A 71,917-nucleotide genomic window follows, 5' to 3' on the forward strand; every position below is an offset into this window, starting at 1 on the left:
GTTAGGAGACCAAGCAGGAATGGAAAGAAGGACAGATTCCTTAAAAGGCTTCCCTTCTAGGAGCAGGAGAGCCAGGCATGCTCAGTGAACAGGTTGTAGTGGTAGGAGGGAGTTTTGTCATTAGAAATACTGTGTAGATGGTTGGGAATGTGATGACAGTGAAAACTGTGAGGGTATTTGCCTCGTGGGTGTGAAGGTGTCAGATCTTATGAGCCATATACTATGGATTGTTTTTTAGAGAGCTCTCAGAAAAAGCCTGTGGTCGCAGTACGTGCTGTACCAATGACATAGGGGATTGCAGGCGAGAGCTCCTGGAAGCTAAATTTAGACAAGGCAAAAAGCTTAAGTCTAGGTCTTTGATGGTAGTTTTCTGTGATGGGGAGGAGCTCCAGGGACTGGAGATAGCAAAGGTACTGACAGGGTGTTACCACGTGCCTGTGTGTGGCAGGGCAGAGTTCCCAGAGACTGGGGAGATTGGGGTGAGAGGTGGGGGTCTGGCAGCACCCTGTGGGGGTATGCTGTAAGGAGCAGATGTAGCCATGTATCAGGTGGTCTGACCACACCTGAAGGTTGGTTATACCAGGTGATGCGTACAAATCAAGCGGTATTTAATCTGGCCTTTGCCTTGTGCATGTCAAGGGGGATGCCTTCAGCTATAGAGAAGACTTTCCCCCAGCCCAGAGGATACATTTGTGCTGCGGGAAGGAAAAAACAAAACACTGCATGAACGTGAGTCTGTTCCCCAGCACTCTCTCAGGACAATGCAGTGATGCTGGGCTCGCCAGGCCACGGCCTCTGAATGCACTGCCAGATGCAGCCACCTCTTCCCCAATGCACCCTGCCCCCGCCTAGACTCTAGCTCTTGAGGCTTCCCACAAGCACTTGCTGCTGGAAGTTTTCTGTTTCCAGGGCTCACATTCAGCTCTGACTTAAGTGGCTGCCAGTCCTGTCCCAGTCAAAATTACACCCGCTTATGCTGGGGCTTCAGACTTGGAAGGAATTGGCTAGCCTTGTTCGCTCCCTGAGGAGTGCAGATAACAGGGCACCCACGTGCCTATTTAACTCTTTGCCATCGAGCTTTCGTGAAAGTCACATCATAACCACCAAGTCAATTGCTGGCTTATCTACACGTTTTCAGCAGGCCTAATGCTTCTAAATCGTGTTAACCAAAGCCTGGCCTTCAGCCCGACCTTTACGCTCCCCCCGCCGCTGTGACCCTCCCTTCTCTGCCAGAGAAGTTAGTAGGGGAGGCTAATCTCCTCCTCAGGATCTTGCTCTGCTCTGATGGCAGGCCAGCACTCACTGGATAAAGAGCTGGCATAAAGCTGCGAGAGAGACTGCTGGCTCAGGCTCAGCTTACTGTTTTATTGCAGTGACTCTGCTACAAGGCATTTATGGGATTAGGGCCAGTAAGATCACTGCAGGCAGAGACAAAACAGTCTTGTCCTCTAAGAAGCCATGGAAAAATGGCTTGGCCTGTTTAACTCCCATGATCCTCCGAGTTTGGGTTCGTGGTCTGCTGAGGGAGGATTAGAGCCAACATTGCTCACCCTGCAACCAGCGTTGGTGGATGACCCAACACCCGCATCAAAGGTGGGACGGGCAAGGCACAGGCTGGATGGGCAGCCACTCATTGTGCCCCATGTCAAGACAGCACAGTAATGCTGGGGGAGTTTCACTGCATGAAGCACCTGTGCCTGGCCCGGAGGGCCCCACCCTCAGAAGCATGGGCCATCTGAGGAGACCAGCCATCCAGAAGACAAGTTCCATAGCCCATCCACAGACAGCTGTGGAGATCAGGGGCAAAGAGAGACAAGGATGCCTCAGGAAATAGATGTGGGGTCTGCTTTGCTGATGCATGGAAGGGAGGCCAAACAATTCATACCCTAAGGCACAAACACATCTAAGGTTGGGCCTGAGTCAGAGGGTATAGTAAGGTCATGGGAATGAGAAATTCCTTCACCCCAAAATGTCATTTGCTTTTAGACTGTTGTCATTAGAGAACCCCATGAGAGTCCCATCCAGACAGCCTCATGTGGATGAGAACGAACTGGTATTTAATACCAAAAGATACTTCGTTGGGGGCATGCAAATACATCGCGCTCTCCTCCTCCTGCAGCAATGACAGTGGCATGATCCAGAGTTGCCCATTAAGTAACGTCCCTTTTAGCTACTGGAATCTTCGACCACTCTGTCTGTTTGGTTGACTATCCAGGATTGCTTAATAAGAGAAGAAAGAACACAAATTATTTATCCGCTAACCTCCTCCCCCACTCCATCCCAGCCTCCTGCAATCTGAAATGTAACCATGTCAACATTTTTGCCACCTAAGTGGTCATGGAAACTGACACGCAAACTCCTGTGCTTCCCAAAGCATCTTATACATTGACATGAAATTCTTGGCAGATGTCACTAAACTCCTCTGCTTTTGGTGACAATATTGTTTCCACATTAACTAATGGATTTCAAAAGTGGGGAGGACAGGGGGAATCAGAGGGAACGTGACAGAGATAAAGGATTGGAAATGTGGCATAAATAAAATATGTGCTGGAATGTGCTGTCAAGATTTCATTGCCACTTGTTTGGGAGGAGCCACCCATAACTCACTCCTAGCTGTGCCACTTGCCCCAAATGCACAGTATTAAAAACCTGACAACACTCCCACCCTGGCACAGGCTGAAAATGTGATGAAGCTGACCGGTTGTCTTGTTATCCAACAACGTGATAGGACACCATAAGCATTTTACATCTGCTTTAATATACATCCCTCCCTTTCATTACCACAAACTCCTTCTTGAGGCGGAACGTGCTGACTCTCAGCCCCTGTGCGTGATGACCTGTTAAAGCTCAGCTCCGCTTTCAGAGCTGGTCAAGTCTGGAGGGATCAAATGTCCCAGCCTTGAGCCTGGGTTTGAGGAGCAAAGGCTGGCCAAAGCGAGGGGCACATGTAGACCCAATGTAAGAAGCTGCCCCTATCTATTGCCCAGCAGGAGGACCACATGGGGGAATGTGAGCCGGAACCCGAATTAGCTCCTTGTCCACTGAGCTGGTAGGAACTGGCTGCATCTCAGTCCATCCAGACCAGCGGTTCTCAAACTGTGGGTCAGGACCCAAAGTGGGTCGCGACCCTGTTTTAATGGGGTCTCCAGGGCTGGTGTTAGATTTACCGGGGCCAAAGCCGAAGCCTGGGGGCTTCAGCCCTGGATGGCGGGGCTCAGGTTATAGGCACCCTGCCTGGGTCTGAAGCTCCTGAGCTTTGGTTTTGGTCCCCCAACCCGCACTCGAGCGGGCTCAAGCTTTGGTCCCCGCTCCTGGAGTCATGTAGTAATTTTTATTGTCAGAAGGGGGTTGTGGTGCAATGAAGTTTGAGAACCTCTGATCTACACCCTTTTAATCCCATGAGGGATGGATAGGGGAGGGGGAGCCGGGGTTGGAGAGCAGTTAATTTTACAGCTGCAAGAGTGGCCCCTGCTAACCAGGGTGGAGAAGTGACCCTCAACAAGGGACCTCACCTCACTCCTGTCCGGAGGGTGCGGCAGAGGTGCAATGGACTGTGTGCATGTGTCCAAAAAGTGAGATCACTGCAGAGTGTATCTGGCTGCAGAAAGACAGGAGTTATCTCCCAAGGCACCAGCCCGCCAGACAACTCCTGAACAATCTGCTAGCCAGCCCCCTTCCTTCAGAGAACTCTCCTGTACTTCAGAGACATTAAACCGGAGCAGAGGGCGGCTGGGATTCTAACCCCAGTGGATCTCCCGCTTCGGTTAAGGATGGCGCAAAGCCAGGAGATGGTTGAGCTCTCCTCTGGGAAGGAGGCAGATTGGGGAAAGGAGGAATATTTATCCTTTGAGGAACCATCCCAGGCTTTTTTGGCAGCAGTGGGAGGTTCTTCCCCAAACCAGCTTGCTGAGTCCTCGCTGGTACTGGGAGCCTTCTGACTTCTGCTGAGTCATTTACTTCTGGCTTTCTTTCTCCCAGTCTCCTTTCCCCATCTTTATCAGCAGCTAATGAAATAGGCCAGGAGAGACCCAATCCGTACAGTAATTAAATTTACTTAGTGGGTATTCAGCTGGAGTAATGAGAAGTTTAATTCAATGATTAGTTTTTTCTTTCATTAATTAAAAATGGAACAATGGCGCAATTACACTGGGCTGAACTGATTCTTCTGTTAGAGAGATGCTGATGGGAGAGGGAAGTTTGTTCTTTTCTCCTCCCTTAAAAGAAATCTGTTCGGCTCCTCGCAGTCCTGCACCTATCTGGGCCCCTCTCCAAAGACTGCGATAGACCAGGGTGAGTGTGTGTCCTAGTGCATGGCTGATCTGAGGCCAGTGTTATGCTGTGCTGCCTGACCTGGCTGGAGGTGACTCAGCCACAGACAGAGGCAGTTAGAGGAGTGCAAGGAACAGCTCGTGACTGGGGCTGGTTCAGGGCACTCCAGCTTCAGGGAGCACTGGAGGGGACGAGAGCTTTCTCAAGCAGTGGGATCTGCTTAAAAAGATCATGGTGGACTGTAGCTGGGACTGAGGCCTGGTGCTTGGAGTTGTGTGGGACTCTGAAGTGGTGCAAGATAGCAAATGTTGGGGCTGCAGCCTGGTAGGGTGGTCTCTGGGACGATGGAGGGCATCTTGGCTAGCAGAGGGCATCTAGACATGTGGAAGTCACCCCAGAGGGCAGACTAAATAACCCCAGTACAACTGGCCCCTTTGTTGGAAGGATGAACAGAAAGGCCAAGGACCAAAAGGGCCTGGAAGCTGAGTTCCCCTCCCCTCCCTAGAGATGCTCCCTCTTGGTCACAGGTGGGTGTCAGGTCCCTCTGTCAGCCAAGCCCATTCACATGGACTGGATTCAGTTTGGAACAAACCCTGCCAAGGTCTGTAATCCCGGCTGCTGCCTTCCCTCTGGTACGCACATCATTGCCGGCCACCCCTCTAGAATGGCTGGGCTAAAGCTGGGGCTGGGCTAAGGCTGTGGGCCTCTGCCCCACTGACAGCCTCTGCAAGGAAGGGTTAGCAAGGAGGCTGCGGCAAGGCGAGGCATGAAGGCGCTCAGCGGTTCAGGGGTTTGAGGCATTGAAAAGCTGTGGAAAATTGTTTTCCAAAGGGCTCATCTGATGAGACTCAAGGCCTGCGCGCACGTCTTGGCATAGGGCAGGCCCTGCCAGGCTGAGTGCCTTTCTGCATGAGTGCATGTGTGTATGCTGCTAAACCTGAGAGGCCACTTGTTCCTGAACCCGAGGGGGGAACTCAGCTCAGCCCATCAGACTCTTTCATTTTCTCCTTTGCAAACAAATTAGTAGAGCTGCAAGCAATGCTGGAGCTGAGCGGACAGGTGCTCTGCTCTCTGTGTTTCACAGTCTCTCCTCTCCTTAGCCCTCCCTCCTCTCTCTTTCCTTTTTTTTTCTCCACCTCGGCCTTACTTCCTCCATATTCCTCCATTTTCTTTTTCTTCTCTCCCCAGCCTCAATCCTTTTCTTTCCTGGTCTTCGCCATCTCGTTCCCCTCTCTTGAGCTCTCTGGCTCCCATTTAAAAATTCAGGGCCTGACTCAATAACATTAATGCTGCTCTGGAAATATGAATGGGCCTTGAAGGGGCAGGAGATGGTTTTGAGATAAGGAGGGAGTATGAGAATAGCTGCTAAGAATAACCTCTGTGCAGGAGCCTTCCCCCGCTGGTATAGAAGTGGCTTAATGGCTCTCTATCAGCCCAGAGCAGGGAGGGAGAAGCGGATGGGGCCGGGGCCAAGAGTAGGGAGGGAGGAGATGATGAGCCACGAGTAAGGATGGCCAGAGCACGCTTCACTACAGCTCGTCTCTGTGGTGGGTCTGTAGGTAGTTACAAAAGGCAGAGCATGAGACAGAGTCACTCTATGGCTGCTCTAACTTACCCTGAGCTGAGCAAGCCCCCCAAAAACAGAGCGCAGAGGTCTCTTAAAGCCACCTTTGTGCTGCTCCAAGATCATGAGTAGCTGAGAATCGGAGTGATGGATTTCAACGTGGAATAACAGTTAGAGGGATTTTACTTGTATTATTTGGTTGCTAGGCTTGGAATTTGATTGGAAAATAAGTTGTTGGGTTGTTCCCCCATGGTAATAATTATTTTATCCTGTTCAGGGCTTTTCTGAAAACAAACAACTCCCCCCAAAACCAATGAATATCTGCATGCACATTCATCTGAGTGAGCAGCAATCACCTTCTACCCGATCTGCTGTTCCCTGCCGAGCCCTCTGGTAACAGAAATGCGCTGTGCCGCCCCTGAAGTGACTAGGCAGGTGGAGAGGCAGAGAGCAAGGGGATTAATGAAGGGAATTTAAAGCAGTGCATCTGGTTGGTGAGGCCTGTGGGGCTGAGGGCGAGAAAGAGGGGAGGCAGAATTGTGGATGTGCTTGCAGAATTACGCTTGTGCAACAAGTGTTACTTTAAACAGATCAGCATTTCTGAGCTCCCTGGGATAGATAACCAAGGGCTGGGGAAAGGACCGAGGCTTTGAGCAGCTATGAATAAACATATGCGGTGCTTCAGCTGCAATTCTGTGAGGGGCTCACTAATCGGCCTTTGTTCTGTTGGGTTATTTATTTAGACCTCTTGATGGTGCCCCTTAAGGGTCGCTAGTAGGTACTGGCCAGGGGAGCACAAGGGGGCTACAGCCTCCGAATTCCAAGGCAGCTGTGCTGTGGGTGGCACAAGCCATCAGTTTGGGTGACAGCTTGGAAATTCGATCAGATCCAAATCCCAGACAGCGGGTCTAAAAGTAAGAGCCTTTATTTTTACTTGTAAACTGCTGAGGAATTTGGCTTTTATCTCCTCCTTTGCTGGTCGTTTGGAAAGGTCCCCCCAGCCTCCAGCCAGGGATAACAAATGGACCTTTTGGAGGACAGAACTTATATCAGGGCTTCTCCTCCCTCTTGCAACTTATTTCTTCTGTAAGATGTTTCTGCCACTTGAGTGCACTTGGATGAAAGGGGAGTCCCTGTGCTACGAGGGAGCCGTCATAGTAGGGAATGGTGTAAACTCTGGGCATTAGGGAGCTGCCAGCTAGAGCAGTCCCAGTCTCTGCCAGCAGGAAGCACGGTAGGAAGGAGTATAGCACGCTGCTGTGTGGGAGCTGCCGACTTTTCAGTTCCACCTGCCACCAGAAAGAGTCAACTAGGGATAATTGTAGGCGCATTGAGTGAGGAGGTTCCGAGCTGCTCCAATCCCAATCTCTCCCAGCAGGTGTCATTGTGGAGAACGGTGTAGGAGTGCTGTGTGGGAGCTCCCAGATAAGAACATCCATGCATTCTTATTGTACTCCCCACACATACTCTGTGCGGTTGTAGGAAGTGGCCTTTCAGCAGAAAAGGGATTTGAAATTTGGCCATAAATATTTGGTGTGGGTGGAAGATTGAAATGCAGGTCCCTGTTCACAGTCAGTTTCCCCACTTCTTCTAGAGCTGGATTAAATAAGTAAATAAATACAACTTTTTAGCCCTTTAAAGTCATAGAATTGTAGAAATGAAAAACGTAATAAAGCAGATAAAGAAGTTGTTTCCCAGGTTTTAGTACTTTCCCCAGGCTCCTCCAGATGGAAGACAACCTTACTTTGCTTTTTAAATACAGTTTTGCAGGCCATGTAGCTATCAAGCGGGCCTTTTGGTTTATGCTGGATTTTACTTTAGGGTTATTATGGTATTTCTGGAGTCATTATGATATGCACCCGAAAGCATCTCTGTACTCTGTACTGGAATGAGACCACATAAGTTTCCGTGCCCATTTGTACAATAATGCACTAAAGAGGCCTGTTGAGTGAATGATTTGAGCTGTAAAATTTCCCCTGGTTCCATATTTTAAAACTTTGCTAATTATATATGAGTTCATAAAGAAGCCAAGTCAATAATATGCCTGTAAAGAAACTCATTCAGTGTATATGTGCACAATAGATTCTGTCAGCTTGGAGAAATATTCATTTAGCTCTATCACAAATTTCCCATGTGACACTGAACAAGTTACTTCCCCTCTTCGTGCCTCAGTTTCCCCATTTGTAAAATGGGGGTAGTCCTTCTTTCTCTTATGGAAAAGTACCGTCTGCCCAAGGTATCTTCAAAATCATCCATTTTGGATGCCTCAATTTTGGGATGTCTGATTTTGAGACGCAAGTCAAATGACACAATGTAATGAACCCCCACGACCCCATTTGAAGTCAACAGGAGCTGCAGGAATAGGTGCTGGAGCACCCCCTGGCTTAGAATCATAGAATATCAGGGTTGGAAAGGACCTCAGGAGGTCATCTAGTCCAACCCCCTGCTCAAAGCAGGACCAATCCCCAACTAAATCATCCCAGCCAGGGCTTTGTCAAGCCTGACCTTAAAAACTTCTAAGGAAAGAGATTCCACCACCTCTCTAGGTAACGCATTCCAGTGTTTCACCTCTCTCCTAAAAAGTTTTTCCTAATATCCAACCTAAACCTCCCCCTCTGCAACTTGAGACCATTACTCCTTGTTCTGTCATCTGCTACCACTGAGAACAGTCTAGATCCATCCTCTTTGGAACCCCTTTCAGGTAGTTGAAAGCAGCTATCAAATCCCCTCTCATTCTTCTCTTCCGCAGACTAAACAATCCCAGTTCCCTCAGCCTCTCCTCATAAGTCATGTGTACCAGTCCCCTAATAATTTTTGTTGCCCTCCGCTGGACGTTTTCCAATTTTTCCACATCCTTCTTGTAGTGTGGGGCCCAAAACTGGAAACAGTACTCCAGATGAGGTCTCACTAATGTCGAATAGAGGGGAACAATCACGTCCCTCTATCTGCTGGCAATGCCCCTACTTATACATCCCAAAATGCCATTGGCCTTCTTGGCAACAACAGCACACGGTTGACTCATATCCAGCTTCTGATCCACTGTAATCCCCAGGTCCTTTTCTGCAGAACTGCTGCCTAGCCATTCGGTCCCTAGTCTGTAGCGGTGCATGGGATTCTTCTGTCCTAAGTGCAGGATGCTGCACTTGTCCTTGTTGAACCTCATCAGATTTCTTTTGGCCCAATCCTCTAATTTGTCTAGGGCCCTCTGTATCCTATCCCTACCCTCCAGTGTATTTACCTCTCCTCCCAGTTTAGTGTCATCTGCAAACTTGCTGAGGGTGCAATCCACACCATCCTCCAGATCATTAATGAAGATATTGAACAAAACCGACCCAAGGACCGACCCTTGGGGCACTCCACTTGATACCGGCTGCCAACTAGACATGGAGCCATTGATCACTACCCGTTGAGCCCGACAATCTAGCCAACTTTCTATCCACCTTATAGTCCATTCATCCAGTCCATGCTTCTTTAACTTGCTGGCAAGAATACTGTGGGAGACCATGTCAAAAGCTTTGCTAAAGTCAAGGAACAACACATTCACTGCTTTCCCCTCATCCACAGAGCCAGTTATCTCATCATAGAAGGCAATTAGATTAGTCAGGCATGACTTGCCCTTGGTGAATCCATGCTGACTGTTCCTGATCACTTTCCTCTCCTCTAAGTGCTTCAGAATTGATTCCTTGAGGACCTGCTCCATGATTTTTCCAGGGACTGAGGTGAGGCTGACTGGCCTGTAGTTCCCAGGATCCTCCTCCTTTCCTTTTTTAAAGATGGGCACTACATTAGCCTTTATCCAGTTGTCCGGGACTTCCCCCGATTGCCATGAGTTTTCAAAGATAATGGCCAATGGCTCTGCAATCACATCCGCCAACTCCTTTAGCCCTCTCGGATGCAGCGCATCCGGCCTCATGGACTTGTGCTCATCCAGCTTTTCTAAATAGTCCCGAACCACTTCTTTCTCCACAGAGGGCTGGTCACTCCTCCCCATGCTGTGCTGCCCAGTGCAGCAGTCTGGGAGCTGACCTTGTTCGTGAAGAGAGAGGCAAAAAAAGCATTGAGTACATTAGCTTTTTCCACATCCTCTGTCACTAGGTTGCCTCCCTCATTCAGTAAGGGGCCCACACTTTCCTTGACTTTCTTCTTGTTGCTAACATACCTGAAGAAACCCTTCTTGTTACTCTTAACATCTCTTGCTAGCTGCAACTCCAGGTGTGATTTGGCCTTCCTGATTTCACTCCTGCATGCCTGAGCAATATTTTGATACTCTTCCCTGGTCATTTGTCCAATCTTCCACTTCTTGTAAGCTTCTTTTTTGTGTTTAAGATCAGCAAGGATTTCACTGTTAAGCCAAGCTGGTCGCCTGCCATATTTACTATTCTTTCTACACATCGGGATGGTTTGTCCCTGTAACCTCAATAAGGATTCTTTAAAATACAGCCAGCTCTCCTGGACTCCTGGAGTGGTTTCCACCATATACAGGGTTCAATGGCTCTCAGCACCCCCACTATACAAATTGTTACAACATGCTGGCTGCAGGCGCTCAGCCCCTTTGAGAATCAGGCCCATCTTGGTTCAACTTGTGACCTCTAATCTGAGATATCCAAGATGATATGCCACTCTTGAAAATGTAGGCCTTACTGACGCGGGGGCTCAAATCATCATTTTGAGTTCAGTGGAGCTGCATCAATCACACCAGTTCAGGATCTAGTGCTCTGTCATCTTGCGAGGTTTCACTCATCAATGTTTGTGTTTCATTTTTAGATACTGGGGTAGACAGTGCTAAAGAAGAGGAAAGCACTGTTGTTAGATAGAGAGCACAGGAAGGTTTCTCTTCCTTTCTTTCTTAATAGTAAATGAAAAGACTAAAAAGGCAAAACAAACCCACCCACACTCATACAAACTACCTTATACAAACATTTATGGGCTGTGGAAACCTAGGAAATAGAAATTGACATTGGGCTCATCCTCTGCCAATGGGTTTCTTCTCCCGCTGTGAACTTTAAGTACCCTGTGCTGAACAGAATGGGTATCACTTCCTTTTACTGCTGCAATGTCCCCCAATCCTACATACTCAGGCATTACAGCTTCTCGAGGCCTCTGTCAGGGAGTCCTTGACCTTCACCCCCATCCTGTTTGCGCTGTACCACTCTAGGCACCAGTGGGCTGAGTGGAGAGAGCTAGAAACTTGGACCTGCTATGCTTCATCCAGACTCAGAACGTGATTTGAACGTCACTTGGGATGTGTGTTTGAATGGAGATACAATTCCATTATGCAGAGGAGAGAATTAAGTTGTATGTCTCTCTTGTGGGGAAGAAGATACAATGGCTTTTGCTGTTTTTGTTATGCAAACATACTAATGTATGTTGTGCAACATTTTGCATTTATTACCTGCCATCCTGGAGACTGTGGAGAGCTTCTCAGCTTCAGTTTTGGTTGCTAATTTTGTGTTATTGTATCCTGGCATTTATTTAAATCCGGGGAGCACTTGGTATTGAGTAAAGTGTGAGAGTGGGTTCTGTATGTGTTATTGAAAGATGCTTCCTGTTTGGAGAGCTCTAAAGAGACAGCTACCCCTGTCCTCACTTACAGACATGCCTTAGCTAATATAGGATTGATAAAGGGCCAGCGCCTCTGGTAAGAAGATTGCCGCCTCTCTGCTGAGGTTCAGAAGGCGGTCAGTTCAGTCTGCTGCATCTTGCTAGAATTCCCAAGCTAAGCATGCTCAGGAATGGTCAATGTTTGGCAAGCTACTAGGATATCTCCATGTGTAAGAGGGGGAATGGTCCCGCTATTGTGGGGAATTTTCTTGGCTTAGACACTACCCTGGTGAAATGGGCTAGCGAAAGGATCTGAGTCCTTGCTCCCACTCCCTTTACCCAGCGGCCTGCCTGACCTTGAGGGCTCCCCTTCCACGCTCCTGTGTGACAGAGGCCTTGAAACCCCAACAAGGCTGGGCCCAGGAGTCCTGGGGGCTCAACCCCCAACCTTGCCATGGTCACTTAGGGCAATGGCTAGGGTGTCCCCACTCCGGGGTACTCTCTCCGCACTGGACACTTTCCTGACCCACTGATCATTATATACAGTTCAAAGCAAATACAATATATTAAACAGCAATCAATTTTAAAAAATAACGGAAAATGGGAACGGTTAAAGGAAAACACATCACCCCGCTCTGCGGCACGGGGACATCACAACCAGTGTCTCTGGAATGTCAGGGCAGTTCACAGCCTGTTCCTCACAAGTCCCAGGCCTCCTACCCAGGCCTTGGCTGTGCTGCAGGGTTGCCCTGGGTTGGACACTCACTCTGGCAGGGGCCAAACACCTTCAGGCTCTAGGTGGCAGGACCCTTCCCCCCAGTGTCACCATCCACCCACCGTCAGGGTTATGATTCCCCCCAAGTCTGGCCTACAAGGCCTCTTGGCTGGGGGAATCTCCCTGCGCTGGGCCCGCTGCCCAGGGTCCCCCTCGCTCTCCCCAGCTGCTTATCACACCCGACTCTGGACTGCTTCAGCCCCAGCTCCAGCTCCACTCTGCCTCAGCACTGCTGCTGCTCTGCCTCCAACTCCCTGGGCTGCTTCTCTGGCCTCTCTGGTTCGGGCTGCTGCAGCTCTCCTCCCAGCACAGGTCTGCTCCCTGGGCTGCTTCTGTGACTCTGCTCCCAGCACGGATCTGCTCCCCCTGGGCTGCTTCTCTGATTCTCTCCGGATCTGGCACAGCTCTGCCCCTCAGCTCAGCTCGGGCCCCTGCTTTCTCCTTAGCTCGGCCCCACTCTGTCTGGCCCAGGCAATTCCAGGTCACACCAAGGACGGGACCCCTCTGGCCTGCTGCCTCCCTGATTAGCCTGCCCGCCCTGTCAGTCAGGCTGACCTGGAGCATTGGCCTCTCCCCATTGTTCCTGGGGACTGTTAGTCTCAGGGTCCTGATTTCACATTGACCCTTCTCCTTTCTTTGGTACTGGGAGCAAGCCAACCAAAAGCCCCCACTAAGTTTTAGTAAGGGGACAATAGTCCCCTTACACATGCAGGGCATAGGATGCTGCAAGATTGATGGGGAAGTCTCTCTTTCTGACCTTTCCATTCCTTGTCCTTGGATTCAGCACTGATGTAAGGAAGTTAAATCCTAGTGAGGAAAATAGAAAGGAGCATAAAGTCTGGCAAATGAAATAGAAAAATATAATTAGGAAGGCCAAAAAAGAATTTGAAGAACAGCTAGCCAAAGACTCAAAAAGTAATAGCAAAAAAAATTTTAAAAACATCAGAAGCAGGAATCCTGCTAAACAACCAGTGGGGCCACTGGACGATCGAGATGCTAAAGGAGCAAAGTGCTGAGCAGAATGGATGTCATTACGGAGAAACTAAATGAATTCTTTGCATTGGTCTTCATGGCTGAGGACGTGAGAGAGATTCCCATGGGCCTTCTTTTTAGGTGGCAAATCTGAGGAACTGCCCCAGATTGAGGTGTCATTAGAAGAGGTTTTGGAACAAATTGATAAACTAAACAGTAATAAGTCACCAGGACCAGATGGTATTCACCCAAGAATTCTGAAGGAATTCAAATATGAAATTGCAGAATTACTAACTGTAGTCTGTAACCTATCATTTAAATCAGCTTCTGTACTAAATAACTGGAGGATAGCTAATGTGATGCCAATTTTTAAAAAGGGCTCCAGAGGTGAACAATTACAGGCTGGTGAGCCTGACTTCAGTACTGGGAAAACTGGTTGAAACTATAGTAAAAACAAAATTGTCAGACACATAGATGAACATAATTTGTTGGAGAAGAGTCAACATGGTTTTTGTAAAGGGAAATCATGCCTCACAAATCTACTAGAATACTTTGAAGGGGTCAACAAGCATGTGGACAAAGGGCATACAGTGTACTGAGATTTTCAAAAAGCTTTTGACTAGGTCCCTCATCAAAGGTTCTTAAGCAAAATAAGCTGTCATGGGATAAGAGGGAAGGTCCTCTCATGGATTTATAACTGGTTAAAAGATAGGAAACAAAGGGCAGGAATAAATAGTCCGTTTTCAAAATGGAGAGAGGTAAATAGTGGTGTCCCCCAGGGGTCTGTACTGGGCCCAGTCCTATTCAACATATTCATAAATTATCAGGAAAAAGGGATAAACAGTGAGGTGGCAAAATTTACAGATGGTACAAAATTGCTCAAGATAGTTAAGTGCCAGGCAGACTGTGAAGAGCTACAAAAGGATCTCTCAAAACTGGGTGACTGGGCAACAAAATGGCAGATGAAATTCAGTGTTGATAAATGCAAAGTCATGCACATTGGAAAACATAATCCCAACTATACATATAAAATGATGGGGTCTAAATTAGCTGTTACCACTCAAGAAAAAGATCTTGGAGTCATTGTGGATAGCTCTCTGAAAACATCCACTTAATGTGCAGCGGCAGTCAAAAAAGTGAGCAGAATGTTGGGAAACATTAAGAAAAGAATGAATAATAAGACAGAAAATATCATATTGCCTCTATATAAATCCATGGTACCCCCACATCTTGAATACTGTGTGCGGATGTGGTCGCCCCATCTCAGAAAAGGTATCTTGGAATTGGAAAAGGTTCAGAAAAGGGCAACAAAAATGGTTAGGGGTATGGAATGGCTGCCGTATAAGGAGATATTAATGAGACTGGGCCTTGTCAGCTTGGAAAAGAGACAACTAAGGGGGGGATATGATTGAGGGCTATAAAATCATGACTGGTGTGAAGAAAGTAAAAAAGGAAGTGTTTTTTACTCCTCATAACATAAGAACTAGGGGTCACCAAATGAAATTAATAGATAACAGGTTTAAAACAAACAAAAAGAAGTATTTTTTCACACAACGCACAGTCAACCTGTAGAACTCCTTGCCAGAGGATGTTGTGAAGGCCAAGACTATAACAGGGTTCAAAAAAGAACTAGATAAGTTCATGGAGGATAGGACCATCAACAACCATTAGCCAGGATGGACAGGAAATGGTATCCCTAGCCTCTGTTTGCCAGGAGCTGGGAATGGGCGATAGGGGATGGATCACTTGGTAATTACCCATTCTGTTCATTCTCTCTGGGGCACCTGGCATTGGTCGGAAGACAGTGTACTGAGCTAGATGGACCTTTGGTCTGACCTGCATGGCTGTTCTTATGTTCTTATGACAGTCCTGGGAACTGAAGTGCCATGGTACAGCACAGGCAGTGACACTGCAGTCTTGCCTTTGAGCTGAGAGGGGAGTTTAGTGTCCAGGCCCATCTACTGTACTTCTTGGTCTCACTCTGCTGAGGCTGGCAGCAGTGTTGTGGACATGTGCCCTCTAGGAACTGTGCTGACGGCTCTATGCGCTAACAGCCCACACGGCCAGCATCAGATGCTCCTGACATTTGGTCTCTACCGACCCGGGCTGGATTTGAGCCCATTCCCCAGTGGTGAGTGGCTTTGGCTGCATCTCATCAGTGTTCTGAGCCATATGGTCCCATGTCCAACCTCCGTGGGTTTTTCCAAACACCTCCGTCTGTCACTGACCAGTTTAAAGGGAAAGACTCCTTCCCGCTCACCACTGCTATCAATGACCATGTACAGTCTCAGGACCCTAGCCTGGGCGGCACAGCACACCCCCAACTCCTACTGGTGCTGGAGAACATATCAACACAAGCTTCCAAAGGAGGCTCTCCCCTCAGCTCCTTTGCACTAAGAGGCTTCCCAAGAGTTATCCAGTTGCGTCCTGGCGCCGGAGAGCCACCGCCGAATGCTTTTAATCTCAATTCTCCAAACTCTGCTAAGCTCACAAGCCTGATGCAAAGATGCTTTTTGATGAGCTGGAAGGGCCGTGTCCTCCCTGACTGCGCCCATGACACTGAGCAATTAAAATACAAGCTATAATTGGGGAGAAAACGGGAGGGAAACAACATCTTTGTGCACAGTCATTTACTGGACTGGAACTGCCGATGTCACGCAGGCCATAATCTTTGCTCTTAGTTGGACCCAGACCAAGGAGTTCCAGGCTGAGTTCACTGAAGGGTCATTGTTACACTGCTCCTGGCTTTGTCAGTGCGCTGAGCCTGCTGGCTGCTCACTTTCCAGATTCTGTCTGTCCATCCATCCATCATTTGCTCCTGCCCCCGGCCCCTTGACATTGCTCCTTTGGGACAGAAGGGCAGGAACAGCCCCACAGAACACCCGCAGAGTAAGGCAGCTCCCTTGCTGGCACAGAATTGGAGGAATGGGGGAATACAGAGCATGGGGTATGTTGGGAATAGGGAAGGGATGGGAGTGGTGGTCACCAGTGCTGCTGCACCCTAACCATTCTCTGTGCCATAGGGGACCAGGGAAGTGGGACATAAGTTAGGGCAGTCATGAAGCTTCCCTGAATTACACCAGCAGCTGGGCAGGCCTGTGGCATGAAGGTGGCTTGAAACAGCTGTGTCCCCACCTCTGCCTGCCTTGCATTGCAGTACCGAGCACAGGCACAGAGTAACAGGATCAGGCCCATGGTACATTACACTCCTTAACTGCAAAGCTCTTCCTCTTGGGTTTGGTTTAACAGCAGCCATTAGGCAGCAAAGATGAGGCCTGGCGCCCATTTGTGTATCTGGGAGCTTAACGTCTCTGCTTCAGGCTGAAGGGGAAACTGCACAGAGAAATCCACAGGCGAGAGGAAATGCTGGGCATTGTAGGCTCTGGGCGAGCTGCCCCTGGGGTGGGGCAGGCAGGCTGTGCAAGATGGCATCCTGGTCGGAGTGAAAGAAGGGGCTCTGTGCTGGACTGACTATGCAGCTCCCGCACTCCTCCCTTTCCTCCTCCCTGTCCCATACTTTCCTTTGGATTCCCTTTTCTTGGCAACTTCTCCCATCAGCAATATTTTCTTCCTTCCTCTCATTTTCCCCCATTCTCACCTCCCTTCTTTAGGACTCTTCCACTCCCCAGTTTTGCACCTTCCTTCCTGAATCTTTCTCTTTCCATCACTCTCTCCTTCCTCCTTTCTTCCCACCTCTCTCTCTTTCATTTCCCCTAGCCTGCCTTTCAAAAGGAAAAAACCCAGACAGGAACTGAACCAGCCCAATTTAGCACTGCTGGGGTTGAAAGTTTATCATCTGTGATTGAAGTATCTGCACTGAGGCCTTGATGTGCCACCTGTGTGCGATTTTGAATTCGAGTTTGCATGCTCCCTGCGACTCATGTAGGTTCGCACAAGCTGTGTTTCAATTTATATCTCTGTCTCTCTATATTTTTAAAGCCGCAGCTAATATTGATTTAGTAACTCAAGTGTTGGAATTTCATCATGCCAGGGAGAATGCATCAAATAAGACACAGTAGTTGTTTAACTCCAAATGTAGGTCCTGGTCTATGGGGTGTATTTTGCTTTAAGAACTGATTTGGGGGAAGATAGATACTGAAGGACATTTGCATTGGGGTGATGGTCGGGGTTGAGAAGAAGCACTGAAGTTATGAGTAGGCTTTCCCCAAGTTCCCTGAGAGTATCCTCTCTGCTCCCCAAGCCCTTTCCTTGGTGGCCCCATCAGCCCTGTTTCATTCAGTACTTTACACAGCTCACGCAAGAAGTGTGGTCTGGGCATAGCCTTGGAGACTCCTAGAGCAGCGTGTGCACTGGAGCACAGCTTGGAAAGCATTCCTACCAGTGCCAAGCAAACCCCAAATGTTTGGATGTTTCAGTTGTTTATTAGGGAAGCCCCCAAAGTAAGATGTTTAGCTACACCTCTCAGGGCTGCAGACCTGAGCTTGGAGTCTTGCACCAACAAACTTCCTTGGGAGACCGCAGATAACTGCTGACTCTGGTCAGGCTTCACATGCACTTTTCTCAGGAGCTTTAGCCTTCCTGGGGCTGGGATTGGAAGAAGGAAGGGCAGGAGCAAGTGCACAGAAGCATCACAGATAGGCTGGGCCCATCTGCCCTTAAAGGAGCCAGTCCCACCTGTGGCATAGTTAGGTCACCTCCCCAGGTGGGGCAAATGAAGGTCATGTGACCCAAACAGGCCTTCTGGGGAAGAGATAAGAGCAGAGGCCTGTGGCAGAGCTTGGGGAAGTTTGGGTAAGAAGTATCAGGGTGGTAGGTTATAGAGTAGGGAGACAGACCTTCAGACAGGATGGGCCTGGTCCAGCCAGAGATAGGGGAGAAGACTCTTAGTTCTGTTTGTTTAGGGCTTCTAGGGGAGAGACATCCTTGAGTTCTGTGCTTGAAAAGCTTTGTTGTCCGCTTGTGTGAGCTGGCGGAGGGAAAGTCAAAGGGACTGGGGCAAAGAGTTTATTGAGGAGCCCTGAGAAAGGGAAACTGAGGTAGTGTTGCTGCAGAGCCACCCCATGCCGGGAGGCAGCACTCTGGCCGTGGCTGCTGTGTTAGAACAAGAAATAATCTTTAGAAATATGTATCTGAATGCTTATACAAAAGGTATCAAGACTAGTTTGGTTAGGAGTGAATTTGGGACAGAATTTCAAGTTGGATCATACTGGCTCCAAAGCAGTTTGCTCTGCAAGCTCTGTCTCTAAAGCACGTAGGAGAGCGGAGCCCAGAATGCAGGATAATGCCCTCCCCTAACCAGAGTTTCCTGGGTTCTTGGCTCTCAACCAGAGCTTTATACCCCCACCCCACCTCCGAACCCTGTGTGCTATGTCTGTAGCAAAGTATCCAGCTTTGTGTCTGGGGATCTCCAGTGATTCCAGTTCCTGGGTTTCATGCCAGCCTTTTACCTGGTGTTGTCACCTGGATTCATGCCCCTCCCCTGGAACTTAGTGCTCAAGCAAACTCAAAATCACAAAGCCACACTCAAGGGAAGCCCCTGAGTTTAACCTGGTTTAGGTACTAACTCACAAATTAGCCCTTGTTCTCTGGGATGGTTTGAGAGGCATGGGGAGCACTGGGTGAGCTGAGCTGCCTTGTGTCTGTAATGACACTTATAGGCAGAAAGAAAAGGAGTACTTGTGGCACCTTAGAGACTAACCAATTTATTTGAGCATAAGCTTTTGTGAGCTTTATGCATCCGATGAAGTGAGCTGTAGCTCACGGAAGCTTATGCTCAGATAAATTGGTTAGTCTCTAAGGTGCCACAAGTACTCCTTTTCTTCATGGGGAGATAGTTTTACTTTGTGTAATGACCCATCCACCCTCCACTGTTCCTCAGATGTTCTTGTCAACTGCTGGAAATGGCCCACCTTGATTATCACTAAAGGTGTGTCGTCGTCATCCCCCGTCCCGTCCCCCCCCCCCGCACTCCTGCTGGTAATAGCTCACCTTAAGTGATCACCCTCATTAGAGTGTGTATGGTAACACCCATTGTTTCATGTTCTCTATGTATATAAATCTCCCCACTGTATTTTCCACTGAATGCATCTGATGAAGTGAATTGTAGCTCACGAAAGCTTATGTCCAAATAAATTTGTTAGTCTCTAAGGTGCCACAAGTACTCCTTTTCTTTTTGCAAATACAGACTAACACGGCTGCTACTCTGAAACTTATAGGCAAGCAAGTTTCACGTGGTCATATTTTGGGATTTTGCAAAGCTCCCTAGCACTGTTTGCAAGAGGGGGCACTCCCCTTATGCCATGACTATCTGAGCAGGGAGGATACCCTGGTTGCTCCAGTGTTTTCTATGGGAAATGTTGTTTCCAAGAGGATTCACACATGCTCAAGGTCCTTACAGGAAGGACAGTTCTTAGTGTTTAAATACAGTGAAACTTGGGCAAGAAATCGCCCTTATTGCACAATTGCATATTTTAAGAGCCCACCCCAAAGTATGCTGGGCCAAACCTGCCCTAGGTGTAACTCCACAGGGGAGGTGACTTTACCCCACTAAGTACTATTCTGCTCCACCTGGATTAGGAAATTACTTCTATTAAGTAACTGTTTCTGGTTGGTCTTTGGAGTGGTCACTTAAGACAGCCTCAGCTGTAATATATTTGCCATTTTTCTTCTCACTCAGCTCCCTGATTCTGTCTTTCTGTGTCCCTGTTTTTCTTCCCATACAGCCCTATTTACAGCATTCAGATATCAGCCTGGGTGAGGCTTATGCTCAGTTCAGCTCATGTTTGGTGAGGGGAGGAGAAAGTTATTTGAAACCTGTTTAACTTTCCTGGTGCTTAATTTCGCAGTCTAATTTCCCTTTAACAGCAGAAGCCAAGTGTCTCTCTCTCTCTACTGTTAAATGCAATGCAAGCTCTGATTGTGATATCATTTCCTTCTCAGTGCATGACTGGAAAGCAAAGGAGAGGACGACGTCCATTGAGCTTCTGGCAGCCAATTGGCCTGCATCCTGACACCATCTGACTTGGGTATGTGTGGGTTTTGCCCCCTGACATGGGGGTTTGATGCTATTGTGTTGCAGAATGCATAACGCTCAATGATCTGTTGCTAGACACAAACATGGGCTTATCTGTGTTGCTGTAAGATGGGCAGAAATTCCTTCCTGCTATAGTCTGCCATCAGTCCCCAATTACTTGCGTGTTGAGGAAATGTAGAGTTCTTCAGGAGGAATGCGGAAAATTCCATTCTTTTGGCTGAGGGTGGGAAGCTGCTCCTCATATATTTCACCATAAGTGGGGGTATCTGGGAAGTTGGCGTCATGCTTAGTTGGGATGGATCTCCAATGTGTCTGATATTTGGACAACTCCTTGAAAAATACCATCATTACAATCTGGTTAGATTGCATATTGGGGGAAACTTTCTAATGATAAGGATAGTTAAGCACCGGAACAGGTTCCCTAGGGAGGTTGTAGAATCCCCATCACTGAAGGTTTTTAACAACAGGTTAGACAAACATCTGTCAGGAATGATCTAGGTGTACTTAATCCTGCCTCAGAGAGCTGGACTAGATGATCTCTTGACGTTCTTTCCAGCCCTACATTTTTATGATTCTGTCCTATCACCTGTAGGATATTCCTCCATCATTAAACAAGATTGGTTCTCTATAAGGTCTATATTATGCCGATCACAGAAACGGCTGCCCGCTGCCTGAGCTAAGTGTAGATCCCCCCTCCACTGTAATGCAGGGGATGTTGGCCAGACAAGCTCTTAATTCTGTCTGAGGGCAAGCAACAGTGACCTCAAACGACTGTGCTTTGTGAGATGTCTCTATTACAGTCATACGACATCGTGACGACTCAGCCTGCTTCCCAGCTTTCTCTCTAGGACAGTCGAAAGAGACAGGAGCAGGTTTTGGCTTGTACTATACATACAAGATCCTAGACTAAAATCTGTGAACTGTCAGTTTGATATAGGCAATGCGTGAGACAGCAAACATCAGAGCTGACTGGGTCTAGGCAATTTCCCAGCACGACAGTCCTCTGGAGAGAACAAAGAGATCGTTCACTGCAGAATGGAATTTAGTTTCCTAATGGGGAAAAAAAAAATCAGGATGATTCAGGCATCTCTTTACATCGAGCTGGGGGAAATCATAATTCAGGTTGGATCTGCCCTAATCTGAGGTGAGCTGGTGGGAAGCGCTCTGATCTGTGGCTGCTTTCGAAGGCAGAGCTGTATCTGTACCATGGGTTAGCCAGTGAGGAACCATCTGCTCAGGCCTGCTTCAGAAGGGGAACTGTGTTGCTAATCTGGGGCTGGCTGGCAGGCAGTGTCCTTCCCCAGGCCTGTTTTAGAAAGGAGGGAACATGAACAATGAACTGGTGCTGGCTGTCAGGTTTGTCACACGTTTGGGGTTTTTTTCCTTCTTCCCCCATGTTCTTTGCTCAGACCAAAGGGCAGGATTCATGGATCCGCTCACTGCAGGCAAAATGGGGACACATGCAAGGACTCCTCGTGCCCCACCGTGCACTCATGTGGATGGCTCCACGCTGTCTTTGAGGTTTCCTGTATCATCATCTATACCATGGTAGCATCTAGAGTCCAGGTGCTGTACAAGCACATAGAAAGGGACAGTCCCTGCCAAGAAAGAGTCTAAACAGAGGAGATAAAGGGAATATTATCAACCATATTCTACAGAGGAGGAAAATGAAGGACAGGTGTCTGGGGTTTTCAGTGGGAGCTGGGGAGCTAACATCTTGGCAAACCCCAGTCATACAGATTAAGTGATTTACCCAAGGTTTGTGGTAGAGTGGGGAATTGAACACAAATGTTCGTGTCCCAGTCGAGAGCCTTACCCACAAGGCCATGCTTCCACCCTATTGCTGTGTGCTCTGCTTCCTCTCTAAATGGACTAAGATGTGACACGTGGCCTGGACTGACCTAAAGCAGGGGGTTGCACTCCGTGTGTGTGGGTGAGCTGGCAGATATATATCTGTGTGTGGCTCCTTCAGAGTACTGGGTGGGGAAGCCTGGGCATGCAGGGAGATGGTTACCTGTCTGGACAGGGGAAACAAAAGCCCCTTGGCTGTGTTGGTGACCGTCTTTGTGGCACAGGGCAGGGACTGACCAATGTGGTCTTGCTCAGTTTCTGGTCCCTGGGGTGCTTTTTTCTGCATTAAACCTGTCCTATGGCTCGGAGCTGCAAACTATATTCAGCATCAACATGCTGGGATGAAGAGAAATGATCAGTCGTCACCCTCGCACTTCATCATTATGATAACGTTAACAGAAGGCTGATTACTGGGATCATTTGTCAGCAGGCACATGTGTCTACCAATCCCGGATCGCAACAAGGTGTGCCACTGCCTTGGTGTCATGCCGAATGTTTAAGGGGAACTCCACAATGGGAGGGGTTGGGGGAGAGGGTGACTGTCCATCCATCAGTACTGAATGAACAAAACATGCAGATGAACCAGCATGTAGAGGACTTGGGTTGACGTACGGCAGTCATCATATTTTATCATACTGGTGATTTAGGATTTGGAGCACCAACAGAGCCCTGCTCTGGTAGAGCCCTTTGGCTGCTCAAGGTTGTAAGCTACTGTATCGAGATGCACTGTCTCTTCAGATTAAGGATGGAGATGCACACTGCAGAGAAGCCCACAGAATTCGCACAGGCACTACATTATACTTTAACCCTAAAAGGGAGGGAATCCTGCAGGCTGGGTTTTTTGGAATGCCAAGGAACGAATGAACATATGGATGGAATTTCCTTCTCAATCCAATAGAGAATGGCTCCCTCCCTGTCTGGGTTGGGGTGAATGTGGGCTGACAGTTCTGCATGGAGCCTAGTAGAACTGGTCAAGATTTTTGGGGCGGGGGGGGGTCAAAGCACTTTTTCGAACAAAGAAATATTGGTTTGTTTTACTAAAATGGAAAATTTCCATTTTGGCCAAAATTTTCCAATTGTTCTATGAAAACAATGAACACCAACAACGTGTTGGTTCTATGTTTGGGGGGTTTATATCTTTTTGTTTGTCTAATACAGAACACTCTCTTTACTAAACACTGACAATGTTTACCAAAAATGGTTTTCAAAAACAAGTTTTTCGGTTTCAGTTTTTTATTGAGGGGAGGGAACATAACAATTATTTGTCAAGAGAGATTTCAAGAAAAATATTTGGCAGTTTTCAACTCTGCTGTATGAAGCAAATTAATATACCCCATATAGTATGACTAGATTCCTCTTAACTGCTCCTGAAGAGGAGATACACTGGATATTGCCCCTGGTTGCCTAGCACTAGGCAACTTTCGTATCTTCAATCCCAGTCATACAATTAGGCCCTAGGTGGAACTTCATTGACCTCAGGGGGATTGGCAGCACTTCTCCAAGGCATATTTAAGTTCATGACTGTTCACTGAAGGAAGGGCTGTTCTCAAAGGCAGCTCTCAAATTCCAAAATGGCAGCAGCAGCGTTGAAGGCAGGGCCCTTCTGGGCTAGGCCTGTGGCTTAGAGAGACAGTGCAAGGTGCTGCCCTGTAGTGGGGGGGTCTGAATTTGGGTCCTGGGCATTTACACCTGCTCTTTCTCCCTCCTCTACCCAAGCCAGCGTTGGGAGGGAGGATGCGGAGGGGTGGGCAGGGGCAACAGGAAGCAGGCTGGGCGATTATTAGTTCAGTAGTGTTTTTTTCTAAATAAATGCTAGAAAATACATATATTGCTTCTTTGAACCAGGACATGATTTACAGGGACCTTTCTTTTTATTATTATTATTAATTATTTATTTGTATTGTAGGGGCCTAAAAGCCACAGTCCTAGCCCAGCACCCCATTGTGCTGGGCACTGTACACAAACAGAACAAAAAGACAGCCCCTACCCCTCTGTCCTCTCTGCACATACATGTCACCTTGTATTCCGCCCCGCAGTGTTACCAGGTCCTGCAGCGTTAGCACAAGCCACCTGATATTTGGTGTTTTTCATAAAGCCCCAGCTCCTGGATTCATGGGGTTACAAGAGAATCACAGCTTTTGTTATTTAAGAAAAGGAAGTTTCTAGCCCTTGTGGTATGGTGGATATTTAAAGCCTGTAAACATAAACTGAGCTCACCCAAAAGGCTCCGGACCCAGAAGGCAAAGTGTCTACTTTCTTTAAACCTCATGATTTGGGGGACCTGGCTCATGCTTTTTGAATGCTGACAGTTGGCAACCTAATGGTTCCCATCCGTCCAAGCTCTGCCTGGGGGTGAATTGGCCTCTTCCCTGTTGTTTGAACAGCTCTATCAGCAATCAAGTTTCATGCAGTTAATGTGGCAGGTGATACCACAGCCACACTCCTACTCTGTTACCAAACACTTGTGGAATTCATCCCTAGAGACCACAGAGGTATACAGGCTGCTGCCCTTCACGCTCCTCTCACACGCACATGGACTGACATACAAACCTGAATGCAGAGTGACACATGCACAAACATTCATCCTCTTTGCTCAGAGGCATATGTTTGATCACAAACCGCCCCCCAGCCTCTTACTGCTACAGCTCAGCTGAGCGATTAAGGGGTGCGTGCCCCCCTCTCCATCCCCAAGGCTCATGTTAAATTCACTCCTCACAACTCTGTCAGAGCTGCCTACAGGTAGGACACAGCAGCGGCGCCATGCCGTGTTCCCTCCCTATCCTAACGCGGCAGCTTTTTGAACATCTTTTCCTCCTCCAATGGGAGGAGAGGTGTCTGGGCATGGGATCTCAGAGCCAGATCCTTGGCTGGTGTGAATTAGCTCAGCTGTGCTAACTTAGTGGGACTACACTGGTTCACACCAGCTGAGTATCTGGCCCTCAAATGTCAAACAAGAACGAGGGTTTCAAAGGGCTTTACAAGCATCAATGTAGTAAGCCCTTCACAGTGCCCAGTGAGGTGAGTGATATCCCCATGGGAGAGATAGGGAAAGTGAGGCACGGGAGCCAGGCAATGACTTGCCCAGCAAGTCAGGAGCAGAGCCAGGAATAGTCTCCTTGCTCCCATCCTGGTGCCCCTTCATTCCTGTTCTTCAGTCTCCTCTCTCCTGAGATTCAGTGGAACACAGTCTTTCCGCTTCCACTTTGCTGTAGTGATAGGTGGAAGCTGGCACTGGCTTCCCCACCCGCCACTTGCTGCCCAGCAGGAGATTCCTGAAGAGCCATATTTCATGACTGGTGGGGCAGAGGGCATAGCGCCTTGCCAGGCTGCTGCCGCTAGTGTCAGCATATGGCCAGAACGGAGGGTGGACCTTGATCAGAGAAGAGGCTGCAGTACCCTGCTGCCTATCTCTAGCCGGCACTAGGAATCCCCTCTGCTTTCCATGTGGAGGTGCAGCTGCCATGTATCCCTGCCCATCAGCTCCCCGTCCACTTCCATCCCCTTCTGCTCCAGCTAAGCCCTCCCACCCTACCCTCTCAGGGCCCCATTCTGACTACAGCAGGGTACCAGCAGCTCCCAAAGGGGCTCTGGGAATGTCAGCAATGGGAGAACCAGTCCACAGAGGGAGAGGGCCGGGGGGAAGAGAAAGGGATGTGGAAGAGGAATAGAAGTGAGAGAGAAAGGGATGAGTTAGAGATCTTGGCATGATACAGCACCAGGATCAAAGGCGAGGGAGGGGGAGCGCCAGCTCCTTTACAGAAACATGTCTATCCAGGGATCGCACACCATTGTGCAGGTCAGCACTTTGTTTGAGAGAGAACAATATGAGTTGTCAGGCGGAGAAAACATTCCATCCAGCAATAACTTCATTTTGCTGAACAGTCTGCTCGCTCCGAGAGGAAAATCAATGAGAGCAAACCCAACCTCCATGCCTGGCAGGAGACACCAGCCCGAGCCCAGTAGTCCCCTCAGAGTGCCAGCCACCCCTATCCAAGTCGGGGGGGAACTGGCCCAGAGGACAGAGGTGGGGGAGAGTTCCCCCGGAGAGGGGCAAAGTGTGGGACTAGGGAGTTGCTGCCTTCTGGACTTTAAGAAATGATGCGGTTGGAGGGGCTGGAGGAAGAGAAATGAGGCGAGAGCCAGGTGAAAGAGAGGAGGGAAGGAAAGAATGTGACAGAGGAGAGAGCTGCTGTAACCTCCCTTCACAGTTTCTGTTAATAGAAGTGCTGAGGGCTGTGAGGAAATGGCCCAAATGTTATGGAGCACGTGGGTGGGAGGGGGCAGGAAGGAAGGAAAGCGGAGACAAGAAAGCAGAGAGGGAGAGGCAGCAATAGGCTCAGCCCAGCTTCATGGGGGAGGGCGTAGTTTGAGAAGAACAGGCAGTTTCCTTAGCTGTTATACTCTCCTCCTCCATTTATTATTGTTCATATCACAGTGGTGCCAACCAAGCTGAGGGACCCTCTGTTATGCCCTGTAGCGAGAGGCAGACCCTTTCCTCCAGGGCTTCTGTTCCGTGAGACAAGACGGACAAAGGATGGGAGGGGCAGTGACTCTGGCCTTGCCCGACTCCCACCCGCACACAAAGCCCTGAACTCGGGGCAGGCAGTGCTGTCACTCCAGCTGGCTGGCCTGAGAGGGGACAGAGGTAAAGCTCTGGTAAGCACAACCCGCCAGCTCTGTGTACTTGAGGTGATGTCATGGGGTGGCCACTCTCCCTGGAGCTAGGCTAACTAGGGAGAAGTTAGCTCTGCGGTGAGTGAAGACAGGCCCTCAGTTGAGGTCACTCAGCCAGAGGCCCAGTCTAGTACCCAATGCACTCAGCCATACTGCCTCCCTTTCCCCTCTCTCATTTCATCCTTCCCCACTATGAGACATATCTCCCCACCCTCTCCCCAATATCCCAGAAAGAAACCTAGCTTGAATTTCTTGCCTGTTACTTTTCTCTGTCCCATGCTACTTTCTAGGTCAAATCAGCACCAGGCATGAACATGAGACCTTTTTTTGGTATCACATTAGCAAAAATGAATATTAATAGTGCAAAATGCTAATAGGCAGGTGAGAGAGACAGGTCGCACAATCTGATAGTCACATTGTGTATGCAACGGCTGTCCCTCAGCATGAAGGTGAGTGCTAACAAAAGACCCAGTACTGCTCAGGTGTCTGGGAGCTAACAGGATTAGTAGCACTGTTCAAAGACACCCCCCCCACCCCGACCCATGAATGGGGACTGGATCCAGAGGGGTTGGCATCCGCTGCCATGGGATGTTTTGAGCCAGATGCTCTGGGTGACCCTGCCTGGTGCTGGAGTTTCAGGACAACTGAGAAATGTGCTGCTCTGAAAAAATGCAGCTGTGTTAATGCTGCTGAACAGGAATGCCAGCTCCTGAGGGCCCCCTCCCATCCCCCCGCCGCTCCCCCCCCCCCCGACCCCAGGCGCGAAGTGGGGACGGGCGGCTCAGTCTGGAGCTCCAGGTCTGAGCTCTGGCTTGGCCTAGTGGGTGTCAGAACCTTCTCTTCCCAGGAACTCGCTCTGTGACAGAACCGTTTAGGCTAAAATGGGTGCTTAAAGGGAGGTGCCTAAGGTACCAGCTCATATCCAGGGCTCTGAGAATTGGGATGTTTCTATCTGGTGCCTACAGAGGTGTGTAAACACCCATATGAGGGCACCCAAGTTTGAAAATGGTGGGTCAGATTCTTGGAGCTTGGCTGATTTACACCAGCTGAGGACTTGGCTCATTGGCACTGAACCGCTCCGTGCCTTGGTTTCCCCAGCTGTGCCATGAGGATCATAATACGACCTGCCCAGAGTGGGATGTTGTGGAACTTCTGGTAAACGGCTTGAGAGCTTTGCATGTGTGACACTTTGGAAGCCCAAACGATGCATGATAATAAGCATTATTCTAAAATCCCCTAGCACTAGGCACCACCATCAGCTGCAATGCACAGGGCCATGACTGCAGAACAACATGCTGTTATTTGAGGGGTAGGTTGTGGCTTAAAGGTGCACCGCTGAGCCGCCCCACATGGGAAGGGCAAGGGGAGGTTAGTCTGTGAGCTTTGGGGCAGAGACTGTCATTAGGTGTGTGAAGAGCACCCCATGCAGGGCTGTCATGCTCTCCACCTGGGCTGTCTCCTGTGCCAGATGGAGCAGGTTCATCTCCCTAGTGCACTGGCCCCACTGTGCACTCCCCCAGCCTGTCACACTTCTCCCCTTGCTCACTGAGCAGCCTGCACCTCTCTTTGGCCCTGAGCAGTAGCTCCTCTGTCTAAAGGACATGATCACTTGCCCCTCTCCAGAGGTGGAGTTGGAAATCAGAGCCCTGCATCTCCTACATCCTCTCTGCTGGTCCCCCTACACCCTGGGGCTCAGTACCCTGTTCTGCATGGAGAACCCCAGAGCACTTGAGGTCAGGATCCAGCAGAGAGACTGCCAGAGAACAGTGCAATTGATGCAAAGTAAAAGGAGGGGCAAACCTCTTAGGCCCCCCTTCCTCTGTTTTGCCAGGCATCTTGCTTTGGAGCTAGTTTCGGGGGGCATATCCGGGCATATCCAGCCATCCTGCCATGCCACTGACTGCTCTGCACATGGACAGCTGCCCACAGAGCTGCTGCAGCCAGGTCTCAAAGGGGAGCAGCTTCTCCCTTCTCCTTCCACTGCTCCCCCAACGCCCTGAGGGACAGGGTCTGTGCTGCCTGTCCATCCGCTGCTCCCTGCACTGGTGGAGGGGGGCATGCAGGGGCAACGGCTGGAGAGAGGAGAAGGTTGAGGGAGAGAGGGACAGGAGAAAGGAGGAGAAGATTTTGCAAAAACCCACCTTAACCCCTCTTATTCCCTCTCCCAGCCCAGACAGCTAAAGGACTCGCAGGCTCCCAGTGCCAACCACCGGTGCCCCAAACCGTGCGGCACCTGCACTGCTCTTCCCCAGCAGGTTGGTGTGGTGGGAGACGTTAAATCTCAGGCATCCATGACGAAGGGGAATGTGGGTTAAAAATAGGCTAGAAGCCGCTGGAGGTTTTTCCAACCATCGGACAGCGACTTCCCGACTCTGAACGGGAGATGGTATCTTGTATACGCAGCTCAGAATGTCACATTAGTGTTAAACGAGGGGAAAATCCAGAGTGGAAAAGGGAGTGTGCGAGACAGGGCTGCGCTGCAGTTTAGTCCTTTTGGTTTACGCTCTGATACTTTATGGTTAATTACACCCTGACATGCACAAAGGGGAAAAAAGGATTTTAAAAAAGCTTTTAAAAAATTACCTTCCATGAAATATTCAGGACATGCTGCTCCTTTTTTAAAAAACTGGCATAATTACTCCTGCAAGGCTTTTTCCAATTCTCTGGATTTCATTGCATTTGGAGAGAGGCAGCAGAAACATTTGTCCTTGTTAACACAGAGAGGAGCTGTGGGGGGGGGGGGGGGGGAAGAGTTGTACCAGTTAGGAGAGAAGTTACCATATTAAAATAATGTAAATGGGGAGGGGAGGAGTTGGTGCCAACATGCTCCACGGTGTCTGGGAATCTGGATTGTGGTGTGGCTGGAGGGGGAGGGAGTCTAGCTGTGCAAAGGATATTTTACCATCTGAGTGCACTAGGATCTGCACTGGTAGTGCACTGGTGATGGGGATCCCATCCCACGAGTGCACTAGGGTCTGCATTGGCAGTACACTGGTGATGGGGATCCCATCCCACAAGTGCACTAGGGTCTGCACTGGCATTGTCCAGTTGTGTAGCACAGTGTGTATGATGGGGACGCACAGAGGGGAGATGTGCAGGACACAGAGCTTACATTACTAAGAACCAAGGGCTGTTTTACTATGAGGAAACACTTGACATTTAATTGGAGACCAACTGCTTGCAGATCCCCTGTGTTCCTGGGTGCACTGTTAATAGCTTTAGGGCCACGGCTGTGATGGTGTGCTCCCTGCATTCCCACCCCCTCAAACAGAATGGCAGCCCCTGAAATGGCAGGCCACGCCTCCAGATGTTACCTCAGTCAGTGCTGTGTATTTCTAGAGCACTTTTCAGCCGAGGCTCTCAAAGCACTTGGCAGAAGTGGGTAGCTGTCATTATCTGTGTGTGATAGGTGAGGGGAAGCTGAGGCAGAGGAGGCCAGATCTAGAAGAGTAACAAGGAAGTGTTAGCATGAGTCTCTGCCATGGGTAGGAGTGTGGGGTTTGATTGCAGTGGTGCTGTCACCATGGTAGAGAGCAGTCCCGTCATAACACCAATACCCGAAAGCGTGGGAAGGAGCCATGCTAAGTTAGTGTAGATGGGCCTGGAAATATGAGGGTCCTGTCTCCACTGAAACATGCTGCTAGAAATGGCATCTGGGGGGTTCCCATTCATTGCTCACTCTACAGGTACAAGGCTGGGTTTTCAGGCTGACAACACTGCAGACTCACTCCAGATTCAGAGTTGTCTGCCTCAAGCATCAGCACCCCTGCCACCAGAGGTGGGTGAGAAGGGTAGGTAGGACACCACTGAGATGAGCCACTGTGTACGCCCCAGCTGAAATGGTCTTCTGTTGGAGCTATTCCCTTGGTGCTAAGGGAGCCAGAATTAGAATTGAGTTCACTCTTTCTTAGCTGTACTGGTGCCACAGGGCCAATTGGAATAGAAACAACTACTTTTGTCACTAAATTCAGCAACTGTGACATGAAGGGAGCAGAATGCTGAATGACAAAGTGCTGTCTTTACAGTCACTTTACTGACCACAACCATGCTTTAAGGGACCGCCCCAGGGTCACACAGTGAGTCATTGGAATAGACCCCCAGTCCTCTGACTCGCAGCCTCTGGGTCTAGCCACAGCATTGCCTTTCTGAGGAAGGCAGGGAGAGTTAAACACCCAAATCAGGGAGCCTTTTCAGTACCACAGCACATCCCATGATTCAGCCTGCCCCCCTCCGTATGCTGGAGTGGGGGAAAGGAGGTGGCTGGCATTTTATGAATTAATCAAAGACAATGGTGTTTGGTAGAGCAGTTGATTTAAAGAGCCCTTTGCAAGCATGTGTGTAATATGATTTCTTATCCCAGCCTGGCTCTGCGTGCTCCTGCCAATAGGAACTGTTCCAGCTCACAGCCACATCCTGGGGAGACAGGCAGAGTGTTCTTTTCATCTACAAATAAAACAAACAGGAACAAAGAAGACAATAATATTGACTTTTATCATTGATATTCCCATTTATCTCAGTAATAATTAGTAATTCTATCGCCATGAAGGCATAGCTCATAATCTCATTGTTTCATGGGAGCTTTTTAGTGTCATCTCAGACAATACAGACACACACAGCTTTGGTGGTGGGGGGAGAGAAGGATGCGGGCAGACAAAGGGGGAGAGGGAGACTAGAGGGAGGGGAGGATGGAAAGGAGACAGGGATGGGAGATGAGCTGCATGAGTCTTGACTGCAAAATCCACGCCAGGGGGAGAGACTGTGCACCCAGCAGAGGAACAATGGCTGAGGGAAAGAGAAATAGACTCAGGAGAGGGGGCGAAGAAGCCAGCAAGGCGGGGAAGGGAGAGCCAAGGAGGGAGCGAGCGCTAGCTTGGTAAGAAGTTGTAGCTGGGGGAATTCGGAGAGGCTGGAGCAGTCTGTGGAGACTTCTCTTGCTCTCTGCTTCCCTCGAACAACTAAATCCGAGCTGACAGCTGCTTGTTAAGAGAAGCTGAAGACAGAGGGGCTCATGGGGAGCCATGTGTGCTGACAGTGCCCAGGAACAGGTGGGGAGAGGAAGGCCCATGGCCACTGCTCCTTCCTTGCTCTGCTGTCTGCAGTAAACACATGGGTACCAAAGAGACCTGGAGAAAGGGACCGCGGCGGCTTCATCCTGTTAGCGCTGGCTGTGGCTGTCATCTCCCTTGGCCAGCAGGAGCCTTTGAAGTGAGAACCCCCAAATCTCGAGGTACAGTGCAGGCCGGCTTTAGGGGGTGTAGAACACAGTGCTATGGTGTGAGGGGCGACGCCACAGGCCAAGTGCAGCCTTGGGCTCCTAAGGGGGTGACATCGTGGGGGGGGAGGGGGATTTGGCCCAATGGGTGCTGCATTGCTGTGGGCTGTAGCTGGGATTGCAGCTCCTATAGCTGGCGGAGACAAGGCTGTTATGGGAACCCGGGCACAGAAGGGCTGAAGGCCAGAAATCCAGGAGGGCTCAGCATCTGCAGTCAGAGCCAGGGTTTCCAAAGAGCTCTGCTCCCATTTGGACTCCTCAGTGAAGGGACCTGATTTCAAAGGGGCTCAGAACTCAGAAGCTTCCTTTGTTCGCCTGAGGGAGAAGGGCTCCCCATTGTTCTCAGGGGGTCCAAGAGGAAGAAGTCTCCGCTGTTCTCAGCGGGAGCTGCTGGGTACTGAGTACTTTCAGAAGTCAGGCCCTGAGTGCCCAAGTGTTTCATGGTGTTGCTACCTGGCTGTTCATGTCATGGCTCCGTGCTACTGTCCTGATGCTGCATTTAGCATCAGGGTGCTGTGAGCTGCTCTTGTCAGGGGATTGCCACTCCCGAGTCCAGGTGCTGTAGGGTAGCCACGAGAGCTGTGAGTTCAGCTCATTCTATCCCTAGAGTTTTGCTTCTGAGATTTAATTTTGAACCACCCCCAAACCTCATCCCAAAGCACCAAGTTGGGTGATTTTGGAGTTTGTAATGAAACCTCCAAGCAGGCAAACCTGGAAGCTCTGCCCAGCTGTGATGACAGAGAGGGGCCCCAGCCTCAAAGTTCACAGCCGGATGCAAATTTTCCCTAAGTTCAAGGGTGTTTGGATTCAGGGTTTTGGGTTGTTCTAGTGTAGAGATAAGACTTTGTGCCAACTTTCTCCAGCTGTCAAGGGTTGTTTTGATTCCGTCCCATCATTACGGCATTTAACATGTACCAAATAAGAGGCTGTACAGGCATTAACAATACCCTCCCAGCCCTTGTCTGAGATGAGTACAATGATTATTTTCCAGGTTTCCGAGTAGCAGCCGTGTTAGTCTGTATCCGCAAAAAAACCAGGAGTATTTGTGGCACCTTAGAGACTAACACATTTAGCGCATAAGCTTTCGTGAGCTACAGCTCACTTCATCGGACCCCCATTTTAAAGAGGGGGAACAGAGACACAGAGAGGTTAAGTGATTTGCCCAGGGCTACATAGGGCATCAGTACCAGAGCCAGGAATAGAAGTCACCTCCAGCTCCCAGTCCTGCACTTAATTCCTGTGATGGGGTGTTTGCCCCACACCAGCCCTGAAAGGGTTAAGGTGGCACAGCTAGAGCCAATTAACCTCAGAGTCTGCCCCTGGTGGAGAGTGGGCTTGATTGAAAGTGACTAGTGGCTGATAAAGATGGGGGAGATGCTGGCTAAGGGATAAATCCAGGAAGTTTGCAGCAGAGGGGGGGTGCAGTAGGGAAGTCAGCAGTTGCTCTCAGGCCCTGATGGAAGGGTTTACCCAGAAGCATGGAGAAAAAGCCTGTGGGAGTAGAATAGGAAGCAGCCCAGGGAATGAGTGGTGAGGTTAGAGATTATGTAGACCTGGGCTGCTGATTGTAGGGTCCCTGGGCTGGAACCTGCAGTACCAGGCGAGTTGGGTTCCCCTACCAGTCCCTGGGAAGTGGTACAGGATTGTAGGACACACCAAAAGGATAGCTGATCTGGAGGGACTTTGGTACCCCAGGAAGGGGGAAGTATATGGTGAGGGCTGAGTTGCGAAGAGAGGGAGCATCCCAAGTTGAAGAGAGACACAGGCCACCGTGTGAGCGAATGATGGAAGTGGGTGCTAGATCAGACAAGAGTTGCTTCCCCAAATACAGCCATGAGGGGTGCCCCAGCAATGAGCAGAGAACTCTATTCTAGCCTGCCTCTCCAGCTAGCCCGTCTCCTGATTTTGAGAAGGTTGTATCATACGCTGCAAGCAAAATTTTCATGGCTGTGGAAGCATCAGCAGTTCTCTGCAGGGACCTGCATCAGCATAAGCTTGTGAAGCCATGTGATTGCCTGCCACAGTGCAGCAAGAGTCTTGCAACAATGTGATGCAAATGACTGTGTTATGATGTCACTACTAGTTTGGCTCAGAGAAGAAATGTACATAGGTGATAGCAGCCCAGGCGTGAGCCCAACCATTGTCAGGTTTGTGGGGTGAGCTGGGAGTTTCAGAGGAGATGGTGTGGGGTGACTCTGAGGGAATAGCCAAAACTGAGTAATCAGGGTTTCCCACAGCTTCCACTCCATTTCGGCTTCCAACCAGCCCGTGGTGAAAAATGTTTGCTGTGCTTCTCCCTTCCTCGATCTCTGGCTTCTTTATAAAAAATCCTTTCTGTGCTTTCTAAAATAAACTCACTTTGCACTTGGAGTGAACAATACAGAGCACCCAGGCTGCAGAAGCAAGGGAGCCAGTCCTGCGCCCCCTTCTGTATGGCCATAGAGGGGAGAAAGGTAATCCATTAGGGAATGGGGAGAGGGCTTGGAAGAAGTTGGCTCTCCTGGTTGTTTCTCTATTTGCTCCTGACTGCTCTGTGCATCATCCCAAATTGGTCTGGGGGCCCGTTTCCTGCATCTATTTTTGTGTCGCTCCATTAAATTCAGATCCCTACCTCGGGTTTGAAAGATGGTTTCCGGTACACAAAGTCCCAAGCATTATCAATTCCACAGGAACCGCTGTCACGGCAGCCACAGGGACCAGCGAGCAGCGAATGCAAATGCAGGGCAGTGTTTTTATTAGGATTTAAATGAGTTTAGGGCTGTTTAGAATTACAATGTGATTTGAGTCAGGAGGGGCTTATAAAACTGGTACAAGTTCATATATTATACAACAAACGTGCTAAACCCCATGACTCCAGCCCGAGTGCATTTCTGTAGCAAGCTAGGGAAACAAACTTCTGTCAGAATTCCAGCAGATCTTCTGGGCTCAGGGATTTGGCCCTTCTCTCTTGGGGCCAAGGAAGTGGCTGTTCCGGGTGAGGGCAGTGCTAAGCAGCCCAGCCGCTCTGCCTGCTGAAGGCAGTGATGGTTCCAAGCATGGAGCACATATAGAATGGGGCCTCAATTTTGTGCATACACAAAAATAATAACCACCATGCAATTCAGCAGGAGCTACGGTCTGTGCTTCACAGAGCCCTAGAAGAAGAATAGCAAGGAGCACTCCAGGCCGGGATGAAGGCACAATGGCCATGCTGCAGCGGGGTTGGCAGATTGCACAATACCTGCTTGTATTATGCCTGGCCCAAGCCGAGCAATTCTTCCCTCACTTATGTGAGCATGAAAAGCTTTGTACAAAGCCCTCAGGAGTCAGTGGAAAGTAGGGTTGCTGATCTGGGTTGGATGTATTCCTGGAGGTTTCATCACGTGACATAGTCTTTAATTAAAGATTCATCTTTAATTCTTGGAGACTCCAGGACAATCCTGGAGGGTTGGCAACCGAAAGGCTCCCAGTGATTCCAGAGAGCTTTGCATCAAGTGTTATCTTCATACCCTCTCTGTCTCTCTCGCAAACACACACACACACACACAGAGGTTTTAGAAAGGAAGGGGAAGGTTTTAGATATGCAAAATGTCAATGCCATGGTGGGGGTGGGCTTTGCTGCACCCCAGGGTCCTTTCTGTGTGCTGCTACATTGTCTCCTTTGAAGACAGACCTGGGGTGCATCGGAGCCCCAGGGAGACTGATTGCTGCAGCTCAGCAGTGGGAAGTCTCCACCAGGTGAGAGGTAAGCTGAAGAAGGGCCCCTCAACAGGCTGTAGTTAGAGGAGAGCCGGGGGGGTGGGGGAGTGTGGGGAGGACGTGAGTTGAGCTAAGGAGCTGGGATTCTCTCACCTTCAGTTTGGATGAGTGTCAACTGTTGCCGTTTGGGTTTGGAATGTGCCCTCCAGTCAGCAACGCCCAATGCTGCATTTCCAGCCTATGGAGTGAGCGCTTTCTACCACCACAGCCTCATGTTTCCATGCCCAAATTGCGTTACCGGCCACTGAAATGCAGCCACCTCTGGGGTGGAACATGTCAGCAGCTGCTATTTCACTGTCAACAGTCCAGTACACCACAGTGCAGAAGACTACTGTATCCCACTGAAAGTGCAGGAGAAATTTGCATAGGCAGACTGGCGCAACTCAAACCCAAACCAGGAGGGCACTGGGACGGTGGGTCTGACACCCTTGCAAAATACCTTTGCATCTTCCAGAAAGATGGGAATCTTTAATACCCATCTTGATTTTACTCCTTGCCCCAAACTAAGTATCCCTAGTTGTCTTCTCATAACATTACACTGATCTCTACTGGAGTCACTCCTGATTTACACCCCTGAGAGAAGAATCAGGTTTCCAGACCATTGATTTGGAAGGAAAGGTATCACCTATTGAAACTCCCACACCACTTCTGGCAGCTGCTAAGATTTTGGTGGCTTCCCATCCAAGTACTGACTAGGCCCAACTCTGCTTGGCTAAGGTGGTCGGATGAGAGCACAGCCCAAGGGAATAAGGTTGTCATGTCATTGGTGCTATTTAATAAAAACCTTTGTATAATAAACGGGGCTTATATGTATGGAGGTAGGGGTGAAAGAGAGAGCAAATACTACAGGCATAACTGGGCTGTACACATTGCCAAAGAGTTCATGATGCCTAGATACAATGGTGATGGGGAAATTAAAAATGCCTGGATCCATTCAATTAGCGAGTATAAGAAGGAAAGGGAAGTTTTAGTCACTAGCTCATTGTGGTGTTTTTGCATGGTCTCGGTCATGGTACTACTGTGTTAGATTTTTGATCTCTGAATGATATAGCTGAATATGTGAATGAGGACAATATGGTTGTATTGAAATCCTAGAGAAAAACTCCTTTATGCTCCCCTGCATGTATGTTTGTGTATGAGGCTGCTTTGTTGGAAGAAACAGAGGAGAGAAACATGGGAGGGTGGGAGTGAGATAGCTTTGAAGCTTACAACGGAATTTCAGGACTGTTATGAACATCTTGTCAGTGGTGAGATAGCGACATTAGAGGCAACTCAGCCAATCATCTGACACATGGTACCTTAGTTCTTGTGCTTGCTGGGATCCCATTGGTTAACTTCCTGGGTTTGGCCTGAATTTTATAGCAAAAAAAAAAAAAAAAGTGTGATTTCCCTGTGACCTTGCAGGCGTGAGATAACGTCTTCTGCCTACATCGGGCCTGGGAAATATGCTTTGCCTCTGTAGCTGGATTGCTGCTTCCTGCCTGTTACATCAAGTTGAGTTTAAGAGTTAAGCTGGCCCTTTCTCATGTGTTGGGAACTTTCCCAAAGAACCGGACTGACCCAGCCACAGAGACACATGGAAGGTTTGCAGCGAGAGGCAAAGTCACCTGAATGGGAGGTTTTCCCATGTCATTAGGAGCTCACTAATAAGGCACGTTTCACAAGTTATGTGCTTCCCCATGAGGCCCCTTTCCCAGTGGAAGAGGAGGCTCTTGCCCAGCCAGAGGTGAAGGTGGGAATTCATCTTCTGGCATGTTTCTGATACAAAACAGCCATTTGATTTAATTTCACAGATGAGATTGGATTTGAGGGGCACAAAATCACCCAGATGTTTGTGTGAAATGTCATGAGAAGACTGTCACTGGATTGGAACGGTTCTGTGCTTAGAACAAACCTACCTCTCATCACTGGAAAGATCCCCTGGAAGCTAAAGGAAGGTTGGTCTTGTAGCTAAGGCATTATACTTGGAGTCCTAGTTCATTTCCCAGTTCTGCCTCAATCTTCCTGTGTGACCTTGGATGAGTCACTTAATTTCTGACTCAGTTCCTGTCTGTAAAATAGGGATAATGCTGCTCCCCTGCCTCCAGGGGTGTTCATTAATGTTTAAGGTGTTCTGATACTGGGATAATGCGGGCCATATAAATAATGAAAGTAGATAGACCAGAGGAGAGTGCTGATGAGAAATTCCCTGCCCAGCTCTATGAGATAAACAATCTTCCCACTGTACCAGGGTGAGATCAGTCCTTGATGTTACATGCCATGTTCTATGTCCTGCAATCCTCAGGCACTATGGCACTGTATGTTACTGGTGAATGTCCTGGCTTTCAGTGCAGTCCCAGGGTAGGGGTTGGACACACTGGCTAAGCATTTAGCGGGGTTGGAAGCACAACTCCCATTCACTGTGCATCCAAATGCCAGCCTGAGGAACTCCCACCCTTTAAACAACAACTGAAGTAATAGCTCTCACCTTTGCCAAAGGGAACCCATGTAGAAGACTCTGGGGACAGGCAGAACAGCGGGGCAGAGAGGAGATTTACATCGCATACACAAGTCACCTGGATGAAAGGGACCCCAACAGGCAACATCCAGCAAACAACTTTTAAATACGAGCCCTGGAGCAGGGAAATGTGCACAAGAGAATAATTTTCTTTCAGGATCAGCCCTTTCATAACCAAATGTGTCAATCTGACATTCAGGAAACTTTATTTAACACTTTTGTATTAATTTAACAATTTGGCGAATTGCTGCATTTTCTAAATACCGTTTTTATGCACCCAAACTCTGTCTTTGCTCTTTGTTCTTTTAAAATGATTTCATTAGGGTTATTTATTTTCTCTTCTGTCTCTCTGGGAGGATTTGGGGAGCAGGGTGGAGCCCCAGTGAACGTACAGCTGTGGGCATGTGTGCATGTTTGTGGAAATGGGTGGGTGTATGTGGACACAGGTATGTGGGGTTGTACACATGTCCATACCTGTGTATGTATGTGCAGCACCTGAGTGTGATGCAGGTGCATATTAGCATAGGTGCATGACTCTGCGTGTCCCATTTGCACGTGTGCCTGCGTATGGGTCTTTGAACACACACGCGTTTAGAGTATGTGTTGGATGTCTTGCTTCTTCAGTGGCGTTAGCCTCATCCATGAAGCACTGTAAGGCCAAGGAAGGTACTTTGGTTCTATGGACTTAGAAAGTCACAGGTCCCCTCATTAGGTCTTTTGTCTCCAAAGACCCATTTGAGCTCTGCAGTATAGTTGGGGTGATGGGAGGGGAACCCAGGAGCACACATATTGGGACAAATCCTCAGCTGGTGTAAACTGACATTGCCCCATTGAGGACAGCTGAGGATCTGCCCCCTGGAGTATCTTTGTGAGGGCAAAAGCCTGGTCCAGCCTCGCTGTTTGGCTCTGAATCTGTAAACCTGCTTCTTTACCCATGGAACTGGGAACAATGCACCAGCCTGGGTTTTTCCCTAAGACTTTGGGCTCGGCTCGTGTGGTCAGCAGAAGGGGATAGTTCTGCTTGCTCAGGGGAAGTCCCAAACCGTGGTTTCCCCAGGGCTGGGTGTGCCGGCGGTATCTGTTGTGGAGGGTGCCTTCAGGGTACTGCACATGAGGGTCTCCGGGGTACGAACCCTGTGCCTGAGCCAGTCGTAAGCAGCCTTAGCCTCCTGAATCTACCTCTTGTCCAGCCATCTCCTCTGGCGGCAGTGCTCAAACCATTGGGAAAGGCCCCTTGATAGTGAAATCTCCAGCTCTCATCAGCAGGCTGGCTGCCTCCTCTCCCATCTGGCATGCCCTTCAGATTGCAGCTGCTTGGGGCTGCTGCATGTGGTGGCTTGTAGGACTCGCTCACCCAGCTGCTGAGCCTGTGAATGAGAAGAAAATCGAATGCCCCTGTGAACCTTGTGGCTCTGGCATGTAATGCAACAGCGTGCTTGCCACCTCCTGGGTGCTAGGGGTACCACACCCAATGGGGTGAGGTGTTGAGCTGGGAAATTTACTGTTAAGGCACAGAACACCAAGGAGATGGGGGCCCGGGAAAATGAGTAGGAGACAGAGGTGGAAAAAGGAGTGGGAGAGGTGGGGACCCTGGGAAATGGGGTGGGAGAAGCACTGGAAATAGCAGGGGGCGTGTAGAGACAAATCAGGAGAAGGGGGAGACACGGGGAAGTGGATCTGGGAGCAGGAGGAAATGGAGCTTGGCTTGTTTAGCCCTAGCCACAAGAAGGCTGAGGGGAGATATGAATATAAATCTGTCTATAAATACATCAGAGGGATAAATACCAGGAAGGGAGAGGAGTTATTTAAGTTGAGTGCCAATGTGGACACAAGAACAAATGGATATAAACTGGCTATCAACAAGTTTAGTCTTGAAATTAGAGAAAGGTTTCTAACCATCAGAGGAGTGATGTTCTGAAACAGCCTCCCAAGGGGAGCTGTGGGGGCAAAAAACCAAACTGGCTTCCAGACTGAGCTTGATATGTTAGGGAGGTGATGGTATGACAGAACTACATACAGTGGTGTATAGCTGATCTGCGACTGGTAGTTGCAGTGATGGAATGACCAGTGATGGAATGACCCAATGACCAGCGATGGAATGCTAGATGGGCAGGGATCTGAGTTACTACAGAGAATTCTTTCCCAGGTGTCTGGCTGGTAGGTTTTGTCAACATGCTCAGGGCAATGTTCCCTCTAATTTTTGACAGGCCGTGTGCACAAAAACATTCTTCTGTGCGAATTTCTGAAGCAGAGTTCAAATTTGTGCGCCATGAGGCAAATCCGCCCAAGTGAGTAAAATGCTTATACATTTAAAAAGTTTTACTTTGCAATTGGTGATAATAATAGTTTTACACCATGTTATTTTATAAATGTCATTTTTAAATACTTAGAAAAAGGACATTTAACCATTCTTCATGGAGCAGAAGTTAGTTTTAAGCAATACACTTTATGATCTTTTTTATAGGACAATATCAAGCACATATTAATCATGATCATTATCAGTCCATAGGCTTCTGCACATTGGTTTCCACTTTCACCTTTCATTCTATACACATGTCCGAAAAGATTTTGATAAACATATAATGAAGACAATTTAATAAGTATGCCATTGTGTCAATTTATATGGGTTTTCAGATAGAGACATCATACGTAAGAAAAGAAAAACAAGAGTTTGTGTTTTAAATTTAAAATTTTCCTTAAAAATATCAATAAATGATTATCAGCCAAGAATAAGATATGTACTGTAATTACAAATGCATTTTAATTTCCTTATTGGTCAAAATGTCAAAGACTGCTAAACTAACCTTACTGTTTTTCCCTGCAATCTTTTTCATTTGCCCATTCAATATAAACTCTGTCCAGATCTATCAGTCCTCCATCCAGCTGGTAACTCTTAATACACACCAGCATGTCCAAATGATCTACTTGTAAATGATTCCGTAGTTTGTTTTTTAGTGAGTTCATTAAGCTAAAGCCACGCTCACAGTCTGCACTTGATGCTAGGAATGTTCCTCCAATATCCATCAGCTTTACAAGATCCTGAAACTGTTCGTTCTGGTGAGCAAATGTCACCATATCTTGGAAACTTAAAACCAATTGGCTTTTGATTCTTTCGGCTACTGCAAACTTGAAGTCATTGTACTGACTGACTATAACAATCTCTTCAGAAAGAAAGTCTTTGTATTTTGAACATAGGGATCTAACAGATGACACTTTAAGAAATCCAATGTCCATACATCGTTCCACATTCTTCCTGTTGAAAACTCTCCCAAAGCTCTGGCATCTCAACAATATACACAAACCACGCCGTTGTCCTCATCATTTGTAAATATTTCACAAAGTTTAACAAGCATTACACTATGTGACTGTGGTGTAACCATCTCTATAGTCTCATCCAGATTTAAATGAAGTCGGTGTTCTTTTACGCTTTAGACCTCTAGACAGTGACATTTTGGGATTGATTTTTTACCAGATTGGTTTATTTAAAATTAATACTTTTATTATATGGCTACTATTTCAATGCGCTTAACAGCATGACTCGACAAAAGGGCAAACGGGAGATCATTCAGATCAGGATACCAGAAGTTTGTGAATAGCTCCGATCACGTCCATGCATCTGCGGAAAAAAAACACAGGAAAATGGAGATGTGTGGATTCCAACACCCCCAACATGATCAACGTTCCATGTTTGAAATGCTGGCAGGGAGGGGTACGATTCATTGCCCTCCTTCCCCCCCTCATCCACCCTCCCCCCGCCAGCTAGTAGAATCTGGCTGTGTTGATAGATGGTGGGCAAACAATGTCAAAAGTCGCCCATAAAGGATATTTTGGCCTGGCTCCGATGTAGTATTTTATTTTTTGTGCGCGTGGTGTTTAGGATCTTTGTGTGCGTGCACACGTGCACAGCTTAGAGGGAACAGTGGCTCAGGGTCTAACTGATCACCATATTTGGGGTTGGGAATGAATTTTCCCCCAGGTCAGATTGGCAGAGACCCCCTGGGGGGTTTCACCTTCCTCTGCAGCATGGGGCATGGGTCACTTGCAGGTTTAAACAAGTGTATATGGTGGATTCTCTATAACTTGAAGTCTGCAAATTGTGATTTGAGGACTTCAGTAACTCAGCCAGAGGTTAGGGGTCTATTAGAGGAGGAGCTGGGTGAGGTTCTGTGAACTGCAATGTGCTGGAGGTCAGACTAGATCAGCGGTTCTCAAACTGTGGGTCGGGACCCCAAAGTGAGTCACCATCCCTTTTTAATGAGGTCACCAGGGCTGGGTTACACTTGCTAGGGCCCGGGGCCAAAGCTGAAGCCCGAGCCCCACCGCTCAGCCAATGCCCAAGGGTTTCAGCCTGGGGTAGAAGGTCTCAGGTTACAGGCTGAAGCCCTTGGGCTTTGGCTTTGGCCACCCTGACCAGGGCAGTGGGGCTCTGGCTTTGCTTTGGCCCCTTCCCCAGGGTGGCGGGGCTTGGGTGGGCTCAGGCTTCGGTCCACGCTCCTGCGATCGTATAGTAATTTTTGTTGTCAGAAGGGGGTGGCAGTGCAATGAAGTTTGAGAATCCCTGGACTAGATGATCATGATTGTCCCTTCTGGCTTAAATTCTGAGTCTGAGACTGTAACTGCACACCCTGTGTGTGTGACTGTACCTCCACGTACATACCCTGTGGTGTGTTGTTATACTGAGGGGGGTGTGAGAGACTGTAACTGCACACCCTGTGTGTGTGACTGTACCTCCACGTACATACCCTGTGGTGTGTTGTTATACTGAGGGGGGTGTGAGAGACTGTAACTGCACACCCTGTGTGTGTGACTGTACCTCCACGTACATACCCTGTGGTGTGTTGTTATACTGAGGGGGGTGTGAGAGACGGTAACTGCACACCGTGTGTGTGTGTGACTGTACCTCCACGTACATACCCTGTGGTGTGTTGTTATACTGAGGGGGGTGTGAGAGACTGTAACTGCACACCGTGTGTGTGTGTGGCTGTACCTCCACGTACATACCCTGTGGTGTGTTGTTATACTGAGGGGGGTGTGAGAGACGGTAACTGCACACCGTGTGTGTGTGTGACTGTACCTCCACGTACATACCCTGTGGTGTGTTGTTATACTGAGGGGGGTGTGAGAGACTGTAACTGCACACCCTGTGTGTGTGACTGTACCTCCACGTACATACCCTGTGGTGTGTTGTTATACTGAGGGGGGTGTGAGAGACGGTAACTGCACACCGTGTGTGTGTGTGGCTGTACCTCCACGTACATACCCTGTGGTGTGTTGTTATACTGAGGGGGGTGTGAGAGACTGTAACTGCACACCCTGTGTGTGTGACTGTACCTCCACGTACATACCCTGTGGTGTGTTGTTATACTGAGGGGGGTGTGAGAGACTGTAACTGCACACCCTGTGTGTGTGTGTGGCTGTACCTACATACCGTGCGTATGTGTGCGCGCATGTGTGTGACTGTGGGTGTGGTGTTATACTGAGGGATGTGTGAGGGGCTGTAACTGTTCTCCCTGTGTGGGGTAGGGGTGTGTGTGTGCGCACATGTCCACATGTGTATTAGAGACTGTAACTGCACACCCTCTGCTGTGGTGTTGCACCATGGGGTGTGTGTAACTGTAACCACACACCCCGTGCATAGTGCTCTTGTGATAACTGGCACATCTGCAGTTCCCTGATGTGTGGAAATGCCGTCATTTTGGTTTGAATGTTTTACCATCTTTAAATATATTTGTTGTCAGTCAGACAACAACAGACAGCTCTGGTTACGAACTCCCAATGCTGAATTATTCCTGTAGGGCCTTGTCAGTCCCCACCTCTGATCTGGGTTAATCAAGGGAGCTGGCAGCTGCTGCATAGCAGCAGGCTTTGATGGGGTTTGATACCACAACTGTTGTCACCCTCTCTCATCTCAGAGGGCTGTAGAGTCTCTGCTACATCCTCTTCTTCTCCCTCCCTTCATGGGATTGATAAATCAGGGCGGAGGGCTTCACAGAAAGATAGGGGCCTTTGTTCTTTGCTCAGACTCCCTGCATCACGCAGAGGAAAACAGCTTTTCTTCCCTCGGGATTGTCTGTGCTGGACCCGTCCCCTCTCTTCCAGCAGTGGCACCTGCCAAGGTCAGGCCTGATCTGCTTGTTGTAGGAGCATGTTTTAGTTATTCGAGATGCAAGGAGATAATAGCATGAGGATTAGCGCTGGATCTTGGCTGAGATTTCAGCTGGAGCCTGCTGCCAGGCAATGAAACCCCTCCAACTCCACTAACAATGTAGATGGGTGTGCGTGTGGTGTGTATGTGTGTGTGTGTGTGTGTGTGTGTGTGTGTGTATGTGTGTGTGTGTGTAATGGGCAACAGTGGCAGGAACGGATGCAGGGGATCACACCACAGACACATTGCATAACGTTGTCTGCAGTGAGTAATATCTTAGGGCTCTTATCTCTTTCTTACACTTTGCCAGCACTTGCAGAGCTTGTCATGCCAATAAAGCTTCCTTGGATTCAGTTGTGTGTGAGATCAGGAGAGATCTTGGTTGTCTCCAACAGTGTGGGTAACTGCCGCGTTTCTTCGCTTAGGAGCCAGTGCCACCACCATCACGATTAAGGGGGCCTCTCCCACTGGCTTCAGGAGGCCTGGCAGCTCTCCTGAGGCTTTGGCACCATGAACAGTTGTGCTACTGATACGGAGCTAGTCCACCCTTTGTCATTTTATTAATTTCTGGGAGCCAAGGAAGACTCTATCCCAGCAAGCAAAGAGTTAACGCCATTCTACAATGCATCCCCCCGAATCCACAGCTTCTCACAGCATCCATCTACCATATCCAGCTGCCTGCTATGCCCCAAGCCCATGCTGCATGAAACCTCTCCTCCACTGCTGCACGGAGAGCCCTGTCTGGGCCTGCAGTCTTTACACCTCTAACTGCACTCTGTAGTTTTCCCTGCGCTGTACCAATCCATCCTCTCTCAACATGTCATATCTTTCCCTGGCTGCTACCATGCTAAAATACTCTCGGGCCAGCACCTTACTGTGTTGGTACCGAACTGAAGAGCATCCTAACCCATACGGTAGCAAAGCAGTCACCAAACCCAGTAGCATCTTCATTCACGCCTTGCCTCAGCTGTCTCTGACTGCGACTTTGCCCTGTACACTGGCATGTTTTGAAAAGTAGCTAACCTGCAGCGTAGCACAGCCATTGCCTAACTGCATCCAGCCTGCATCTCACTACCGTGTCTAACACACAAACACCAGCCTGCCGCACAATTTCTGACAGCCTGGGCTCTAACTGCACAGTGCAGCATGGTCTCTTCCATGCTGAACTAAAGGCGAACCTCCATGTGGTTCTATATCGTTGCTAGCTGAAATTCCAGAAGCCCCAATCAAGGACCCCATTGCGCTAGGTGCTGCACACACCACAAGAATTAAAAGACGGTCCCTGCCCCAGAGAGCTTGCAGCCCAAGTATGTGATGAGAAACAACCAACAGGCAAGGGAGCCGCACGGTAATGGTGAGGGGATTATGATTAGTATAAAAAGCAGCAGTCACTTCACCAGCTGCCGAGCCACTGTCATGGCAGAGGTGAGATTCCAGAGGCTAATGTAATGCCTGGTGGATTTTTACAGGGTGCTTCTTCCAATCATGAGGGGTGACAAGGGAGAAAGAATGAATCAGTCTGATGGGCAATAAAGACATATAATAGCAGAGTTTATATCCTGCAGAATTCTTACGCCCATATTCCCAAGGATGGTCTCATTCAGAACCTGACTCAAGCCACACTTTCCCATCGCTGCTGCCATATCACTAACTCCCCCATACAGGTATCCATGGATTCACCCCTTACTAAAGGCCCTTCCCCTCTGACTGCATCTTAGCCCACAGTCACTGTGAATCACCTTTCACAGCCTAGCATGGCATGTTCTGTACATTCTCTGACTCCGCTTTGAATTGCTGGTTGGTGCCACATCTGACTGCACCAGGGCCCACGGCGTCCTACTCAGTGCTTAATTTGTGCCAGCACTGAGCCCCGGCACCTCTAGGTTTGGCAGTCCATAGGTCCAGTACCTCTGGGCTGGCCGCATCGGTTATAAATGTAAAAAAATTGCTTGAGCCCCAGCACCTCTGTCATTACAAATTAAGCTCTGATCCTACTGCTGATATTATGGCTACCTTTGTTCTCCTCCACATTTTGCTATGGACTCATGTTAACAAGCCATCCCAGTGTTGTGACTTGTGCACTACACAGTTGCCAACACTAGGGGGAGTTGAGGTGAGGAAAGATGTCAAGAGCTGTTAAAATTTGCGAGTGAGCTTAAATGAGGGATCCATTTTAATTCTCCTGCCTGCCTGCTTCAGTGAAAATACAACGCCGCAACTCAGAATGGCTCATGTCATGTCTGACCACATCCAGCTAATGCACAGGTTGCTGCGGTGTGTGCTGCATCTCTCTGCACCACAACTGTCCTAAGCCAGGACCACAACTTACTGGAGCTGGCCCCCAAACCCACAGCTTGCTTCAATATGATTCATACCTTCCCCCTAACATGCATCTTCTCATGGACTGCACAACATCTGTGCTTTAAACCACAACTTAGCAAGGCCTGGGCCACATCTAACTGGAGCCTAAACCGCAACGTACCACACTGTCTTCATCACACCTAGCTTGCCCTGTGGCGTGCCCCGGAACATGTCTAATTGCATTCTATCCAGATCTTACCATGCTCTCTACCACAGCTGTCTGCTCCTTCCACTTCATCATGACCTCCACCCCTCTCTCAGTCTAATCTACAGCAAGCCTTGTCCTCTACAGCATGTGACCGTACCCTTGTAGCGATGCCTCCACTCAGGGGTGCGGGAACAATTTGTATAGTGGGGGTGCTGAGAGCCACTGAACCAAACTGTAAGCCCTGTATCTGATGGAAGCCACTTCAAGCCAGAGGGCATAGGTGCCAACTTTCCCGGGTGCCGGTGGGTGCTCGCACCCCCCCACCCCTGGCCCTGCCCTGACTCCACCCTTTCCCTGCCCCGCCCCCATTTCAACCCCTTCCCCCCAAAGTCCCCGCCCCAACTCCACCCCCTCCCTGCCCCTTTTGGAACCCTCCCCAAATCCCCACCCGGGCCCCGCCTCTTTCCTGAGCATGCTGCATTCCCCCTCCTCCCTGCCGGGCGAAACAGCTGTTTCATGGCGCAAGTGCTGGGAGCTAGGGGGAAAAAGCGGGCACGCGGTGTGCTCCCGGAGGAGGCGAAGCAGAGGTGAGCTGGAGTGGGGGGCGGGACGGGGCGGGAAGCTGCCGGTAGGTGCAGAGCACCCACCAATTTTTCTCCGTGGGTGCTGCAGCCCCGGAGTACTCACAGAGTCAGCGCCTATGCCAGAGGGTGCAGCAGCACCCCTAGTTCCAGCCTCTGTGTGTCCACTTGGAAAACCCAACACTCCAGTTACAAGCCAGAGGCGTGGCTATATGTGGTCTGAATCAACATTTCATAAACCTCTTTGGATTTTCTCAGACGCAAGTTTCCTTGACCTTTTCTTCTCCTGGTGAATGTTATGGTGGCAACATATTCAAACGGGGACGTTTCCGAAGACACAAAGGGCAGTTAGGCATTCAGATCCCATTAGTGCCTTTGAAAATCTTCCCTACAGGCATCCTCTTCTGCCGCAGAACACAAAGAGTGCATGAATGGTTAGCCCAGAAGTGAGCTCCCATCTGTGCTCGTGAAAGCAAACTAGGTACATCACTAAATACCACTCGCTGCTCTCTGGCCTCCTTAATTCCCCCTCTTCATCCCCCCTCTGTTCTGCAGAGGTTGAGTGTAGGTCACTGGACAAATGCTCCAAAATTAGCACTGTCCTGAAATGCTTAGGTCAGGCAGTAACCGAACTTTTTAACTCTCACTTCAGCCCAGCCTAACCCACAGCAATACGTTTGGATCAGTTTTAGTATTATTATTGCATATTACCATACAGCCTAGTAATGGACCAGAACCCCAGTGTGCTAGGTGTTGTACAAACACCGAACAAAAAAACTGACCTTGCCCCAGAGGCCTGGAGACAGACAATGTATGGGGGACTACAAGGAAACAATGAGGCAGTATCGGACAGCATACCAAGGCGTGGTTTCTGTGGCAGAATGATTGTCAAGTGTTTTGTAGGCATCCCAGAAAGGAGAGTTTTAAGGAGGGGTTTGAAGAAGGGGAATGCGTTAGTTCTGCAGATGTTTACAAGGAGTGCCCCCCTCCCCCATGTCAGGGGCAGTATGGGAGAAAGCACAACAGGGCTGGATGGAGGCCGGCATCGCAGGCTGATCCGAGGTGAGTGTTGAGATCTCCCTAGTGAATAAGAGGTAGTAGGTGAGGTGGGGGTTGACTGAAGGACCTCGAAAGTGAAGTGTTGGATACAGTAGAGAAGAGGCAGCCCAAGGAAGGATGCAAAGAGAGAGGTGACCTAGTCAAAGTGACAAGCTAGGAGAATGGCCTTTGCAGCAGTGTTCTGAGTGGAGATGAGTGGGGCAAGATAGCACTGGTCAGGGCCAGAGAGAAGGATGTGGCAGGAATCAAGACATGAGAGGATGAGAGCCTGGAGGAGAGTTTGAGCTGGGTAGGGAAGGCCGTATCTTAGAGATGTGATGCAGAAAGCATTGGCAAGATTTAGACACAGACTGGATGTGGGGCCCAGAGAGAGGCCCAAGTTGACACCCAGGTGACAGGCCTGAGTGACAGGTGGGAGGAAGGAGAAGGCTTGGGAGAGAAGAGAAGAGCTCTGTTTCAGCCATGTTGAGGTGACTGCTGGACATCCATGAGGAGGTGTCAGAGACAGGCTGAAATGGACTCTGAGGATGTTTGGATCTCAGGTTCTGGTTTGGGCCTGTCTCTAAAGAATCGCCGCTTTGCATTTTCTGGGCCTGACCAAAGCCTACTGAAGTTAGTGGGAGTCTTTCTATTGGCTTCAGTGATCTTTGAACCAGGCCATTGACTGACTATGCCTCGTAACACCCCAACTGTAGCCCTATCACCCCCATCTGCATCCTGGTCCCCTGCATCTTACCTGTGCCGATACACTATGACCCCCATGCTGACCACCACACTGACGGCTTACTGCGGCCTCTACTGGCATGGGATGCCTGTTTGCCATGCCGCCGACACCTCGAACAACGTCACAGCCCAGTTTGCCGCCACCTGTAAGACACCGTAGCCCCCAGCTTGCTGCATCTCATTGCCTGGCTCACATCCAGCTACATCCTCCTAAGCCAGCTTCCGCTCCATGGCACTTCCCCAGAGCCTACAGCCCAGCCTGGGCCCTGACGCATCCCTCACTCCATCCTGTGCACTGTGCATCCCTCTGCTGTTACTCTGCTGTTTTTCTAAGGACACTATAATTATCATCTTCGTTGCCTCATAAGATTATATTGCTACTGTGCTCTTTCTGCTTTAGTGGAGAGACACACACACACACACACGCCTTCCCTCTGAGGAGCAAGGAGTACCAGTGCCCTTGAAGTGCCTGGTGTCTGATATCTTCATCTTTATTATTTAGAGGCTGTAAAGAGCGGCTCTGCTTGCCTGTTCCTCTGAGGACATGAAATGGAGCTGCTGGGGATGGCTGTGTGACTGGAAACAATCTGGGCAGGGACCCCCAATTACCACCCTGCAAGAAGGGTCATGCTAGTTCAGCCAGCTGCAGGGGGCTGCAAGTTAAAGGGGGTGTTAGCCCACCAGAGACGGGATGAGGTTTACTGAGCATGCTCTACTCATGCTCTAGAGAAGAGCCCAGGTTGTTGTGTGCTGAGAGCTCTGTGGAGATGTGGGAGCCCCCAGAGAATCACATCTTACCCCTCCCCCTCATCCTTTACGTTGACACGGGCTGAAGTACATCCCAGGTTTGGCTTCCTTCTCTTTAGGAGGAAATCTCCACCCTGTAAACACCCCCTCTTTCCCAGCACCCCACCCTCAGCAGAGCTAAGTGTCCTGCAGCTGGCATGGCTGAGGGGCAGGAGTGTGGGTGGGTGATAGAATGGCTTTTCCATGCGCTGCCTGTGAGAAGGGACATGTAAATGTTGAATCGCATGTATTACCAGAGCTCCCACTGCTAGGAAACAAGTAGCCTTTCCTTCCCCTCTTTAATTTCCTGCCAGCCCCAGGCAGCTGGCCCAGTGGCGTCTGTTTTCACCTGCCAGAGCCTTTCTCCAAACGGCTGCTGGCTCCCAAGTGCCAGGCGCTGCCTGCTCCAGTTAGCAGGCTCAGCATGCTCCTTGCTCGCTGTGTGAAGGAGTCGCCTCAGAGAGGCAAAGTAGGCTGGGCGTTTGATCCGAGCACAGCTGCTTTAGCCACCTCCGGAGACAAGCTGGAGGCCCGCTGCTTGTTTTTCCTTCCTCTTTAAAGTTGACACCATGTCTGTTGGATCCCAAGTTGCTGGGATCTCATCGAATCAAACAGCTGGGACTTGATAGGAGGCTCTTTGCCAAAAGATGTTTGCACAGCATGGGCTAAACTCCGCATCACCCTTATGAATAAAGCGCTGCAGAATCTCCAGTAATGGTCCCAAACACATCCGCCTCCAGAGGTGATACCGCAGGGTTCTGAGCCCTTGTGGTAGAACAATGTCATATTTATTCAAATTCAAGCCGCCCCAGCATCCACTGGACCCAGTGCAACACTTGGGATTCGTTACTACGGGGGGCTTCCTCTTCATGAATTCTTCCAAAGACCTGGTGAGGAATATGGATGGGATCTTCCCAGATTGCAATGCCAATATAAGTGAAAGTATAGCACTGGGAGCGATTTGCAGTGCTATGTTTCAGGCTGGTATAAATCGGGTTTATGACAGCAGTGCCTAGGGACCGACCTAGATCGAGGGCCCATTTTGCTAGGCATTGGACACTCTGCTAGCTTTCCCACTCTGACCCTCTCTTGTTTGGCGTCATATCAGCCTGGCTATAAAAATCTCCACATAACTGTGACTTGCTGCTTAAGGACATAGGCTATGGAGCTGGAGGATGTTGTTTGGTTACATATTTTCCGGTTGGGCTGGCTGGATCTGCCTATGTGTCTGTGCTGCTTAGATGAGAGAGAGACACAGTGGGCATAGGTGAGATAATACCTTTTATTGGCCCAACTTCTGTTGGTGGAAGGGACAAGCTTTTGAGCTTCCTGGAGCTCTTCTTCAGGTCTGGGGAAGGTAGCCAGAGTGTTAGAGCTAAATATAAGGTGGGGCAGATTGTTAAGCATGAGGAGTTCACACGTGCTCTAGGAGGCCTCTTAAAATGAAGAGGGCAATTAAGGGTTAGCAGACAGCAGCGGTACAAATTGTTGTAATGGGCCATAAAACCAGTGTCTCTGTTAAGTCTATGGTTTTTAGTGTCCATGTGAGCCTGGAACTTAAATTCATAACTCTGCTGGTCACTAAAAACCATGGACTTAACGGAGATGATGGTTTTATGGCTCATTACAACAATGTGTAGCACACCCTACTAACCCTCTTTTGCCGAGCAAATTTAGAGGTGTTAATTGCCTACTTAATTTTAAGTGGTCTCCTGCAACATGTGTGCACCTCTCCTGCTTAACAATCTGTCCCACCTGGTATTTCACTCAGACCCTCTGGTTATCTTCCCCAGACCTGAGGGAGAGTTCTTGTCCCTTCCACCACCAGAAGTTGGGCCAACAAAAGACGTTCCCTCACCTACCTGGTCTCACTCATATCCTGGGACCAGCCCGGCTACAACACCACTGCAAACTACTTAGAGGATATTAATTGAACTGTACGCAGTTTGTACAGCGCCTAGCACAATGGGGTCCTGCTCTACTAGCTGGGCTCCTAGGCAGTTCCGCACCACAAATATTTAATAAGTCCTCAGTATAGCTGACAGGTCTCATTAGATAATTTCACACCTCCCCTCCCTCTTTCCCCCTCCTTTTTTCCCCCCCATAAGAAAAAGCATGAAGACAAATCACTTGTCTTCAGTTCAGGCTCAGCACCAGGCCCAGTTGTTTGCTCAACTAATGCTGTGCAGTTGACTAGCATGTCAGACTGTAGGCTGCCAATGCACAGCCGGCATGAGGCTGGCAAACTCATTTCACCACAGGCTGGTGCTAACACCACCAAGGTGACGAGCACACTCCTCAGCCCTTGCCATCTCCCTTCTCTCCCACCCCCCCAAATGTCAGCTTACTTTCACTGCACTGGCATTTTAAAATAAGAATAACCGGCTCCAGGGCTCCTTAAACCGTGGAATTAAATATGTGTTTGGTCCCTAGGCAGAGTCTGACTCCTTGATTCTAAATCTGCTCAGTCAAGCGAAATATTACAGGGGGGAAGGCAATCGATATTTCTCCAGCCGAGCAGAGGAGAGGAAGCTGTGTGTCTGCAGGCATGTGCTGGTGAGGATGGGGGGGTGCAACTGGGGGAGAAAGGGTGTGTGTGAGGTTCTTTATGAATGACTGTGTGCAAGCATGTGGGAGTGAGACTGGGGGTGGGGATGAGAGATGAGGGCGTGAGGGAGGGAGGATGAGTGGAGAGAGGAATTCTTAATGAATGAATATATAATTCTGAGGCAGTTCAGTGTGGTGTGTGAATGGGGGTAGCGGAGAGGGATCGTGGGGGCTGCATTTCTCTGAGTGGGGCTAATGGAGATGACCTGGATGGATCTCAGATGTAGTTGTCTCACAATGAAATACTCCTTTTGCTGTTTCATTAGCTGTATTTTTGGAGCCAACCTTTGGTTTGGAGTTTGCATCTAATGACCCTGTATTGTTGGGATGTTTGCTTGATTGCTCCCTACTGGTGATCTGACCCGGGCATGAAATACCTAGGGACATCAACTCTCCTGGGAGACCAACCTGAGCTGAATGTGAAAATTCCCCCTTTGCCTTGGCCATGCTTTGCCGCCACCTCATGATAGCCATGCCCCGGGCCCCATTTGGGGAAAAGTCTGACACTCCTGCTTTTGTCCAAAGAGCAGAAAGGGTGGAACTGACTGAGCTGGGCAGGAGGAGGGATTGGGCAGGTAATTTCTTCTGTTTGGAGGACATTTACAAGACAAAGGAGGTGGGAGATCAGTTCCAGATGAGTGAGCTGGTCTGTCAATGAATGCAGGCTTGTTAATGCAGGTTAGTATGGGCAGCCGGCAGGAATTATCTCATTTGTCTAGACCAGGCTTTCAGCTGTTTCTGGGTTTCTGGATAACAGGATTTTTCCTAGCCTGGCCATGTGAGTCTAAGCATGATAGTAAGGGGTTGTATGGCAGGCGGGAGATTTTAGTGAGTCGAGTGAGTGTATATACCTGCAGGATAGATGTGTGGTAATGTAGGTGTGTATCTGAGGTGTTAAGCATATTACAGAGACACGGTGGGTGAAATGAGGCTATGTCTACACTACAGCTTATGTTGGCATAACTTATGTTGCTCAGGGGTGTGAATAACCCCCCTGAGTGACATACATTACACCAACGTAAGCACTATGTCAGCAGACGGCAGGAGAGCTGGAGTAGTTAAACCAGCAGGAGAGCTCTCTCCCATCAGCTTAGAGAGGCTACATCAGAGAGGTTACAGCAGCACAGCTGCACCGCTGTAAGGTCTCAAGTGTAGCCATAGCCAATATCTTCTGTTGGCGACAGAGACAAACGTTCCTCAGGTCTGGGAAAGGTACTGAGAGAGTGTCACAGCTACACAGAAGATTGAACAGATAGTTGACCATAAGTAGTTAGCACATAATCTAATTCTAAGGGACAATTCAAGGTGAAGTGGCCCATTAACTGAAGAAGAGCCAGTATGAAAGCTTGTCTCTCTCACCAACAGCAGTTGGTTCAATAACAGATGTTACCTCCCCTGCCTTGTCTTTCTGATATCCTAGGACCCACACGGCTACAACAAAACTGCATGGTTATGCATAGGCATGTGTGTTGTGCATGGATATGTCAGTACAGAATATGTAAGTGTGTGTGTGTGTACATACAGTGCCATCTTGAGTATCTGAACATAATTGGGCCATTGGATAATCGGGGATAATCAAGGTTTCTGATAATCTGCAATGAATAGGCATCAGGACTGTGTTTGGGGATTGACAGTGGATCTGATACTGAGTGTGAGTGTGTAATGTATCCCCAGGTGGACGCTGCCTAGCTAAGGCAGAGCTGTTCAAGTCTGAGTGTTTAAAATGCGATAGGGCTTGCTCTCTCTCTCCACTCACCTCAGGGTGGCTCCACCTGCCCAACCCCAGGCCTGGGATAGGCCTGTTAATACAGCTCTTTAGCATCCATATGTGGTCTGCTGGGGGTTGAATCTTACAAGGCTGAGGAGGGAATGGTCTACTGCTGCTCAGTTGGATTCACTCAGGTTTTTTCTTCTCCCTGCAAAAAAGAGAGATGGGGAGTCATTGATTACTGGACACTGTCAACCATTAGCATCTTTAAGAGCCCTTTGTCCCCCAGGGGTTAAGCCCACCTTGGAGAGGGTTTATATAGGCCCTGCAGGCCTCAGTGCCATGATCGTTTTGCTGGAGCTGGGTACAGACATAATTTCTGGATGGTTAATCAGGCCCCAGGAGTTTCCACACTGTATACAGTTTTGCAAAGAAATTAACTGGCTGGCATGAATTCTGCAGGAGGTTTTTTTGTTGTTGCTGCTGCTGGTGTTTTAAGCTCCCATTTGGAACGTGGCTGTGATATTTCTTCCTCCACCTGCTCCCAGCGCCAGGCCCGTGGGCTGCATCGATGCCCTCCCTTCCTTCCCAGCTGCTGAGACAGGCCGTGCAGCCAGATACAGACTACAAGCAGCTCACAGCCCTGCTAGCGGAAGATGTTTCTTGAGGCCAATAGAATGGAGCGGGCTGCAGCCAGGGTGGGAAAGGAACTGCCTTTACAGCATTGAGACGCCAATGGCAGTTCCTCCCCAGCCCTCATGTTGTCTCTGAGTTCCACGTGTGCTGCATTTCTGCAGCCTTTCTTCTTGAATCATGACTGGTTGGGAGGAAGAGGCAGGTGTGCACGCTGCTTTAGGTCAGGACATAAGGGAGATTACCCGCTGCAGGTGGAAGGACAAGGGCAGCTCAGGGAGGCAGAATGCGGTTGCTGGATTAAGAACTGGGTCTGACCATCTGACACCCAGCTGTCGATGCTCAGGATCTCAGCTGCACCGCTTATAAACCACTTCCAGCAACACAACGCCCTCTAATAGTGTGCCAGGGTACTGCTTCAGTACTGACTCAGACAAATGCACCACTGCCCACTGGAGCTTTGGCTAGAGCTGTCCAGACTGGACAAGGACTGACCAAGTCCGGCTCTCCTTATCTGCACAAGAGCTGAAGATGTCACATCCTGAGGGGTTACAGCAACAAGCCCGGTGACTTAGAGACACTGAGCCCAGTTCCTGGGTCTGAGTTTCCGTCTGCTTCACGGGTTAACGTGGCAGTGCATCCTGCCTTCCCAGATGGGTGCTCGCTGTGTGGGGAAGAAGTTACGCCTCAGATACATGGTGATGGGCACTGTAATAAACTCCTAGTTGGTTGACTGGACAAGGAGATAAAGGGCAGGATATCCATTGAAAGACAGGAAACCGTTCTTGGCTCAGGTGTTAGAGGAAGATACTGGGGGTAGGGGAAGAGGGGTGGTATGTGCAAACTGAAGAACAAAAAACCTTCCTAGCTTCTTGACTCCTGCTGCTAGGAAATCAGAGAGTCCCAGCAGACTCCAGCCCTACCAAGACAAGCCAGTAGCATGTGTACTTGCAGCAGGGGCTTGTGAGCTGTCAGAGAGGAAATCTCTATATCAATGAGCAGCATGCTGAGGTGGACTTGAAAATAAATATTTGAAAAGGAAATGGTCATCTATTGCGTCCGATGAAGTGAGCCGTAGCTCATGAAAGCTTATGCTCAAATAAATTGGTTAGTCTCTAAGGTGCCACAAGTACTCCTTTTCTTTTTGCGAATACAGACTAACACGGCTGCTACTCTGAAACCTGTTTTCAGTTGTTTCCCTTCTCTCTTCCTCTCCTCCATCCTCACTTTATGTTCTGCTGAACATGAGAGTTCATTGTTAAGGGGTTTGTTTTTCCTTCCTTCCTTTCTCTTCTCCTGACAAGTAACTATAGTAGTTGAATTATTAACAATTCAAATCAGTACAGCAGGGAGGGCTGTTTTAATGCTGGGCTTGTCCGTGTCCAGGTTGTTGGGTGCTTGTTTTTCTCCCAGTTGCTTTGTTTATTTGCTGTGGTAAAACACTTCCAGATGGCAGCTCGTTTCCACGGGGAACAGAAAATGATGGGATAAACTGTCCAGAAAAACCACGCTCTTGCTTAGGACAAACACGACACAAATTCTCCCCATTCTCAGCTTTGGCTGGAGGTAAGATGATGGGAGCAGGGAATCGCTATGAGAGATGAGAAGAAGCGGTGGGGACTAGCTCACTATGTCCAGTGGATGTGGAGAAGGGGTCAGGGTTTCTCCCATGCTGGAAGAAGTGTGGATGAAGATGGGTGTGGTGAAGGCTAGACCATTGTGATGCAGTGAAGGAGGAAATGCAGACAGAAGGTAGATCTAGATCCTGAGTTCTCACCCCACCCTTCCTTTATTGCTACCTGGCTAGATCCCAGTTAGATGGGAGGGTGGGCCTGGGACAGAAAAGACATTGAAACAGGGGGGCCCAGTATGCAAAAGGTTGAAACCCAGTCTCCGAGACACATCCATTGTGAACTGGAGGTGGGGCTGTCTGGTAGCCCCCTGCAGGGTGGAGATGCTGAGGAAATGCAGTGCACAAGTCAGTTCTGAGCTGGAGAGATGGGGTGCAGGGTTTGCCCATCATGTATACGTTTAGTTATCAGCCTGCTATGGCACGGTGGGGGTCACTGGGAAGTCTGTGTGGGATGGGGTCAGTGTGGGTGGGATGGGGGTAACCAAGTGAACCTGTGGGAGATGTTGAAGGCTAACCCCATGGAGACAAGGCTGGGAGGGGGGGTTTGTGGATGAACTGCTCCAGCAGGAGGAAGATGGCTGGCTGCCACCCATTGGAAACACCTGGCAATGGCGTGTGAGCCTGTTCTGATGGGTAGGGTGGAAGGCTCTGAGAGAGCAGCTAGCAGGCTGGGCGAGGGATAGGGACAGGAGGAGTGTGCATGTTACACTAGGCATGGCAGACTGATGCTGGCATAGGTGAGGCCTCATGAGGCAGAGAGAGCCTTGCGGTGGCAATGGTCTCTCCCTCCCCCTATGCCCAGATACAAGTTCCCTCCCATGCAAACTCCCACACCACCCTGTCTGGGTTGGCCATGATTAATGCCACCCACTGGCACAAGTGAATTGGCACCAACACTTAGGAGGAAAGAGGAGCAAGGGGGAATGAGTCCATTAGGGCACAACACACCTCCCCCACCAGTGCGGATACATTGGGCAGCCCAGACGCCCACTGGGGAAGGGTGGCCACGCTGAAGCCTAACGCGGACCCAGATATGCTGACAAAGAGAGGGGGGCCTGGGGGTGGCAGGAAAGCAAGGAATGGAGCAGCACAGCCTGTGGGGACTTTCCCCGTGATGTTCACAGCCGTGGCCCCCTGGAGCGCTCACAGAGTGATGGGATGATACAGGGCCTCCCTCATCATCCCGAACTCTTCACTTGAAATCTCAGGCAACATATAAAGGGGAAATGGGGATGGGGAAGGAGGGGGAGAGTGGAATGGAAAGAATCTGAAGAAGAGGAGGGAGTGAAAGACACTGAGGTGATTAAAGGTACCAGGGAATTCACAGGCAAAGGAGGAACGCCAAGGGAAGGTGTGAGATTGTGAGAGGTCTTCTCAGCCTGGCCATAAATGTTTGATGAACTTCCCAGCTATTTTTAGATGCCTCCATGCTCTGTGGAGAGTTCTCCAAGCAGATGGCACAGGAGCAGCCTGCCAAATGGTGGCTGCCGTGCTGCGTTGGAAGGGGGTGCCCAGCAATCCGGGAGAGGAGTTTTAACGTCGGCGTCACCCTTTCAGCAGAGAGAAGCCAGACGGTTCGCTTTGCTGCCCGGCTGATGGGGCTGCCAGATGGCCAAATATTTGCTTGTACATTAGGAATGGGAAACATCAGTTATAATGTCTTAAATTGAAGAAATACGGATGCTGGTGTCTGGGACTCTTGCTCCAGCAGAACGTGGCGTCTGCAGACCTAAAACTAAAGCAATGTGAGGAGACTTTGGAAGGAATGAGTGTGAATGCAGCGTTGCCATCTCTGAGTGGCTAAGTCTGAGGTCAATCCTGGAGCAGGTGCCCTTAGGCTCTGTTTGTTATAAACCATCATAAACAAGCCACTCCTAACTTTTTTCACTGTGTACAGCACCTAGCACGGTGGGGCCCTGATCTGAGGCGGGGTCTGTAGGTGCTAGTGCAATGCAAATATTCATTATACGCGTGTGCATGCATGAGTGTTACGTACATGTGCCATGTGGTCATAAAGCGTATCGCATAAACTCAGGCATTTCACAAGCCACATGGCAAAGTTCAAGCCACTCTGTGAAATGACTTTATACCTCACATGTGGCCAGCTGTGCCTTCTGCCTGTACCAGTGACAGTATGTCCAGCATGGCCAATGTACTTCAGAGGAAGGGAATGAGGAAGGAGGGGTGGAAAAAGCCCAAGCCAAACAAAACATACATGCGTGTGCGTGGCTGCAAGCATGTGTTATAAAGCTAGTATCTCCAGCTCCAAACATTCACAAATGATGAGCCAGACCCTAGAACATCATGAGATTATCTTAGAAACAATGAGATATTAAAACAAAGGTTCAGTTCCTATTATTTGCCTCCTGGCATTTGGGCCAAGGTTTTCTCTGCAACCAGGAGGGCTAGTCATTAACCCTTTTGTAATGAAAGCTGAGATTCTCACATAATAACTTGACTCCGGGGCCTGGGACTTTAAGAGACAAAACAACTATTATGAGACTCCTGATGATGAAATTGTGAGAGTTGGCCATACTGTAAAACTTTTACTGTCCTCGGTAGAGAAAGAGCTAATGCCTGCCCCGCCCCATACATGCCTTCCTAACCCTCCCTCCCTCCATCTCCTCCTCCCATTCCTGTTTCATTCCTTTGTTCATGGGGCGGCATGAGCAATCTCCTACTTCCACTAAATGCTCCTGGGACAGATGTGGCAATTTCCTTGAAAAACTTTATTGAATTACATTTAAGGATCTTTGGGGTCCATTATATTAAATTCAAAGTATATGGATTATCATGGGCCAGGATAGTGTGTAACCTCGCCACGGGGGAGATGGGATGTCATTCCCTCTGAAGCACTTGGCATTTGCCACTGTTGGAAGACAGGATATTGGGCTAGCTGGACTGTTGTTCTGGCCCAGTATGGCCATTCTTATGTTTGATGTGTGGCCTGGGAGTTCAAAGGACTATACTGAAATTATGCCAGACAAGCATGGACTTTGTGTGAAGTGGATTTCCTGGGGAATTCCTTAGGAGGAGGTTAATGCAAATTCCCCATCTCTGATTGTGCAAAATCCCTTCTTTTGAAGCTGAGGAGAGGGCCTTTATCTGCCAATTACAGGAAATCATAGGCCTGAGCTGTATGAAGAAGTGGATGAATTCCCTGTGAATCTAAGGCAGTTATGCACTTGTAATCACAGGGAAACTCCAGTTGTGGGTTTGGAAGGACTGACAACTACCAGAGCCTGAGGTTGGGGTTGGGGGTGACCTCTAGTAAGAATTTTAGCATGCAGGTAGGTTTTTATTGTTTTAATGGGATTCCTCTGTAGTGCTTTTACCCTACGAATAAATGTGCTTGTTTAGAAAGAGCTGTGTGATAACTTTTATCATGGTGGGCAATATGCTGGGCACAGCTTCTGGAGAGAAAGCAAAGTGGAGAGGTTGGCCTTTCAGGCAGTCCGACTTGCTGGGATATGACACTGAAGGCAGGGAATGGTGCAGCCTGGAAAAACCTGATGAAAAGGGAGTGAGGCGCAGGTGTCTGCCCAAGCGAGGTGACAGCTGGGATCCTGAAACCTTTAAGTGGGTGCCCCTGGTGCAGCACGGAAGACGAATACAGGTGCAGTTGCCCTGAAGCTGTGATGCCCCTCTCTCCCCTCCTCCAAATCCTTCCTTGAAACCTGCTTCTTCCAGGAATCACTCCGACATCCATGCCCTTCTTTGTCAATGCTCTTATCCTGTGCCTGGTCTTGTCCTTCTCGGTTTCTCTCCTAACCGTTCACGACAGGGTCCGTGTATCACTCGCTCTCCATTTGCGGCATTATATACATGACAAGAGCTATAACAACTCTCCTTGTGGTCTTGCCACTCAGGCATATTGAGTTTCATGGCACTAAGACCTTTCTGAGCATCCCCCACCATCCTCTCCTGTATTTATAGATCACTGTGGTATTGGCCAGGCGTATGGGGGTGTGCGCTGATTTTCTATAAATACAAATGCTCTGTAATTATCATTAGAGGTATTGCTTCCAATTCAAAGGTAGATTAAATAACCACTGTGCATGTGATCCTCCTGTCAACATCCAGCAAAGAAGAAATAGCAGCTCCTGCCTGAGCGGCTGGGAATCCCGAGGACCCCCACCCCCAAAAAGGAAGAAGATGGGGGGAGGTTGCAGGGAGGAATAATTCACTTCCAGATGTGTTCCAGAAACACCCTTGCATCTCTCCTGCTCCCGAGCCAGTGGAGGACTCTCGAGGCTGGCAGGTACGTGGGAAGCAGAATGCTTAGGAGGTCCAGCAGATTTTATATGCCATGGGATGGAGATCGAACAAAGAACTTTCATACAAGGAGACAGAGAGGTTCTGAGCCAGGATTAGAGTGTATAGAAGCAGCTTTCCATTCTCTGCTGCCCACCCTCCCTTTCCTCCCCCCATTTTCATTGTACCACAGGAACATCAGGTACATAATTTCAGGCTAGGCTGCGGATGGAGTGGAATCGAAGGCATATGATAAGGCTCCCCAAAGCCTCTTAGATGCTCATTTGGTATGGTAATTGATTTTCTTGGAGGCTGTGCGTGCCCCGGTGTGCTTCCTTTCTGCCAGTCTCGCTCTCGCCGCAAGCCATCTCAATGGCAAATCAGGGGCCGGGCCCAACCTGCAGGCTATTTGGACTTCTCCTGCCTCTTTGGATTGCACTCCTGCCCATATACATTATATATGGGCCAATTCAGTAGCGCAGGCAAACATCCCCCCAGAAATTGGCTCATCTTCCCAGTACATTCCGCTGAGTTAATTTGTAGCTAATGGTAGAAAAATGGCCCAAGCCCTGTTCTTTTGCAACTATATTGAAGCTATCTATTTCCATGTCCATATGGGCAATTGCGCTGCCTGAGCGGCATTTTGCTTCCCTGCTAGAAGAGCCAGAACAGAGGCATTTCCTTGCTGTCAGCCCGAGGAGGAGCAAAGTGGGGGGAGGAAGTGAGGAATTAGGGATGCTCTCTGATCTGGGAAGCTTTACCACATCCTGAACTGGGGACCCTTTTTGAGGGGGCAACATTGTATCCTGGAGGGATTTAGCAGCTGAGTCAGCCATGCAGAGCTGAGCTCTCCCCACTCCCCAACCCCCCCAAACTTATTACCCTGGAAAGATTATGTCCAGCTCCAAGTGGTGGGGGAGAAGATGCTGCAGACCAAATGCACCATGTTTGCTCCACCAAGGCAAGTGGCTGGAGGAGACGGAAGCAGCAGCCAAGGAGGGGGAGCGCTGTGCCGCCACACCAGGGAAAGAAAGGAAGGAGGGGTTCCCTCTGCTTTCAGTGGGGGTGGAACAGCTGTGCTCTTGCCATTCCCTGCCCTCTCTCTAACCCCCAACTGATCCCATTAGCCCCTTTTGTCGCTTTCAGTCCCTGCTGTGCCTGCTGCCTGCCTGCCTACAATGCCCCCTGCCCCTTCCCCTCCTGTAGCCAGGTTGATCCCAAGCCCTCGCATCAGGGCGGTGGCTGGCAAGTGCGGCTGGGCTGGGAGATGGGGCGTTCTGTCACAGTAACTAATACCCACCCGCTGAAGGAGCCCTCTTTCAGTTGCCTACACTATTGATCAAAGAAAAGGTTTGTTTTTGAAGTTACAGTTGCAATGTCCTGGGGGCTTATAATGAACTAAAATAAGACCAGGTTAGCAAGAGAATCGATCAGCTGTGGCAGCGGGAGCGTGGGTTTGTCTCATAACTTTAAATGGAAGTGGCAGGGGAGATGTCAAACCCTGAAGCAGTGCAGTCCCTACTCTGCTGCTATCCAGGAGCTGCTCAGCCTTCTCTCTTAAGGCAGGGGCTGCGTCCACCTCCAAACGTCCACTTGTCCTTCTGCACGAGGCCGCGCTCATAGAATCCTAGAATATCAGGGTTGGAAGGGCCCTCAGGAGGTCATCTAGTCCAACCCCCTGCTCAAAGCAGGACCAATCTCCAGTTTTTGCCTCAGATCCCTGAATGGCCCCCTCAAGGATTGAACTCACAACCCTGGGTTTAGCAGGCCAATGCTCAAACCACTGAGTTTTCCCCAGAAATGTGCGATAGGGAAGGATTGAGGGAGGCTTGGAGTGGTTGGGATGAGTCCATCAGTGCAGCAATGTAAGGGGAGCCCAGCGCTGCATGAGTGCGGAGGCTGGTGTTCGCCCCTGTGCAGAAGAGCCAGCACAAGTGAGACATAGGCCTTGTGCGTAGGGGTGGATTTTAGCCAGATTGCATTGCCTTCCCATCCCACAAGGAGGCAGTGTTGCAGTCCCAGACTGCCATGCAGGCCAGCGTGGGCTGAACAAACACATCTCCTGTCACCCCAGGATGCTCCTGTGGGAGCAGGTTTTGGGGTTCACTGGTGGAGCAGTGAAGGAAAACATGAGCTGGATGCGTCTCCCACCGCAGGGGAGGATGGGCTTGCTTGGTCTTGGGCTTGGGCTTTCTGGGTGGAGCAATGTAGTGACGCTGACCTGCCCATGAACACGTGACAAATTGTTAGTAGTAGTAGTTAGTAGTAGTAGCCAGCTGAGATGAGGGCCCCAGTGTGCTGGCTGCTGTCCAGATATGCAGTAAGAGACAGTCCCTGCACCGAAGAGCGTACAGTCTAAATAGACGAAGGAAGTGTGATGACCCCATTTGACAGATGCAGGCCTGATGGGGCACTAGGAACTTCCCAGAGGGAGACTGGCCAAGCCAGGGATTGAACCCAGAACTCTGGAGTCCGTGCGTTACCCACAAAGCGGTTCTCCCTCTTGACGGAGCTGCCCTCATGACTTGAGAGAAGCTGTGGCCCATGCAGGGCGGCCCTGAGTTCTCCCAGGATGTCTCCATGTCTGTCAGAGGGCAAGGGCACCAGGAGCAGCAAAGCCAGCTCCTCTGCCGGTGAGTCCACAAGGAGCAGGAATTGCCTAGTTGTGGGCTGTGGTTATTCCAGTCCAGGCGTCGCCTGGCAGGAGTCGTCATGAGCGAAGTTCGGTGCTTTTGGAGGCTTGTGTTATAATTGTTTTTGGCCGGAACCCAAGCGGCACCACAGGAGTCCTGGGGTTGAACCTCGACTCGCGTGAGGCTCTCTGCCAGCTGATCTGGCTCGCTCTGGGCACAGCTCCCTCAGGCTGCTTGTGTGAGCAAAGCTTTCCCACTGTGTCCTACTCCTCACGGCGCTCCCCTCTGTACAGTGCAGCCCTGGCCGGGGCGGAGGCGCATTGGGAAGCATCCAGGCAAGTGCACACACAATGGGACGTCGGCAGCTATTGGAGTGAGGGAGCTCCCAGCCGAGGAAGGGCGATGGTGCCTGTTCCCAACCCCACTGTCGGGGTTTGGCGGGGAAAGGGTGAACTCAGTTACACCAGCGAGGCAAAGGGACGAAAACCCCCTCAGCCAGATGAGAAGGACGGATTGGGAAAAAATACTTTCCAAAGGGTTGCACTTAAAGCACATGACCTTCCTCCAGGCCCTGGGAGCCAGGGAAGGACTGCAGCCCACTTGACACCCAGACACATCCATTTCCTCCCAGGAATCCCCTCCGTGCTTCTGCAGCCCTGATTTGAGCTTAGGGTACTGGAAATGTCTTGCCCATGTATTTGGGGAGCTGATAGTGTAGCTTTAGTCCATGGGTGCAATTCCCCACTAGGGCTTAGGGGTCGGGGTTTTCAGCACAAGTGTTAGGCAGCGCTGGGGAAGCCTCTCCATGGGAACGCGGGCTAATGACCATGGAAATCTGACAACAGAAGTTGTTACGGGCTCTTTAAATTATCCCCAATATCCTTTATTTTCCCATTTTTTTGTTAGAGACAGGCCTGCTCCAAAGCTTGGGGATGTGGAGAATGGGCAGCCAAATCCAGATTTCACACATAGCCCGCCGATCATTGCAATGGACTGAACCAACCAGCCAGCCCCCTGAACCGGACTATCCCACTCCCTTGAATGTCAAGCTCTACTTTGTGCCTTGTGCCCCACTCTGATGAACTACGAGCAGTGTGTGTGCTCCTCTAGGCCCTGATTCAAGGCAGCACTGACACACCTGCTTTGTTGAACCAGGGCCGCAGCCATTCCAAATGGTGCAGTTGCCGTATGGGAGCAAGACATCGGCCCGTCAAAGCCAATAGCCTAGACCCCCATGATGCACCAGCTAAGGCACTTCGACTGCACAGTGATGGGCCCTGTAACAGGGGTGAAAGTAAATTAAAGGACTTCCAGGTACTGTGGAGTCCTTAGGAGGGGGCGGGGCCTCAACCAGAAGAGGCGTGGCCTCTACTGGAAGAGGCGGGACTTTTACATCCCTGGGCCCTTTAAATCAAGATTTAAAGCACCCCGGGCTGGGACTGTGGTAGCAGCAGCTGGGAGCCCCGGGCCCTTTAAATCACCCTGGAGCTACCAGTTGCCGTTACCACTGCGGAGCCCCAGGCCCTTTAAATAACCATCAGAGCCCTGGGGGCTCCCGGCTGCCACTGCTGCCCCGGGCTCTGGCGGAGCTTTAAAGGGACTGGGGCTCCACTGCAGTGGCAGCAGTCGGGAGCCCCTGGCCCTTTAAATCACCGCCGGAGCTCCGCTGCCACTACCCCAGGGCTCCAGCAGCGGGGCTTGGGTGGCGATTTAAAGGTCTCCGGAGGGTAGAAGTGGCAGCTGAGGGCTCCGGCGGCGATTTAAAGGGCCAGGGGCTCCCAGCCGCCGCTACCGCAGCAGAGTCCCGGGCCCTTTAAATTGCCGCCGCGACCCCTGGGGCTCCAGCAGCAGGGCTCGGGCGGCAATTTAAAGGGTCCAGCGCTCCGGTTGCTGCTACTGCCCCGGGTCCTTTAAATCTTCCCTGGAGCCTGCCGGAGCCCTGGGGTAGCAGTGGCTGGGCTCAGGCGGCTGTTTAAAGGGCCCAGGGCGGTAATGGTAGTCGGAGCCCCAGGCCCTTTAAATCACCACCTGAGCCCCGCCACCACTTCCCCAGGGCTCTGGCGGCAATTTAAAGGGCCCGGGGCACTGCTGGGAGCCCCAGGCCCTTTAAATTGCTGCCTGGGGAAACCAATCCACCCCGATACGGCACGCGGGCTCTTGCTGGTACGCTGTACCGGGGCGTACTGGCTTACTTTCACCTCTGCCCTGTATCAAACCCATAGAGAGATCCATTCACCCCACCGTACACCCAGAACCCACTGGGTCAGAACCCACGGCTTCTCATGGAAAAGAGACATGAATCTATGGCTCTCAGGTTAGCTGTGTCTGAGGTTCCAGCTCTCATATACTTCCAGTTCTGTACTGTCTTTCTCTAGTTCTCCTTATCTAGGTACGTGTGTGTAAACAGAACCTTGTCTCTGGATAATCAGCCTGCTGCCCTCCCTGCTTGATCCTTCAAGTGATAGCGTAATCGCTTCCCAGATAGCAAACTGGAGAGCTCTCTCTCGCACACTCACAGCGCTGCTGCAGGAGCCCACTTGTTGATGTTGGTTAAATGAGGGCTGGAGAGGGGGGTGCTGGGAGCAGAGAGGTCCCCAAGTGAAACCCTGGGACTAAACCTTTGGGTAAGTTCAGACACAGATGAAGTGAGCTGTAGCTCACGAAAGCTTATGCTCAAATAAATTGGTTAGTCTCTAAGGTGCCACAAGTACTCCTTTTCTTTTTTCAGACACAGAGTTGGACTTGGGAGTTTGGCCCCATCTCTAGCTGAAAACTGTTTAGGGCCCATGGGATCCAGTGACACCTGGCAGGGAGTTACAGGCCCCGATTCAGCAATGCACTTAGGCACATGCTTCACTTCAAGCCTGCGCTTCAGTCCTGTTGATGACTTAAGTGCTTTGCTGAATAGGGGGGAATGGGCCTATGCTGGCTTAATTTTAAGCATGTGTCCCAAGTGCTTTGCTGACCAGAATCAGATACTGGCAATACAGAACCAAGTCAGGGTGGGAAAAGGAGGCAGCAGAAGAGGTACAAAGGGAAGTGGAGCTGGTGATGGGTGTTTGTTCAGGGGAGTGGACTTCAGTTTCCTTTTGCCTTGCCCAAGCAAGGCTGTTTCTTTAGCTCTTCTCTGAGCAGCTCCTGGGGCCGCGCTAGTTGCGAAGGACAGCACAGTACCCACTCAATGCTGCGCTAAGGCGCTGGTGGCTGGTTATGAAGGATGGCACCTTCAGCAAAATCGCCTTTCCAGCATCGTGCCAGCAGAGAGAAGGGCCAGTCCCCCATAACACAGTGCTGGGGGCTGCGCAGCCTCCAGCTTTGACTCCGTGGAGCAGAGAACCTTGGCTGTCCCGCCTGCGGATGGAGAAGTTCTCAGCAAGCGTAGGCCTGGCTGCATGACCTTTCCTCCGGTGCTGCCCTGCTTGAGAGTCTGTCCACATCCCGTGGGGGATTAGCATTCCCATCACAATGTCACTCCATCACCATTTCTATTAAACTCATTTGCTATCTAAAGGAATTCATTTTCCACTTTGTTTGCCCACAATAAGAAAAGAAAAAAAAAAAAAATCCTCCAAGCTGGGGCCCTCCTCCAAGCTGAGAGGGGAGAGACTGAGGTTGGCTTGGGAGCTTAGCCATCTGCTGGGAGAAGGTCAGCGTGGTCCCGCCATCAGTGCACTGATATTCCCAGTCTCAGCACACTGCCACCAGGCACTTGAAAAGGAAAGGTGCAGGGTGATGAGGGGAGGGATGGAGGGAGTTAAAGCAATCTGCCTTTATTGGTAGCAGGATTGGACATAAAGACCAGTTGTTGATTGTCCGGGAGGTACAGCATGCGGAAGGAGGCCAGGAAATGATGCTATTTCACCCTGGATCTGGGCTTTGGTGACCACGTTTTTGATCAGGGTGGAATTTCAAATGGGTTAATTTCCATGCTGATCAAAACCAAGTCATGTTTTGCATGTGAACCATCCTGGAGCCATGATGCATTGTGGTCTAGTGGATAGAGCACTGGGCTGGGCCTCAGGAAAGCGGGGCTCTATTCCTGACTTGACCCCTGACCTGCTGGGTGACCTTGGGCGAGACACTTCCTGACTCTGAGCCTCAGTTTCCCCTCCCGCCCTTTGCCTATTTAGATTGTGGGCTTTTCAGGGGCGGGAGCTGTCTTTTACTAGGTGTTTGTACAGCACTTAGCACAAAGGAGTTCTGATCTCAGTTGGGGCCTTTCTGTGCTTCGTGTTTGGCAGGAGTCCTTTCTGTGGGGCATGCCAGTGGTATTTGGGAAACTTGCCCCATTCGAAAAGTGGGGATGTAGGCACTGATCCAACAGAGCTTACCAGGACTCCCAGGGAAGTTAGAGGTTATTTAAGACCCCCAGGTACTTTCTGTTCCTCCCTGGTTCCAAAATTCCAAGCGTTTTTGTTTTGTTAGCCAATTTACAACATGCTCTGCCGCTCAAGTTCTGCATGTCTGTCTCTTGCTCAGAGGCAAGGGCTGTGTGTGTGTGTGTGTGTGTGTGTGTGTGTATGCACGCACATGCATTCCAGAGATCACATAACAATCTTGTTTACAGTCACTCCCTGCGGTTTTATCAATAAACCTCCTGGCGAGAGCACCTCCTGCTGGAAAAAGGAGTAAAATCCTCTCCATCCCTCCCTTCCTCCCCAGGCTGTCTGCTTTCAAGGTCAGGGGCTGTTGGTAATTGATCCACAGCTTCCATTATAAATCTTCTAACCAATGAGAGCATCCCCTGCTGGCTTTAGACAACAATATCCATCCAACTTGGCTCTGAGACAGCCTGAGATGAGAGAAGGGGAAAAGGCGGGGGAAACTTTAATTATTCCCTGCCTCCGCTAGACTGTATTTGGGTATGTGACAAGCCTCGTTTTCTTGCATCTCTCTCTCTTCCCACATCCTATATCACTTGGCACTGTCCTGTGGCTGTGTTAGCTGCCTGTCATCAGCTGACTGGATCTGGCGTGTGCACAGGCAGCATGAACAATGAAAAGCGAGAGACCACCCCAGCCTCTCCCGAAGATTCCTTTTCCAGATAGCTCTTATTTATCCCCACTGGCTCATCCATCACCCAGGGCTAGTGCTGTCTGGCTGTCTTCCAGGTCCATGCCACTGCTTCTGCCCCTCTCTCGGTGGCACCTCCGCCGAGGTTTGTGAGGGGCAGAGAATCGGTCCCATGTGTTGGCCCTGATATCTAGGGGACAATGCTTTGCCCTTCTTAGATGTCTTCCATCCAAGAATCTAAAGATGCTTTACCAATGCTGATGAATTAAGCCCCCCTGCGAGATAGTAGGGGAGTATTGTTAGCCTCATTGTAAACATGGGGACACTGAGGCACGGGGAGAACAAGTGTCCGGCCAATAAGGCATCGGAAGAGCCAGAAACAGGACTCAGGGCTTCCTAACCCTGTCCAATAGACTGGCAATGCCATCTCAGGCTAGATTCGCAGACCACTCCTAATAGACAAAGTAAGCCCAAACGAGTATGCCAGCCTGGCTGCTTTGTCTTTCTCTCGAGGGTAACAGGAGAGGATGGCTCCGTGGGGGAGGTGTGTTCCCTTGGTTTAGGAGCTGTCTGTGATGTGTGGCTGTAGGGTCACAGTAGAACAGAACCATGTTAAACTCACCATTCACTTGGCCATGGAAACAAGGGACTCTGTGAAGGACTGCAACCTCCATCTCTGAAATCGGAGGGCAAGGCTAATGTGGGACACGCCTACCTAACCCCAATGGATGGTCCCTGCTCAGTGCTATGAAGGAAGCTAACAAAATCCCAGCCTGCTCTGGGGAAAATACCTCTCTCACCCCAAATGGGGTGACTCATTGAGCCCTGCGCACGTGAGCCAGGGTCTCCATGACTACTCTTGAGCGGGGAGGGAGGTTCCACATAGCTAGAGCACAGGACTGGGCGCCAGAGGGTTAGAGGTCTTAAGCTGCTGTGAATGGCAGGCTCCGTGGATGTGCAAGCCATTAGTGTCTAACTCCATGGATAGCCTGCGTCCGAAATAGCTGTGTGCGTGCAGGTCACAGCCCACTAGACGAGCTGACATCTTCACATCTCATCACCCTCAGGGACTGAATTCTTCGTATGCTCTGCCCCGGCAGAGCCACAGGGCAGAACCTGTGCCACTTCCGAAGCTTCAGTTTGTTACAGCTGGGTGAGTGGGGGGTAGAGGATGACAGCACTTCCTGCCTACTCCTCCGAAATGCCGCAGAGCAGCTGGGATTCCCTCGCATGAGGGGGACAGCAGGCGGGAATTTGTTTTTTCTTGTTAATTTGACACATTTTGTCGTGTTCTGATGCTTTGGAGCATGGAAGAGGGTGGGCAGCCTTGAAATGTCTCACTTTTCAGTTTGTATGCGTTCTATTGCCCCCCACTTCCCCTCCCCATGCACACACATAGTCCCTTCCCTCCCCTCTGAGCGCCCCCAGCCACAGTTGAACCCAGTGGGGGGCGAGGAGGACCAGCCCCTTGCCTGCTCAGATGCAGAGAGAGGGAGAGCTGAGTTGCAGGAGAGGCTGGCAGGTGGCAAAGGCCAGGTGGCAGCAGAGGCGGCGTGTAGGGAAGTGGGCGCTCTGGGAGGCTGGTAATGAGGAGGGAGTGCAGTTCCTGTGGGATCAGGCAAGCAAGGTGAGGAGAGCTGTTAATTTGATTCTTCAGCTTGGCGGGGTCAGGAATTGAAGATCACAGAGCTCCCCTCCCCCACCCCACACTTCTAGAGTTTGATTTTCTAGGCTCTGTGAAGAGTCGGCACGAAGAACAAATGACCCACATAGCGCAGCAGATGTGCAGGCGGGCAGCCTTATTTACATGCAGCTGGAATCACTCTCTCACCGGGCCGGCTGCACCTTGCGCAAGGCACCGTGTGAGTACACCGACAGCCATGTGCACAGCCGGCTGTCTGCAGGGCTCGGAGCCCGCAACACTGGGTGTGGGGCAGAGAGGTCTCCGACCCAGCGGTGATGCAGTCTCACCCTCCTCCTTCAAATAACAGTGCAAATCAATTCAGCAAGGGGGGCTGGGCCAACAGCCCTGGAGCTGGCCATCCTCTCTCCACAGGGCAGGGCTTCCCAGCTTCCCCCCAGGCTGTGCTGCAGCAGTGTGACAGCCTGGGAGCGAAATGGTCCTGAGGATTCCATGCCAGCTGGGTCCTAATTGTAATGCTGATACCTGCTTTCATGGACTGTGTCTTGTAGTGCGCCTGCTCCGTGTTCGAATGAGGGATGGCACCCTCGGGTGGCTGGGACCACAGAGAGGCCATAGGGTCCAGTGCTAGCTAAGGATGGGGCTGGGACTTATGCTTTGGGAGTTGAAGAGCCCCAGTTCTAGTCCCACCTCCCTAAAAGTATATATCTACATATGTGTGTGTGAGAGAGATGTATAGAGAAAACGTTGTCTATCCTACCGCCACCCCTGTGGGGCAGGGCTGTGCTATAATCTCCATTTCCAGATGGGAAGCTGAGGCACGGAGAAAGTAAATGACTTTGCCAACTCACACAGGGAGTGTGAGGCAGGGCAGGGACTTGAACCTACCACTCTCAAGTCCTAGGCTAGTAGTCTAACCACTGAAGCACCCTTCCTCTATTAATTGTATACATCATTATTTAGTAATTGTGTCTGTTATCTACAGCATGTAGATTTGTTACAGTAGGAGCTACGTGTAGTTTGCAAATCATTTTGGGGCCCTGCAGAACGACAGCCCCATATAAATGCAAAATATTCTTGTAGTGAATAATATGTAACTAAATAATGCAATTGTTTCTGGACCAGGCAGCATTTAGACCTGGAGTGAACAGGCACATCTGCCATTGACTTCAGACCTGCCTTACGCCAGGGCTCTTTAGCCCAGGGTGGTACATTTGCCAGCAGAACAAAGGAAGAGGGAGGACAGAGGAGCTAAATCAGTCCTTGCCTCTAGGGGAGGCAGCAGAGATCCCCTTGTGTTTCCAACTGGCTACACAGTCGTGTAGCTTCACTGGAGTCAGGTGGCTCAGTCTACACCCAGTGATTTGAAGAGGTAGAAGGGCATCCTGAGGCTGCAGTTCCTACCAGGGGTCGTTTAGCCAGGACATCAGCTGATGAGTTGTTCCTCTCCATTCTCCCTGCTGCTGGCAGTGCTGATGGGGAAGGCAAGTCGCTTGCTCAGACAGTCATTTGATAGCCCCAGGGCTTGGGAGGTTGGGTAGCCTGCTGCAGCCTTCTCCTTTCCTTCCTCAATCCCTCCACCGAGTAGGCCAGCTCCCCAGCTCTGCCCCTTCCCGGCCACAACCACACACGCATCTCAGCAAGGGATTAATGGAAACCTCCCTCTGAACACCCCACCTCCCTGTCAAGCGCGCACGGTTCCTGGCCGTACCAGACAGAAGACCATTTCCTTCTCATGTATCCTTTTTCAGCAGCCGCTGCGCTAATGCAAAAGAGAAGTAACAAAGCCAATTTAACTCCCCCAGTTACCTGCAGCTTCCAGCTCCAAGTCCTTTAATGAACTA

This window comes from Eretmochelys imbricata, chromosome 10, assembly GCF_965152235.1.
Source record: "Eretmochelys imbricata isolate rEreImb1 chromosome 10, rEreImb1.hap1, whole genome shotgun sequence".
NCBI classification, from domain to species: domain Eukaryota; kingdom Metazoa; phylum Chordata; order Testudines; family Cheloniidae; genus Eretmochelys; species Eretmochelys imbricata.